General features: G+C 43.3%; 1 pseudogene; it reads right to left on the bottom strand.

The window, feature by feature from the left end:
* Positions 1-13,441: 13,441 nt before the first annotated feature.
* LOC136150199 (eukaryotic translation initiation factor 3 subunit F pseudogene) lies at positions 13,442-41,661 on the bottom strand (annotated as a pseudogene).
* Positions 41,662-52,610: the final 10,949 nt, after the last annotated feature.

Genomic DNA, 52,610 nt, shown 5'->3' with positions numbered 1-52,610 from the left:
TGCTATATCCTCTCTCAAGCTGTGCCCATGCCTTCATGGGGATTTTCTGCGAGTGGACTCAGGAAGAAGAGTCTCAGGTTGGTTTTCAGATGGTTCTGCGTGATAGCCGTGCATCACCTGAAAGTGAGCCGTTTTGGCCCTGAAGCTCCTCTCCGGGACAGCCCAGATGGTGGTGAAGGGGAGTCCTCCCAGTGGGCAGAACTTGGGGCAGCTCACCTGTTGGTCCATTTTGCCTGCAAGGAGAAGTGGCTGGAAGAAAGGGTCTGCACCAAATCATGGTTTGGAGAATGGGGCTGGAAGGAGCACAACAGGAAAATGGAAAGGTCTGAAGACAAGGTCTGAGGCTAGAGCCGTCTGAACGGCAGAGCAGGAAGATATTTCAGTTCCATGGAATGCTCATCACAGGGTAGTTCAGTTCAGTTCAGTTGCTCAGTCGTGTCCGATTCTTTGCGACCCCATGAACCACAGCACGCCAGGTCCCTCTGTACATCACCAACTCCCAGAGTTTACTCAAACTCATACCCATCGAGTCGGTGATGCCATCCAGCCATCTCATCCTCTGTCATCCCCTTCTCCTCCTGCCCCCAATGCCTCCCAGCATCAGGGTCTTTTCCAATGAGTCAGCTCTTTGCATGAGGTGGCCAAAGTATTGGAGTTTCAACTTCAGCATCAGTCCTTCTAATGAACACCCAGGATTGATCTCCCTTAGGATGGACTGGTTGGATCTCGTTGCAGTCCAAGGGACTCTCAAGAGTCTTCTCCAACACCACAGTTCAAAAGCATCAATTTTTTGGCGCTCAGCTTTCTTCACAGTCCAACTCTCACATCCATACATGACCACTAGAAAAACCATAGCCTTGACCAGACGGACATTTGTTGGCAAAGTAATGTCTCTGCTTTTTAATATGCTGTCTAGGTTGGTCATCACTTTTCTTCCAAGGAGTAAGCGTCTTTTAATTTCATGGCTGCAATCACCATCTGCAGTGATTTTGGAGCCCAAAAAAATGAAGTCTGACACTGTTTCCACTGTCTCCCCATCTATTTCCCATGAGTTGATGGGACCAGATGCCATGATCTTAGTTTTCTGAATGTTAAGCTTTAAGCCAACTTTTTCCCTCTCCTCTTTCACTTTCATCAAGGGGCTTTTTAGTTCCTCTTCACTCTCTGCCATAAGGGTGATGTCATCTGCATATCTGAGGGTATTGATATTTCTCCCGGCAATCTTGATTCCAACTTGTGCTTCTTCCAGCCCAACGTTTCTCATGATGTACTCTGCATATAAGTTAAATAGCAGGGTGACAATATACAACCTTGACGTACTCCTTTTCCAATTTGGAACCAGTCTATTGTTCATGTCCAGTTCTAACTGTTGCTTCCTGACATGCATATAGGTTTCTCAAGAGTCAGGTCAGGTGGTCTGGTATTCCCACCTCTTTCAGAATTTTCCATAGTTTATTGTGATCCACACAGTCAAAGGCTTTGGCATAGTCAATAGAGCAGAAATAGATGTTTTTCTGGAACTCTCTTGCTTTTTCGATGATCTGGCAGATATTGGCAATTTGATCTCTGGTTCCTCGGCCTTTTCTAAAACCAGCTTGAACATCTGGAAGTTCATGGTTCACGTATTGCTGAAGCCTGACTTGGAGAATTTTGAGCATTACTTTACTAGCATGTGAGATGAGTGCAATTGTACAGTAGTTTGAGCATTCTTTGGGATTGCCTTTCTTAGGGATTGGAATGAAAACTGACCTTTTCCAGTCCTTTGGTCTCTGGTGAGTTTTCCAAATTTGCTGGCATATTGAGTGCAGCACTTTAACAGTAGAGGAAGGGCTTAATAATCGAGTGGTTGGGTTGACTCATTTGGTAAACATCAGACAGCACCCCCCTTGCCCAGCAACTCCTGTGAGCTCGTGAACGAAGTGGCCCTGGCCACAGTGATGGGGGCTTTGTATGGGCTCAGTACCAGGAAAATGTGCCCATCAAGACTGACCTGGCTCCAGCTACTGCTGAGGGCCCAGTCTGTCAGCAGCAGAGACAGCAGTGAGCCCAACGTAGCTCCGTTGTTGCAAGGACTCAGCCAGCCACCTGGCCTTAGGTTGATTACCCTGAACCACTTTCATTATGGAAGAGGCAGCAAGCTGCTCCTACTGGAACTGCCACTTGCTCTGGACATAGGTTTCAGTGCCCACAAAGCTTCTGCCAAAACGGCCATCTGTGGGTTTCCAGAACGCCTCCTCCACCATCATGGAATTCACAGCAAATGAAATACAGCCGTGGGTTCTTGCTCTTGGATTCACTGGTCCTTCCTTATTCCCCATCATCCTGAAGCAACCCCTTTGACAGATGATTGATTGAATGGCTTTTTGAAGATTCAGCTATATTGCCCGGTAGGTGGTGACGCCAGGCAGGACTGGGGCAGTGTCCACCAGTTCGTGGTGAATGCTCTAAATCAACATTCGTTTCTCCCATTCCCTGGACTCCGAAGGTCAGGAATCAAGGGATAAATACGAAAGTCAGTCTTTCTCTGTGTTAATGATCCAACAGTCAAAGTTTTGCGCCCCATCTCTGCAGCTTTAGCATCTGCTGGTCTAGAGATCTTCATTACAAAGGGGAAAATGCTTTCACTGGGAGACGCAGCAAAGACTGCATTAAATTGGAACCTGAAGCTGCCATCTGGCATCTTTGGGCACTGAATCCACAGGTAAAGTACTGGCTGGGGTGATTGACTGGACTAGTAAGGGGAAAATGGGTTGCTACTACCCAATGGGGGTGAGAAGGGATACTGCAGGAGACCCTTTGGGTGCCTCTTAGTACTCCCATATCCTCTGACTCAGACCAATGGAAAAGGGATAAACAATAAGATCCTACTGTATAGCATAGAGAACTATATTTGGTATCCTATGATAAACAATAACAAAAAAAAATTTAAGAATATACATATAACTGAATCTCTATATACATATAACTGAATCACCTTTCTGTACAGCTGAAATTAATACAACATTGTAAGTCAACTAAACATCAATTTAAAAACTAAAAGATAAATGGAAAACAGCAACAACCCAGTTTAATGTCCCAGACTTCACAAAAGGTTGGAGTCATCCCACCAGGCAAGAATCTAACAACTGATGTGCTTGCTGAGGGCAAAAGAAATACGGAATGAATAGTAGATGATAGTAGTTGTAAATACTAGCAGTGGCCTTGTGACCAGCTCTGGAATGAGGACTCTAATAGTTATTTCTTCCTTACTTTGATGTGAGTATATTTTAATAAATATTAACCAAAATTGTTTTATCTCCTCTCTCTATCATTGAATCTGAGGTGACTCATAATCACTTTATATGTAAGTATTTTAAGTTCCAAGATGTCAAAACAGGAGTGTAAATCAGCTAGGAAAAGAATGAACATTATCCAAAGGCAAAAAAGGAACCCTGACCCTGATGCTCTCCTGGGGATAATGTTAGAATATTTTTGGTTGTAAGAAGGATAGTGTCATGTTAAACAGAAGCATGGCTTTGTTTTTGTCGCTATTTGGAAAGTAAATGTGGTTTCAGACAACGTGTCGGTACCAAGTTAAAAAGGGGTCGACTATAATGTTCCAACTTACTTCAGCCAAACTGTTTTCCAGAATTAAATTTACTGTGTTTCTGATTAGAATGGTCCACAAGACTGGAGATTCTATAATATTTGTAGGATGGAAATTGATTTTTCCCTACTTATGCGAACTGCTGTTTCACCTTATTAACTCTTGTCTTCTCATCTGTTTCTTAATTTCTTGTTTCATGAACTCTGTGTTTGCTTTAATTTCCTCAGATGGGGGCAAAGTATTTAGCATTTCCTAGTGCAAACCTTCCAAGGACTCTTCCTCATCTATTTCATCTGTCTTTTGTCTTTTGTGTTAATTTCGTCCATTTTAGTTGAGATTGGTCATGGGTATTTTTCATGCTTGCTTGTTTATGCATATGAATGAGGGTACCCTTTGAATGAGGGTAGTTATAGAATAATCTCATTCCCCATCCTGTTTGTTTGGTTAACTTTTAGATTGTTCCCTTAGTTTTTATTCTGGAAGATTGGGTGTCATGGGTGCACATGGTCTGTTTAGTTGTTTATCTGCCTAAGGGAGGTAGATGCTGGGATCTTGAGCAATAAGAACAGGTCTTCCTCAACTTTTCATGGGGTTACATCCTGACAAATCCACCACACGTTATAAAATAATAAGTTGAAACTGCATTTAATATACCTAACTTACCTACCTTATCTAGCGTAGCCCCAGCCTATCTTAAACAAGCTCAGAACACTTACATTAGCCTGCAATTGGGCAAAATCATCTAACAGTACAATAGAGCTATTGTATAATAAAGTACAGACTGTCTCATGCGATTTGTTGAATACTGTACTGAAAGTGAAAACCAGAATGGTTGTCAGTGTCTCATGATCACGTGGCTGCCTGGGAGCTGTGGCTGCTGCCACTGTCCAGCATCCCAAGAGCGTTGTACCCGGTATCACTACCCAGGGAAAGATCACAGTTCAGCATAGGATGGGACTTCCCTGGAGTAGTGGATAGGAATCCACATGCCGGTGCAGGAGACATGGGTTCGATCCCTGGTCCAGGAAGATTTTACCTGCCACGGAGCAAGTAAAGCCCATATTCTGGGATTGCTGGGCCCACACTCCACAACTACTGAAGCCTGCACACTCACGGGCCTAGAGCCACAACTATGGAGCCCACGACAAAGGGTAGCTCCTGCTCACCGCAACTAGAGACAGCCCACGTGCAGCAACAGAGACACAGCGCAACTGAAAACAAGTCAATAAATAAATAATTTTTAAAAAGAAAGCAAAATCTGATGTATGGTTTCTACTGAATGCAATTTGCTTTGCGTCATCTAAAGCCAGAAGATTGTAAGGCAAACTGTTGCAAGTCGTGGGCTATCTGTATTGGGAACCTTCCTTGGGGCCCTATTCACTAATGACAGAGGTGCTTAAATTTTGCTCTGGTCCCCTGCTGTAGGATAAACCAACCACTTTTTGCTTTTTGTTTGTTTGGGTAGTTTTTTCTTTGACCAACCACTTTGGCAAAAAGCAAAGTCCAGAGAGACCTAGGGACTCCTTATTTGCTCCATCAGAGCAAGTGAGAGAGAAGAGCCGGGGAGAGAAGGTGAGTGAGGTGGGGGTCACCTTCCTTCATAGCCTGATCCAGAGTGCTATCTTGTCACCTGTCTTAAGAAGCAAGTCAGTAGGTCCTGCCCTGTGTAGGTGAAGGAAATTACACAAGGATGTGAATACAGGAAGAAGACATCCCTGGCAGCCATTGAGAGACTGTCTACCAGGTGGCTTAACACTCATTTTCTACTGCCTCCCTCTATCTTTCTTCACCTCGGAACTCTTCTGGTCAAGAGAAGGGGCAGAGGAGAAAACATGATGATGTGTAGACTTTCAGGATCTCCTCAAGTCTCACACACCTGAGGTAGAAGAAGGGGCTTCCCCTTCTTAGGTTCAACTCCAAAATCCTTAACAAGACTCAAAGACCTAAGAGAACCAGGGGCCTCTTCAGCCTCACTGGTGTCTCTCTATCCCATCACTTTTCACTGCAGCCATATTAGAAGATGTGTTCCTTGGGAGGGCCCTATAAATTTTAATCCTGTTCCCACCCAAGTTCTGAAACAACTGAAAACAACACAATAAAGTCAGCTGATAAGAAAACCAAAATAGATTAGAGGACACAGCTTAGTGTTTGAGTCAGAATGCACAAGCTAATTGACCTTGAACCAGCCCATCCAAGGAAATGGTGCAGTGTGTAGGGCAGACCCTGCCTCTTGCTCATTCTGGTGAAACGATCTGGTGTCGTTTCGGGGGCTCCAAAGAGCTCCAGTACCATAGTCCTTTATGTCTCAGTGCAGAAAAGAATTCAGCGAGAGACACAGTGATAGATAAGAAGTGATTTATTACAATAGGAGGTTTGTGAGGCTTACAAGCAGGTGGGCAAGGGGTGCTTCCCCAAGAACTTCCTGGGCTACAGTTTTATTAACAGTGGAAGAGTGGGGAGGAGGAGAACTTCTTGGTCTTTCTTGAGTAGACATCATGCTTCCATCATCAGCTCCTCATCCAGGTTGACCAGGGCAGTTTTCTTGTCCCTGCATGGCCAAGCTAGGTCCACAAATCAGTCAAACTAGGTCCACAAATCTTGTTTTTCAAGTGTGCAGAGAGCGTGTCCTAGGGATTACTAACTTGCTGAGCTCACTGGGCAAGGTATGGGTCTCCTGCTACTATTGTTTTATTGTTTGGGGGCACATCTTGTGCTTCTGTTGCATGGTTTTGCTGCTAAGCAAGCCTCTCTGGTTTTGTGCCCAAGCAAACATGCTTTCTTGAGTGATCATTAACTAACAGGGGTCTCCCACACTTTTTCTACTCACAATTCCCTAGTGGGACCTCTAGGGGGATTTAATCACCTAGACTTTGTCCTCTTACTCTGTCCCTATCACTGGTAGAGAGGAAAAAAGAAAACCAAATCCCCTAAGCCAGGATCTAGGCTAAATAGGCTCTACCTGGTCAAGAAATGTAGACCAGCATCTGTGTCCCACTGTGATGAACACCGTGAATCAGCTTTTACCTTCCAGCCTACCCTCATAGGCACCTTCCTGAGTGCAGAGGTCAGAAAGCCAGACTATACTCACAGAAACCTTTGCACCTAGGGTTCTGGTTGTAAGTAAGGTGGAAATTAGATGGTGGCCTTTATTTATTTATTTATTTATCTGGCAAGCTGGGTTATAGAATCATGAGATTTTTCTGCAGTAATGTTCCAGCATCCATTTTTCCTGCATATATGAAGGATCTGTTGGGGTGGGAGCTTCTTCTTTAAGAAAAAAAATTATTTATTCAACTGCTTCAGGTCTTAACTGCAGTATGCGGTATCTTCATTACATCATTCAGGATCTTTCATTGCAGCCTGTGGGTTCAGCAGCTGTGGGGCAGGGGCTTCTCTTGTTGTCCATGGTTTTAGTTGTGCCTCACTCAGCATGTGGGATCCTAGCTCCCTGACTAGGAATCGAATTCGTGTCCCCTGCATTGCAAGGCCGATGGTTCAGTGGTTCTTAACCACTGAACCACCAGGGAATTCCCCTGGGGTGATACCTTCTTACCTGACAGCTCCTAGTCCCTGAGTTAAACTATGGAGATCTGTGTGAAATGAGTGGCTCCAGTGGTAGGAGCTACACTTGTGGACCAGTTCTTCCATGTTCTTAGACTCACCCATGGAGACCCTCTCCTTGAGCCTGCTCTTCCCTCCTTCCAGTCTTTCCAGTCAAGTGCTGGGCCCTGACACCTGATAAATCCTTCCCTGCTCAAACTATCTACAGTGCTATTTCCTGCACTAAACTTTGAATGATATTGTAATGTAAGTGCCTGACAATTAGCGTATTTGTTATATCATAGGTGCCTGACATTAAACTTGTGATTGAGTAAGCACATTGCTAGCTACATGACTACATAAAGAGCAAGACCACACCACCTGTGGAGCTCTGGGTGACCTAGATAACTGACTACTTGAGAGATCCTGCTTTTTCCCGGATCTCCTATGTTTCTCATTCCCATTCCTATGTTTTAAATTCGCCAATTAAGAATAAGATTTCCCTGATGGCTCAGATGGTAAAAAATTCTTGCCTGCAAAGCAGGAGGCCTGGGTTTGATCCTTGGGTCAGGAAGATCCCCTGGAGAAGGAAATGTCAACCCACTCCAGTATTCATGCCTGGAAAATTCCATGGAGAGGGGAGCCTGGTGGGCTACAGTCCTTGGGGACAAAGAGGCGGACACAACTGAGTGACTAACATTTAACTTTTACTTTTCACTTTCAATAAGAGTGAACTCATGAAACCCTAGGCACCCCACCTTGACCCCTAGTAAAGGCAGAACCCAAGTTTGTGCTCTCTTTAGCCATGACCTCAGACTGTGGCCCCAGGCATGCCTGTACCCTCCAGGTCTTGTGAGTAATAAACCTTGTCTTTTCAAATGTCCCTGAGTGTTGCTGTGACGTGCAATCATGATCAGAACCATAGGAACTGGTCCAGTCACAACTGGCTCCAGGAGGGGGAGAGGAGACTCATCACAAGAAGCAGGGGCCCGGGTGAGTGCCCCTAGGCACTCCTCGCAGATAGAGAGCATCACTGTCAGTAGGCTGAGACTGACACGAAATAGAAACCCATCAGGGAACTCAGTCTTCCTCTTTGCAGAGAATTAAAGAAGGGTAAGACCTGGGAGTCTTCAGAGAAGACTTAAAGCCAGAAACAGGGAAGAGAAGAGGCCTTTCCCCTCGCCCTCCTCAGCACCCAGCATTGAACTTCTCATGTGTCCTTCTTACTGAAAGACCTCCTGCCCTCCCTCCCCCTTACTCATCTTTCAGGTCTCAGCATAAAGCTTCTCTCAGAAGCCTTCCCTGATTGCCCTGGGCTGGGTTAGAAGCCCCCTTCCTCACTCTCACACCTCTATCTGCACTCTGTGGTCCTCAGGCTCCTGGTGATTACTTCCTGTGGCCCTGGGACAGAGCAGGCCTTCAGGGTGCACCAGTTTGCTGGTTGACTGGCAATCCCCGGGTGGGAATGAGGAACAAACACCATGGACCTCCTCCAATTTGTGTGGCCCCTGAGTTTGCTGTTGCAGGTGCCTACCTATGTCACTGGCTCTGTCCGGTGTTGACGAAAACATTATTTACAACCTAAAAGTTGAGAGTTATGTTTTATTTGGCAGGAATTTTTAGGACTTCAAGCTATGGGAGGCAGCATCTCAGGTAACCCTGAGAGAACTGCTCCGAGGAGGTGAGGTGGAGATGGGGGCAAGGAGCCAAGTTATGTAGAAGTTTTGTAACAAAGGGCGGGTAGTCTGAACATCAAAAGATTATTGCTAATTAAAGGAAACCAGGTAACCCAAGCTATGTATAGGAAGACGCAGAAGTATGGGCTCACAGAAGCATTCCTTGGATATGCACCTCAGCTATCCAGAGCCAGTATCCTGGGTTTTCACACCCTGAGTTTCCTCACTTTTTGCCTTATCTGCACATGAAATTTGTCACATTCTCTCTCTCTCTCTCTCTCTCTTTAGGCCTTGCCATGTGACCTGTGGGATCTTAGTTCCCTGACCAAGGATTAAACCTGGGCCTTCAGCAGTGAGAGGGCAGAGTCCTAACCCCTGGAACACCAGGGAGTTTCTTGCCACATTTTCTTATTTCAGAAATGTGGCATTTTTCTTTTGCGCTGTTCTCTTTTCAGGTTTCTTGGCAGATGTAGCAGTTCACTGTGGCAGACGTCTGGGGAGCAACACCTTCAGTGATAGCTAGGAGAACCGCATTTCTCACAAGGAGCTGTGCCCCTGACTTAGGGCCATCTGTTGCAAGGTTAGCTGCACTTTATGGAGTCCATGCTGTAGGGTAGGTAATCAGGCAGATTGTAGGGTGACTGTCCAATATGAAAAACTTTCTCAATGAGGAATCGCCTCACACTGGTCAGAATGGCCATTATCAAAAGGACTGCTGGAGAGAGTGTGGAGAAAAGGGAACTCTCCTACACCTACAGTATTGGTGGGAACATAAATTTGTATGGCCACTTTGGAGAACAGGATGGAGGTTTCTTTAAAAACTGAAAAGTAGAACTAGCACATGATCCAGCAGTCCTACTCCTGGGCATATATCCAGAGAAAACCATAATTTGAATGGTAACATGTACCCCAATGTACATTTACAATAAACAAGACATGGATCCAACCTAAATGTTCATCTAGAGAAGAATGGATAAAGAATATGTGATATATATATAATGGAATATAAAAAATATTGAAATAGTGCCATTTGCAGCAACATGAATGGGCCTAGAGATGATCATACTAAGTGAAATAGGTCAAAGACAAATATATGATATCACTCATAGGTGGAATCTAAAAAGATTGTAAAAATGAATTTCTTTACAAAACAGAGAAGGACTCACAGACTTCAAAAGCAAACTTATGGCTGCCAAGGGGGACAGTTGTAGGGGGGAGGGATAAATTAGGAGTTTGAGATCAACATACACACACTACTATATGTAAAATAGATAATCAGCAAGGATCTACTACATAGCAAAGGGAACTCTATTCAATACTCCAGTAATAACCTATTTGGGAAAAGAATCTCAAAAAAAAAAAAAAAGAACATATGTATATGTGTTACTATAACTGAATCACTTTGCTATACACCTAACACTAATATAACATGTAAATCAACCATTTTTAAGAAAAGTTAAATTTAAAAAAGAAGCCCTCTGTCTTAAAATAGATCTGCCTTCTATTTTAGGCTGCTTCAACTAGCTGGGCAAGTCTTCTCTGACCATAGCCCACTCCCACCCTGTCCCCAGATGACTAAGGCTCTCTCTGCTCAGAGACCGACTCCCTCAGACCTCCACCATTTTCTCACGTGTTTCCCTCGTCAGACTCTGGGAACAGGATGCCTCTCACTCATCTTCAGATCCTGTAGCTGTCCCAGTACCTAAGAACACATGGCAAACACTCGACAAAACAAATTAAATTTGAGCATCACACAGGAGCCTGGAACCTACTTAAGAAATGGAGAAGTGCATCTCCAGTTTAATGCTTCCATTTTCATTTGGGACTTAGGTGATGTCAGACTGCTCCTCACTGTGCAGTCCTTTCACTCGTCTCTCATATCATTCAATAACCTTAGAGGGACTCTTGCCTGGGGCATATTCATTGCAACATTTATGTTATGTCTATTTGACATTCAGCATGGCCCGACTTGAAACCTAGCTTGGGTTGCATTTTTTTCTGTTATTTCCTTAGAGTCTTGATGAGTTTCTTAACATGCCAAGTCTTATTGGAGATATGTCGGACTCCAGTTTACCAACAGATACTTGGTATTTTTTTAAGTTAAAAATGTTTTCTTATAATTATTTTCTTATCACTAGTTGATCTTGAAACAACTTTACAAAAAAGTATTTTGCCCTTCTTGTCTCTCCATCTTACAGCGATTTACATTTCTTCATACACTCTGCTAATAACTAACCATTGCCATGTATGAAACGCTGGGGCAAGTGTTTACATGCCTCATCTCATTTATTCTTTACATCAGCTCCATGAAATGGGCATCTAAAAACACCACCCTATTTTATTTATGAGGAAATGGGTCTACTGAGATTAAGAATAATCTCTTCCAATTTTGACCCATAATGGAATCTTTCCTCCCAGCTTTAAGTTAAAGGTCTGCAGCCTTTAATGATCTCTCTGTACCGTGAAACGATTACCACAATGAGTTTGGTGACCATTCATCATCTCATATAGGTTTAAAATGAAAGAAGTAGAAAGACGCTATATTTGCCTTGTGATGAGAACACTTAAGATTTACTCTCTTAACAACTGCCATGTAAAACATTGTTGTTTAGTAGCTAGGTTGTGTCTGACTCTTTTGCAACCTCATGGTTTGTAGCCTGCCAGGCTCCACTGTCCATGGGATTTTGCGGGCAAGAATACTGGAGGAGGTTACCATTCCCTTCTCCAGGGGATCTTCCTGACTAAGGGATCAAACCCACATCTTTTGCACTGCATGTGGGTTCTTTACTGCTGAGTCACCAGAGAACCCCCTACAACAATGTTAATTATACTTACCATGTTGTACATTACATCCCTTGTACTTATTTATTTTATAATTGGTCCAGTTTCCCTGACCCCATCTCCCACCTCTGGTAACCACAAATCTGATCTCTATTTCTATGAGATTGTTTGTTCATTGTGAAGTATAATTACCCTACAACACAATGCGATGGTAGTTCATGTTATACAACATAGTGATTGAAAATTTCTGTATGTTTCAAAATGATCATCACAATATGTAGTTACCATCTGTCACCATACACAGATGTTATATAATTATTGATTATATTCCCCACACTATAATTTTCATACCCATGACTCATTTATTTTGCAACCGAAAGTATGAGCCTCTTAATCTTCCTCACATATTTCTCTCCTCCCCGCACCACCTCCCCTCTGGCTACCACCTGTTTATTTCTATATCTATTGTTCTGTTTTGTTAAGTTTGTTCATTTGTTTTGTTTTTTGGAATCCACATATAAGGGCAATCATACAGCATTTGTCTTTCTCTGTCTGACTTGTTTCACTTAGCATAACACCCTCTAGGTTTGTCCATGCTGTGGCAAATGGAAAGATTTCATTCCTTCTTATGGCAAAGTAAAATTCCATTGTGTGTGTGTGTTTGTGTATATGTATATGTATATATATCACAACTTCATTCATCAATTGATGGACACTCAGGTAGCTTCCATATTTTGACTATTGTAAATAATGGTACAGTAAACATAGGATGCACATATCTTTTCTAATTATTGTTTTCATTTTCTTCAGATAAATTCCCAGTAGTGAAATTGATGGATCGTTTGGTAGTTCAATTTTTAACTTTTTGAGGAACCTCTATACTATTTTCCATGGTGACTTCACAATTTACATGCTTATCAACAGTTTATAAGAGTTGTCATTTCTCAGGACTTCCCTCATGGGCCAGTGGTTAAGAATCCAGCTGCCAATGCAGGGGGCTTTGATCCCTAGTCTGAGAACTAAGATCCCACATACCACAGGGCGACTAAGCCCATGTGCCCTAGAGCCTGTGCTCCACAACAAGAGAACTCACTGGGACAAGCAACTTGCGCACCCCAACTAGAGAGTAGCTCCCACTCACTGCAACTAGAGAAAGCACAGCAATTAAGACCTATGTGCCACAGTGAAAACCCAACATGGTCAAAAATAAATAAACAAAAACTAATTGACTATAAAAAAGAGTTCTCATTCCCCACACCCTCACCCACACTTGGTATTTGTTGTCTTTTTAATAAGAGCCATTCTATATTTAAAAAACAAATAATAGCCATTCTGACAGCTATGATGTGATATCTCATTGTGGATTTTTTTTGAAGTATAGTTGACTTTCAGCGTTCAAGTGTATAGTATAGTGATATGTGTGTACACACATACACACACATACATGCACATATACATTTAATGGTGAAAAGTTGAAAGTACGTCAACTTAAATACATACTTTTTCAGATTCTTTTTCCACACAAGTTATTACAAGACACTGAATATAGTTCCCTAAGGTATACAGTAGGTCCTTGTTGCTTATGGTTTTGGTTTACATTTTCCTGATGGTTAGTGATGCTGAGCATCTTTTCATATGCTGGTTGACCATATGTATGTCTTCTTTGGGAAAATATTTAGATTATTTGCTCACTTTTTTTTTTCCCACTTACAAAAGGTAGTCTATGTTTATTTAGAGTCACAAGCAGTTGACTGACTCAGTGTGACTCAAACCACAAAGACACCGTTTCTCCTTCACTCCATTCCGGGTCCCAGGGTTGGCTGGGCCCAGCATGGCAGGAGGCCTGCCCGTGGCCCCTTCACAGATTCACAGGTTCCTCGTTGCAGGCAATTTGGGACCGCGTGAGGCTGACCAGATAGGTCACCATCAACAGGTCTCTGATGTTGCTGTTGAGCATGGTCTGGAAGTCCTCGGGAACTATTCTGGGTACCTGGCTAACCAGACTCATCAAGAAGTGGCCCGGGGTACTGTGGGCTGACGCCTTTCCCGACAGCGAGTCCTCCGCCTAGGGCAGCACAGTGCTGGGGGCGCCGCCGACTCGCCGCGGGTCACAGGAGAGGCCGACCCCCGGTCGGGGCTAAAACAGGCCAGGTCAGCTCCAGCGCGTGCGGGGTCCAAGGTGGGCCTTTCACCGTCAGAGGGGTGACCATCCCCCACGGCCTCCGAGGAACTCGCATTAAAGTGCCGAGCAGGCCCTGAGGCTCACGCGGCCGTTCTGACGCTGGTGAGGTGGATGGGGTTGGGGGCTTCTGGGCCGTAGTCCTCGTGGATCGGCACGGGGTGCTCCGTGATGTCGTGGGCCGAAGCGTGCCTGCCCAGGATGAGCTCCTCTGGAGAGGCTTTCCTGCGCACTTGACACGTGTTCTTAGATTCCACGTCAGCAGTCACCTCATCTTCTGACTCACTGTGTGCCCCGAAAGGCAATTGGTGACTTCCCCTGAGTGCGTGTCAGCGGGTCCCACAGGGGCCAGACAACTCGGGCAGCTCCCTCTTGCGTCGCTCGTAGCTGTCCACGATGGAGGCCAAGATGACCGGGCACAGCCGGGCCGCGCGCCGCCGGGGAAGGGGCCTGGGAGGGCAGGGCCCGACAGCGACTGTGCGCGGGCTCTGCGCTGCGGCCGGGGATGAGGCCGCAGCCGGGGCTTTGGGTGCGGCAGAGGGAGGCGCGCTCGACGGCACTGCGGCTGTGGGGCCATCTTGTCCAGAGAGTACTTGCTCACTTTTTAATTGAGCTGTATTCTGCGTTTTTGTTGTTATGTTTATTCTTTGTATATTTTGGATATTAACCCCATATAGGAAATACTGTTTGCAAAAATTTTTCTCCCCCTCAATAGGTGGTCTCCTCATTGTGTTGACAGTTTCCTTCACTGTAAAAAGCTTTTTAATTTGATGTAGCCCAATTTATTTATTTTTGCTGTTTTTTGCCCAAGAAGCTGCTGCTGCTGCTAAGTCACTTCAGTCGTGTCCGACTCTGTGCGACCCCATAGACGGCAGCCCACCAAGCTCCCCCATCCCTGGGATTCTCCAGGCAAGACCACTGGAGTGGGTTGCCATTTCCTTCTCCAGTGCGTGAAAGTGAAAAGTGAAAGTGAAGTCGCTCAGTCGTGTCCGACTCTTTGACCCCATGGACCACAGCCCACCAGGCTTCTCCATCTGTGGGATTTTCCAGGCAAGAGTACTGAAGTGGGTTGCCATTGCCTTCTCTCTTGCCCAAGGAGATTATATATTAAAAATATTATTAAGACTCATGTAAAAGTGTATGGGTTATGTTTTCTTCTAGGAGTTTTATGGTCTCAGATCTTACCTTCAAGTCTTTAACCCATTTTTGAATTTATTTTTGTCTGTGGTGTGAGAACATATTCAGCATGTAGCTGTCAAGTTTTTCAACACCATTTATTGAAGAGGCTCTTTTTCCCATGATATATTCTTGCCTCTTTTGTCAGAGATTAATTGCCCATATAAATGTAGGCTGATTTCTGGATCTATATTCTGTTCATTGATCTACGTGTCTATTTTTGTGAGAGTATGATACTGGTTTTGATCACTTTAGCTTTGTAGTATAGTTTGAAATCAAGGCGCATGATACCTCCAGCTTTGTTCTTTCTCAAGATTGTTTTGACTATTCAAGATATTTTGTGTTTCCCTACAAATTATAGAATTATTTGTTCTAGTTCTGTAAGAAAAAAATGCCATTGGTATTTTGATAAGTATTGCATTGTATCGGTAACTTGCTTTGGGTAATATGGTCATTTTAACGATATTCATTCTTCCAGTCCATAAGCACAGTATATCCGTCCATCTATTTGTGTCATCTTTAACTTCTTTCATCATCATCTTATTGTTTCCAACTATAGGTCTTTTACTTTCTTAATTAGATTTATTTCTAGGTATTTTATTATTTTTGATGCAATTTTACTTTTTAAAGATTCCATTTATTTATTTAGTTAAGTTTTGGTTGTGCTTGGTCTTTGTTCTGCCTAGGCTTTTCTCTCGTTGTGCTGAGCAGGGACTACTCTCTAGTTGAGGTGCACAGGTTTCTTATTTCGGTGGCTTCTTTGGTCGTGGAGCATGGGCTCTAGGCCGTGGGGGCTTCAGTAGTTACAGCATGTGGGTTCAGTAGTTGTGGCTCCCAGGCTCTAGAGCACAGGCTCAATACTTATGGCCTACAAGCTTAGTTTCTCTGAAGCATGTGGGAATCTTCCCAAATCAGGGATTAAACCCCTGCATTGGCAGGCAAATTCTTTACCACTGAGCCACCTGAGAAGCCCTTTTGATGGGATTTTAAATGAGACTGTTTTCTTAACTTCTTTTTCTAATAGCTAAATAAACTATTAGTTTGTAGAAGCACAACAGATTTATGTATGTTCATTTTATATCCTGAAAATTTACCAAATTCATTGATGAGTTCTATTAGTTTTTTGATGGCATCTTTAGAATTTTCTATGTATAGTATCATGTCATCTGCAAACTGTGACAGTTTTACTTATTCTTTTCCAATTTGGATTCCTTTTCTTTCTTTTTCTTGTCTGATTTCTATGACTAGGAGTTCCAGTACTATGTTCAATAAAAGTGGAGAGAGGGGATATCTTTGCCTGGTTTCTGATCTTAGAGGAGCTTTCAGCTTTTGACCATTTAAATTTTATTTATTTATTTATGGCTGTTCTGGGCCTTCAATGCTGTGCATGGGCTTTCTCTAGTTGTAGTGAGTTGGGGCTGCTCTGTAATTGCAGTATGTGGGCTTCTCACTGTGGTGGTTTCTCTTGTTGCAGAGCTCTAGGGTGCACAGGCTTCAGTAGTTGTGTTGCATGGGCTTAGTTGCTCCATGGCATATAGGATCTTCCTGGACCAGGGATCAAACCCATGTCCCTTGCCTTGGCAGGCAGATTCTTAACCACTGGACCACCAAGGAAGTTCCAGCTTTTCACTGTTCAGTATGGTGTTAAGCTGTAGGCTTGTCATATATCACCTTTATGATCTTGAGGTATGTTCCCTCTATACCCACTTTCTGGAAAGTTTTAATCATAAATTTAAATAATAAATTATGAACTTTTGTGTTTCTGTTGAGAAGAGTATAGGATTTTTTTTTTTGAGAAGAGTATATGATTTTTGTTCTTCAGTTTGTTAATATGATGTGTCATATTGACTTGTGAATATTGATCCATCCTTACATCCCTGGGGTAAATCCCACTTGATCATTGTCTGTGATCTTTTTAGTGTATTGTTGAATTCAATTTGCTAATATTTTGTTGAGGAATTTTTCATTTATGTTCATCAGTGATATTGGCCTTTAATTTTTTTGTGTGTGTTAGCTTTATCTGGTTTTGGTATCAGGGTGATGCTGGCCTTGTTGATTGGGTTCAGAAACATTTCTTCCTCTGCAATTGTTTGGAATTATTTGAGGAAGATAGATGTTAACTCTTCTCCAAGCATTTGGTAAAATTCACCTATGAAGCCATCTGGTCCTGGACTTTTGTTTGTTGGAAGTTTTAATATTATTGATTCAACTTCATTGCTGGTAATTGGTCTGTCCATATTTTCTATTTCTTCATGATTCAATCTTGAGAGGTTGTACATTTCTAGAAGTTTGTCCATTTCTTCTAGGTTGTCCATTTTATTGTTGTATAATTTTTCATAGTAATTTTGTTAATAATATGATCCTTTATGTTTCTGTGTTGTTGGTTTTAACTTCTCATTTTTCATTTCTGGTTTTATTAATTTGGGCCTTCTCTATTTCTTTCTTGATGAGTCTGGCTAAAGGTTTATCAATTTTGTTTATCTTCTCAAAGAACCAGCTCTTCGGTTTCCCTGGTGGCTCAGTGGTAAAGAATCTGCCTGTCAATGAAGGGGACGTGGGTTCAATCCCTGGCCCAGGAAGAGTCCACTTGCCATGGAACAGCTAAGCCCATGTGCCACAACTGCTGAACCAGAGATCTAGAACCCTTGAGCCGCAACTTCTGAGCCCACACACTGCAACTACTAAGCACATGTGCCTAGACCCCGTGCTCCACAAGAGAAGACACTGCAGAGTCCAAAATTATGCACTGGGAAGACCCAGAGGAATCGGGTGGAGAGGGAGGTGGGAGGGGGGATTGGGATGGGGAATACATGTAAATCCATGGCTGATTCATGTCAATGTATGGCAAAAACCACTACAATATTGTAAAGTAATTAGCCTCCAACTAATAAAAATAAATGGAAAAAAAAGAAGAAGAAGACACTGCAATGAGAAACCTGCACACTGCAACAAAGAGTAGCCCCCACTCACATCAACTATAGAAAGCCTGTGTGCAACAACAAAGACCTGGAGCAGCCACAAACTAATAAATCTTAATAAAATAAAAACAGTTGCTAACATACTTTAAAAAAGATTTTAAAAAAAGAATCAACCCTTAGTTTCATTGATCCTTTTTTTCTCTCTATTTCATTTATTTCTGCTCTGATCTTTTTATAGTTCCTTTAGGTGTAAAGTTAGGTTATTTGTATGAGATTTTTCTTGTTTGCTGAGGTTAGCTTGTATCACTATACACTTTCCCCTTAGAACTTTTTTTTTTTAATGTTATATAGATTTTGGATTGCTATGTTTTCATTTTCACTTGTCTGTAGATACTTTTTGATTTCTTCATTAATCCATTAGTCACTCGAGCTGATTGTCTCTATCCTTGATGACCGTTATCTGAATACCCATGTAAAAAATAGTTAACTCTCCAAATACTTTTTCTGGACTCATGGTACAGTTTCACACCTTTTTCTGGGGTTAAGAAGAGAGAGTTCAAGTTCAGGAACCATATGGAAATTTAATTTTTTTATGTTTTTAATCATCATGTATTTATATTTTATGCTCTACCTTTTTTTTCATGTAATAATATTTCAAATGAAATTTCTAGTTATTGGAACTTCTGGATTGGTGAACACATCAAGGTGCTGGGAGAACCATGTGTTTAGAGAGGGCATAGAAACTGCCCTCCCTCATCCCGTACTGTGCCCTATGCATGTCTTCCATTTGTCTACTCCTGAGTTGTATCCTTTGTAATAAACCAGTAATAGTAAGAATATTGTTTCCTGAGTGAGTTGTTCTAGTGAATTATTGAAACTTGAAGAGGTATTTGTAGGAACCCCCTAATTTTTAGCCTATTTAGATAGAAGTGTGGGTGCCCTGACCACCCATTTGTGACTAGTGTCTGCATTATGGGACTGAACCCTTAAATCTGTGGTTTCTGGCGCTAACTCAGGTGGTTAGTGTCAGAATTAAATTGAATTGTAAGACACCTAGTTGGTGTTAGAGAAACAGAGAATTGGCTGTTGGTGAGAAAAAAAAAACCACACATTTGGTATCAGAAGTATTATGAGTTAAATCAGTTCTTTCATTGTCCGGAGAAAATGTGGTATTTGCTAAACAGTCTTTGCTCAGCAAAACATGTGGTTTGGGAAGAGGAAAAATGAAAGAACGGAGTATGAGGAACCTTTAATCCCTGGTGGTCACATGGTCACCCACAGTATGGAGCAGTTGCTGTGCTGGGATAAGTTATTGATACTAACAGTAAAAGTTAATAATTCATGGGGAGTTCATCCACTGGACACATAGGAAATGCAAACTAATTAGAAAAAAGTCAAATACACAGTCCTTTGGTTATTACCTTCTGTAAAGACTAAAATGAAATTAAAAGAGTGCTGAGTCAGAACTTGATGCTGAACCAAGCTCAGATTTCTATCAGTCTGAGCTTCAGCCTCTAGACTCAAAGCTACCCCAAAAGGAAGGATTATGTGAGAAAACAGAGCAACTCTAATACCTCTGGTCACCATGGAGGTGGTCCATACTAGTGGAGGGCAAAATCAAGAAACTTTTGAAACAAGAGGGTATAGTATGAAGAATCTGCCTTATTTTGTGGATTGGTTTATCAACTTCCTGTAGAACCATTAGTAGAATGGATTATGAGAATAATTTAGGGACACTGTCTTTGGTTTTGAAGGTTGCAACGTGGAAGAGCATGTTTAGGTTGATATAGGACCCACAGCTCACTATGGAACAATCACAGATGGCTATACAAGATCCGAAACGTTGTGGGTTATTCCCAAGGAAACACCAGTCTGGTGAATGAATGAAAGCCAACATAAGTTCTGTTTACCCTGAGAAGGGAGGCTATCTGACTCTCCCTATCAATTCCAAATGAACATCACACATGAGACAGCTGATATATTCTGATGGCAAGCCATGTGGGACCGGTTTTATGATAACTGGGATGTTCACCTGCTAAATATGCCTGTGTTAATATAAAACAATAAGACAGCAGCAAAATGGGTTTATTTGGGAACACCACAGAACTTCAATTCAGGACATAAAATCTTTGATGAAGCACCAAGTCTTGAGAAAAAGGGGGAAAAATGTTTTTTTTTTTTTAATACAGGAAAAGGGGGAGTTGGGAACAGCTGTTGCAGATAGAGTCCATTGGTGGACCTGCCTGTTGGTCCAGTGGTTGCGACTCTGCCTGCCAATGCAGGGGACACAAATTCGATCTCTGCTGCAGGAAGACTCCACAGGGCAAGTGGAACCAAGCCCATGCACCACAACTACTGAGCTTCAGTGCTCAGCAACAAGAGAAGCCACTGCGAAGAGAAACCCCACAGGCCTCAACGAAAAGCGGAGTAGCCCCTGCTAGGCCCAACTAAAGCAAGTCCCCACGCAGCAGCAAAGACCCCAGCACAGTCAAAAATAAATAATAAACAAAAGACTTGCTGCTGCTGCTGCTAAGTCGCTTCAGTCGTGTCCAACTCTGTGCGACAGCAGCCCACCGGTCTCCCCCATCCCTGGGATTCTCCAGGCAAGAACACTGGAGTGGGTTGCCATTTCCTTCTCCAATGCATGAAAGTGAAAAGTAAAAGTGACGTCGCTCATTCGTGTCCAACTCGTAGCAACCCCATGGACTGCAGCCTACCAGGCTCCTCCGTCCGTGGGATTTTCCAGGGAAGAGTACCGCATTGGGATGCCACTCCCTTCTCAAAAGGCTTGACCATCAGGGATTTTTTAAAAAAAGAGCCCATTGGAGGAAAATGGAAGTTCCAAATATAGCGACTTTTCATTGGCTGAGTTATGACAGCCTCTCATTGGCTGGGCTGTTGCTGGGCGAGGAGAAATTCTTCCTCCTCCGCTTGGTGTCAAGTATCAACCTTTTTCCCGTTGGATATACAAGGGTAATATTCCTATAGTGCCTGCAATTGACTTCAGGTGCTAGTGCCTGAGAGCTCCCCCTTCTGGCCTCCTGGCTCCACTTTAAATGAGGGTTCTGTTTATTAATTTTCAACCTGTTACCCAGGTCATGATAAAAGCCATGGTTAAGGGGGGGTGCTCTTTCCCACTGCACACCATATGTAACTTTACTGTTGCAAAATCAGCGATAATCCCAGAAGCCTTTTTGAATTCGCTGTCTCAGCTTCTCCTCATGGGCTTTGCAGTTGCCAATAAAAACACCAGGTTAATGAACAAGCCAATGCGGGAATGTTGAAGTTGGGGGAGGGTCAAGGAACACAGCCCAGCAGGGTGGGCGTCTTTAGAAATGAGAAAAATTAAACGGGACATCGATTGGATTGAAACAAGTCTTAATACAGCAGGATTGAAGGTTGGGTGGGTAAACGAGACCCCCCACCCCCCGGGGGCTCCAAATAAGTCCAAAAGGGACACCCTGGTGAGACCCAAAGATGTTCATTCTATTTACTCTCAGTTTGAAGAATTTTTTTTTTTTTTTAATTTATGAAGCTGGCATACAAAGAATTGCAATGAGAAACCTGACCTGGGATGGGGCAATAGCTAGGCAGTGAACCAAGATAAAGGCTGTTAAAGTAACCAGATTATGGCCAAGATGGAGTCATTCACGCTAAACCACTTGTCGGCAAACCAAAACTGCACTGTATGCTGGGCTCTCCCAGGAAAGGAGAACCTAGGCAGACCTTCAGCTCTTGGCTACTCAGTGCAAGTTACCTGGCCCAACACTTCTGACTTCCCTTTCCTCCATGCAAGGCAAGACCCAGTGTAACTTCCTTCTTCCTGCTCCCTTCTGCCTATGATTCTTGCCTTGTACAGCTCTTTGAAGCTCCTATATATTGCTAGATTGGTGCTCCCCAATTTATGAATTTCTGAATAAAGCCAGTAAGATCTTTAAATTATACTCAGTTGAATTTTTTTCTTTAACACACCTGACAAAAGGCCAGAGTCCCCAGGCTCATCCCCGTGCTGCAAAGGGGACCCAACACTTTATATACTTGGGTGGGTGAAATAAGGGAATGAAGGAGAAAACCCTAGGACTCATTGACATGGAAGCCCCACACCCTGTGGTACCAAAATGTATCAGTGAAGCCTGAGGCAGGCTTCAATGAGATGGAGAGAAGACAGTGACAGATGGGCTGATAGGATGAAGATGAAGGTTTGGGTGAAAATTGTAAGACTGACATGGGCTTTATGTGAAAAGAGTATGTCTTCTTTACATGAACGATCTGAGGGATGGATATCATGTCTGAGTGGAGACCTCCTCCCTTACCTACAGTTAGAGATGTGAGGATTGATGGGGTTAAGGTGAAAGTTTAGATGAAAATGTGTATATTTGAAGTGGTTGCACCCTTTTTATCTGAATGATTATGGGGCTGGACATTGTGTTTGACTAGGGAACTGTTTCTGAAAACAGAAAGTGTGTAAGTGGACCCTTCAGGCAGTATTAATTGGATGTGCTAAATTGGAACCAATAAGATTGCCTGAGCTCAAACAGTATAGGGTACAGACTGGAGTCCTGATACGGACAAATTCTCTGTGCAGTAGCTGTGTGTGGCGCAGAGACTGGGACTTATTGCAAAAGCCTGTGAGCATCTCCCAGGGCTGGGCACTAGGACTTTAGTGAATTTCCATCTGAGGGGCATATCTATCTATCTAGCTTGCTATCAAACATTAATCAAAACCACCCATAAGACTGAAGGATAGGAAAAAATCTTGAAACCTGAAATGCCTATGATGTCTTGGATGACATCAGAGAAACACTATCAGGGAGGGCAACACCCAGAAGAGTTGCATAATCAAATGGAAATTTTAAAAAATCAACTATACTACAATTAAAATAAACTAAAGTGAAATGGTTTATACAGCATCATGCTACCCATGGACTGCAAGGACTCACGAGCAAGGAGCCTCTTCTCCCCTAGGACTGACTTTGAAACTGTGTGAGGAGCTGCCAGATTCTGCCATTACTTGGACAGGGCCCTGTAAATGCCCTGTAAACTGTACTCAACTGACCAACAAAAAGTTGCTTAGTTTATGGGTCACAGTCGTAAGGTGAACAGATAGCATCCTGTTTGGAAGGCCACCACTCTGATCAAAGAAGTGAAGTGAAGTGCGAGTCGCTCAGTCGTGTCCGACTCTGTGACCCCATGGACTGTAGTCCATAGAATTCTTCAGGCCAGAATGCTAGAGTGGATAGCCGTTCCTTTCTCCAAGGGATTTTCCCAACCCAGGGATGGAACCCAGGTCTCCCACACTGCAGGTGGATTCTTGACCAGCTGAGCCACCAGGGAAGTCCCTGATCAAAGAAGGAAAGAACAAATCAGCAAGGGGGGCTGAATTGTGGAAAGTTGGCATATCTCTTGATTTGAAGCCAGGAAATCAGCTCTCATCTCGAGATGATTTGGGGTACATGGAGCTCTTTCGTGTTGCTGCAGTGACCTCAGGATCCCTCTAGACTTGAGACAGTGTTCTTGGGATTTCCTAGCAGTGGTGGGAGAATCAAACAGTAACAAAAGCCCCTGTGTTTCGGGTTTCCCCTACTTGTGGGCAAAGACCTACGCCTATGTAAGGAAACCTCCGTAAACCCCCCATAAAACAGGATCCCAAGAGCTTTCAGGCTGGTGACCACATCATGGTGCTGAGAGGGTGATACGCCCGGAGAGGACATGGAAGTTCTGTGCCCTTCACCCACTGCCTTGCCCTGTGCATGTCTTCCATCTGAAAGTGAAAGTGTTAGTTACTCAATCGTGTCCTGACTCTTTGTGACCCTATGTCCTGTAGCCTGCCAGGCTCCTCTGTCCATGGAGTTCTCCAGGCAAGAATGCTGTAGTGGGTAGCCATTTCCTTCTCCAGGGAATAATAAACCAGTAACAGTAAGTAAACAATAACAATAAAATTTCCAGTTTATTCATATAATTTTTGTAATTATGTAATTTATTGGTTCATAGCAATTCTATGAAATTGATATATAATAGTTAATGTCATTCACCTCTTGTTGGCTTCCCTTTATATTTATTGCCACAAGCACTCTGTATCTACAGCAATATTTTGAAATATTCATCTTTATGGTTTTCTTTTCTACTGATCCAGAGTAAATATCATAGGAAGAATTGGAATTGTTAAAACAGGAATGCGGGCAGAAAGAAATAGTTAACTTTTGATTTTCCGACCTAAGGACTTGAAGCCTACTTAAGAAACATTAGGAAACCATAACCTTTGATTTTGCAATGGAAAATAAAGGACATTTGAGGATCAAAAGGATCCTGCAAAAAAAAAGAGAAAAGGCAGAGAATGTGTGCCTGAACAACAGATGATATCAAGGATAAACAAAGCCGAATACTAGCTAAAGTGGTGAGGATAGATTTTATTCAGGAGTACTATTGCAACAGGGAAGAGAGTTCAGGATAAACTCAACTTCAGTTTTGCAGGGGTTGAGATAGAATTATAAATTTGGAATCAGTGGTGTATAAATGGCATATTAACTGGCTCCCCAATATAATTTCTCTTTCTTTTTCTCCCCAGTTGAGATGTAATTGACATATGACATGTGTAAGGTATAGACTGTGCTATTTTGATAATTTGTGTGTTGCAATATGATTACTACAGTAGTGTTTGCTAACACCTCTATCATGTTACCTAATTGTCATTTCTTTTCTGTGACGAGAACTAGTAAAATCTAGTCTCTTAGCAACTTTGAAGTTTATAGGACAGCATTGTTGATGATAATTACTTGCTGTGTGTTAGATCTCCAGAACTTATTTACTAGTTGCAAATTTGCACCCTTAAACATCTTCCCAGTTCCCCCATCCACTTGACGGCCACCCCCAGGCCCTGGTAACTACCATTCTGCTCTGCTTTTCATGAGTTCACCTTTTTTAGATTCCACATACAAGTGATACCACACAGTGTTTGTCTTTTTCTGTCTGGCTTATTTCCCTTAGCACGATGCCCACAAGCTCCGTCCGTGTTGTTGCAAATGGCTGAATTTCCTTCTTTCTCTTGGCTAAATGGTATTCCATTGTGTATGTACATATATATAAATTTTCTTCATTTTATCAGAGTCTTAACTTTGTTCAGGACACCATGTCCCAGATAAAAGATACCTTCCTTGACTTTCTGGCTGCTGGAAATGGCCAGTTCTGACCAATCAGAGGTTAACAGAAGTAGCCAGGTAAGAGTCCCAAGAAACTTTGTACAAAGTGATAGATTGGACTTTCACGCATTTTTGTCATTCCCACATATACCTGCCTGGGATATGGATTTGAAGCTGGGGGCAGAGCATCTTGTTATTTAAGGCAAAAAGCGCATGAGAATGAAAGTTACATGTGAGGGTGGTAGAGGGGAAGAATCAAGGGTCCCTTGGACGCTGATGACATGGCAGGCTGCTGTGCCAGCCCCAGATCGTGTATTTTTAATCTTACTAGAAAACAAGCCCACCTTGGGCTGAGCTAGTATAGTCACTTTTTCGGCTGTACAGTTGTCCCTCTGTATCCATGCGGAATTGGTTCTGTTGCAGGAAAGAGGACCCCTTCCAGGGCCCGAGAGCGGACTCTTGACCAACACTTAGAAATCAATTGTCTAAGGAGACACAGGCTGACAAAGCAAGAGACTTGGTGGGAAGGGGTTCTCGGATGGACAGTAGCAGGGGAACGGAACCCAGGAGAACGCCGCATGTGGCTCAGCCTCTGGCTTTATGATGATGCGGTCAGTCTCCAGGCTGTCTCTGGCCAATCATTCTGACTCAGGGTCCTTCCTGGTGGTGCGCATCACTCAGCCAAAGTGGACTCCAGTGAGAAGTCTGGGAGGTTTGTAGGACATCTGGACTGGAGTCTCATCTCTCCTTTTGACCTTGACCAAATTCTTCTGATGGGTAGTAGTTTGTTAGTTCTGCATTCCTTACAGGACCTCCTGTTGTAAAATAACTCACGTAAGTGGTCACATCGTGTCTGGCCAGGGCAGGCAGGTTCCGTCACTGGTTCCCCTAACAGTTACAGGACCCTGCCCACAAGGATACCAACATCCAATGATAGATTATACAAAGCTGGCCCTCCACATACCTGTGGGTTCCGCACCCGTGATACGGGTCAACTGTATACAGGCAAATGCAGTCCTGATACTGATGGCAGCTGAACCCAAGGGCCTTAAGGCAATTGCACAGGAGTAGGTATAGACTGGGAGAGAAGGGCCTAGGAAGAATCCTGTGGGAGCTTATAACACTAACTGCTGGATACTGGAGGCTGACTCACAAGGGAGAATATTCAAAAGAGTGCTTTTAAGTATTGGCAAGACCAAGAAGCAAAGTAGGGAAAAGAACAAGCTCTGTCACCGGAATTCAATCCTGGCTCACATCACTACTAGCCAGGTGACCTACAGTCATTGACTTAATTGTTCTGTGCCTCAACTTTCTTATTTGTAAAATGAGGATAATATAATAATAGGGTTATTACGATGATGAAATGCGGAGCTTATACAGTAAGTCCTCAGTCAACACTAACTGTTGTTATTGTTAATCATTCCACAGAAAGAGAATTTTTTTTTTTTTTTGGAAAGGCTTATCTCTTAGGAAGCCTGGCAAATGATATTACCCGCCACGGGATTATCAGACATTAGTCATCAGACTAGTCTAAAGAAATTTCTCTCCATGGAGTCACAGAATTCCTTTTCCAAGTCTGCCTGGCTGGCTGTGAAGTTGTACACTGGCAAAAAGTTTTCCATTCAATAAAACATTTAGAAGTGTTTGTGGAACCCCTTTCACACACATGAACTGTGTTGGGTGATGCTGGGATACAAAAATGAATGTAATATGGTGTGTGTGACTGTGTGTATTAATGGGAGAGTGGGTGGCAACAGCAACTGGTACTCTCTTGTTTTTGCTGGACTTGAACCAGAGCAGGTGTGAACCTGAGGAAGCACCATGTGAAGTCCAAGGATAAAGCTAACTTGGCAGAAGGCAGAGCCTAGAGATAGATATAGTGCATCAGTGCAATGGCATGTTTGAGCCCTGGATCAAACAACACCTTGTGAAATGTATTAAAGGGAAACCCTACTAAAATGAGTTAGGAGAACAGAAACAGGAGATCTCATGGGCTAGGAAATGGCTTGTGGTAGGAAATGGCAACCCATTCCAGTCTTCCCACCAAGGAAATCCTGTGAACAGAGGAGTCAGAAGAGCTACAGTCCATGGGGTTGCAAGGAATCAGACACCTCTGTGCAACAGAATATGAGTACATGCGCAAACAGTTCAGATCCCAACAGGAAGAGAGGTACCTTGCAGCTCCAGCAGGAAGTAACACTGCTTCACCACCTGCAGAAAGAAGAAAAATGATTCCCCTTGCCTGGTAACAATATAAAGCCTTGACGTATTCCTTTCCCTATTTGGAACCAGTCTGTTGTTCCATGTCCAGTTCTAACTGTTGCTTCCTGACCTACATACAGATATCTCAGGAGGCAAGTCCGGTGGCCTGGTATTCCCGTATCTTTAAGAATTTTCCATAATTTGTTGTGATCCACACAGTCAAAGGCTTTGGCATAGTCAATAAGCAAGAAATAGATGTTTCTCTGGAACTCTCTTGCTTTTTTGATAATCCAGTGGATGTTGGCAATTTGATCTCTGGTTCCTCTGCCTTTATTAAATCCAGCTTGAACATCTGGAAGTTCACAGTTCACATATTGTTGAAGCCTGGCTTGGAGAATTTTGAGCATTACTTTACTAGCGTGTGAGATGAGTGCAATTGTGCGGTAGTTTGAACATTCTTTGGCATTGCCTTTCTTTGAGATTGGAATGAAAACTGACTTTTTTCAGACCTGTGGCCACTGCTGAGTTTTCCAAATTTGCTGGCATATAGAGTGCAACACTTTCACAGCATCATCTTTCAGGATTTGAAATAACTCAACTAGAATTCCATCTCCTCCACCAGCTTTGTTTGTAGTGATGCTCCTTAAGGCCCATTTGGTATCACATTCCAGGATATCTGGCTCTAGGTGAGTGATCACACCATCGTGATTATCTGGGTTGTGAAGATGTTTTTTTTTATAGTTCTTCTATGTATTCTTGGCACCTCTTCTTAATATCTTCTGCTTATGTTAGGTCCATATAGTTTCTGTCCTTTATTGTGCCCACATTTGAGTGAAATATTCCTTTGGTAGCTCTAATTATCTTGAAGACATCTCTAGGCTTTCCCATACTATTGTTTTCCTCTATTTCTTTGCACTGATCACTGAGGAAGGCTTTCTTATCTCTCCTTGCTATTCCTTGGAACTCTGCATGCAAATGGGTATATCTTTCCTTTTCTCCTTTGCTTTTCATTTCTCTTCTTTTCTCAGCTATTTGTAAGTCCTCTTCAGACAATCATTTTGCCTTTTTGCATTTCTTTTTCTTGGGGATGGTCTTGCTCCCTGTCTCCTATACAATGTCATGAACCTCTGTCCATAGTTCTTCAGGCACTCTGTCTATCAGATCTAATCCCTTGAATCTATTTCTCACTTCCACTATATAATTGTAAGGGATTTGATTTAGGTCATACCTGAATGGACTAATGGTTTTCCTACTTTCTTCAATTTAAGTCTGAATTTGGCAATAAGGAGTTCATGATCTGAGCCTCAGTCAACTCCTGGTCTTGTTTTTGTTGACTGACTAGAGCTTCACCATCTTTGGCTGCAAAGAATATAATCAATCTGATTTCAGTATTGACCATCTGGTAATGTCCATGTGGAGAGTCTTCTCTTGTGTTGTTGGAAGAGAGGGTGTTTACTCTGACCAGTGCATTCTCTTGGCAAAACTCTGCTAGCCTTTGCCCTGCTTCATTCTGTACTCCAAGGCCAAACTTTCCTGTTTCTCCAGAGGCTTCTTGACTTCCTACTTTTGCATTCCAGTCCCCTATAATGAAAAGGACATATTTTTTGGATGTTAGTTCTGGAAGGTCTTGTAGGTCTGCACAGAACCATTTAACTTCAGTTTCTTCAGCATTACTTGCTGGGGCATAGACTTAGATAGTAATCTAAGTGATTAGATCTAAGTAACCTTGTGATCACTTAGTGATCTAAGTGATATTGAATGGCTTGCCTTGGAAAAAAACAGAGATCATTCTGTTGTTTTTGAGATTGCATCCAAGTACTGCATTTTGGACTCTTTGACTGACTATGATGGCTACTCCATTTCTTCTAAGGGATTCTTGCCCACAATCATAGGCTGCACAGACTTTATTTTTGGGGGTTCCAAAATCACTGCAGATGGTGATTGTAGCCATGATATTAAAAGACACTTGCTCCTTGGAAGAAAAGTTATGACCAGCCTAGACAGCATATCAAAAAGCAGAGACATTACTTTATCAACAAAGATCTGTCTAGTCAAAGCCATGGTTTTTCCAGTAGTCAAGTGTGGATGTGAGAGTTGGACTACAAAGAAAGCTGAGCACCGAAGAACTGATGCTTTTGAATGGTGTTGGAGAAGACTCTTAAGAGTCCCTTGGACTGCAAGGAGATCCAACCAGTTCATCCTAAAGGAAATCAGTCCTGAATATTCATTGGAAGGACTGATGCTGAAGCTGAAACTCCAGTCCTTTGGCCACCTGATGCAAATAGCTGACTCATTGGAAGGACCCTGATGCTGGGAAAGATTGAAGGCAGGAGGAGAAGGGGACAACAGAGGATGAAATGGTTGGATGGCATCACTGATTCAATGGGTTTGAGTTTGAGTAGACTCCGGAAGTTGGTGATGGACAGGGAAGCATTGTGCACTGCAGTTCATGGGGTCGCAAAGAGTTGGACATGACGGAGTGACGGAACTGAACTGAACTTTCTGGTAACAGCTCAGCCAATGAGAGACTGTCACAACTCAGCCAATGAAAACCCTCTATTCTGGAAAACTCCCAGTTTTCCTCTAATGAACTTTTATAATAGTTGCTCTCAAGTTCCTCTTCTTCTTCTTTTTTTTTTTTGTGTGTGTGTTTGATATTGGTATTTTTTATTTTTTTATTTTTTCATTTATTTTTATTAGTTGAAGGCTAATTACTTTACAATATTGCAGTGGTTTTTGCCATAAGTTCCTCTTCTTCTTTATAAAAATTTTCCTCTCTTTTACTTTACTGGGACTTTCATGTGGCTTTCCATAACTGCATGTCACAAACTGTAATTTTTGCTGCCCCCACATAAACCCGCTTTTTGCTGATAAAAATTACTCGCTGTTTATTGTTTTAGGTTAACAAGCTGCAGTGAGAAGTGTTTTCCAACTTCTCATATATTGGATCCAATAAATTACTTAAACCATTTTGAATCATATTTTCCTTCAATTACAATTGAAACAGCCCTTACTGAGGAGGTGATAACACTTGCCTCCTGCCTTAAAATTTACTGATGGCCTTGTTCCCAGTCGTTAAAACCCTAATTAAATGAACTGTTGAAATTGCAAACTGGCCAGTTTTAGAACCTGGAGTAAATTCTAAGTATATTTTTAAAAAAATAGTGGAAAATTTTCAAACAAAATTTCAAACAAAAGTAGGGACAATGATATAACAAATCACTATGCATCTATCACTGTTTTCCAACAATTGTCAACTCATGAACAAATTTATTTCACCTATTCTAGCCTCCATCCCCTGAAATGAACTATTTTAAAGCATATCCCATGCTTCGTGTCATCTGATTAGTGTGCCTGGACCCTAGCACTGCATCACATCTGCCAAGGCGCAGGGAGAGGGGACATCTACCCCCCTTGAGACCCTGGCTCTTCCGGCAGAGAATTCCTCTTGATGATGGCAAGTCAAAAAAGCTGGCTCTCCATTATAAGTGGTAAGAATAGTAATGCAAAAGTGACAGGGGGTGACCAGGAAAAGCTTTTGTATAGGAGGAAGAATTAAACTGAGCTCGATGAGATGGGTAAAATGTAGGTACTGAGAGAGACAAGAGGATAGGATGGATTTATTACTTCTAATATAATATTAAGTATAATAGTAAGAAAAATTGGAAAATAAAGAAATGTAGGAAAAACTGTCATTAACATTCTCATTAACCAAAAAGCCACTGGGGTTTGGATTTTAATATTTGATTTTTGTTTGCTTGTTTTCTGTTTTTCTTTTTTATATATAGGTTAGTTGTAACTGTACTGCAAATTTATATCCCTATATTTTTATTTAACAGGATAAGCAGTTTTCTAAGTTACTATGGATTCATTGTAAACTTTTTTTTTTTTTTTTTTGCACAGCATGTGGTTCACAGGACCTTAATTCCCTGACCAGAAATTGAACCTGGGCCCCAGTAGTGAAAACACTAGGTCTTGACCACTGGACCACCAGGGGATTCCCTGTAAACATAATTTTTAAAAGATGCATAATATTTCCTTAAGGACATGTTGCATGGTTTATTTGATCAGTCTCTCATATTTTGGCATTTTGATTCCTTTTGTTATGTGTGATTATATATAACTATGCAATGAGTATTATTTTTGTTTAAAGCCTTTTCTGAAATTTTGAGTTAATTACTTAGTGTAGGGACTACCAAAAGCAAAGTTACTGGTAAAAGAGTGTGAATATTATAGAATAGGGCATTTCTAATACTGATTTTATACTGTCTCGTATCATTATCTCAAAAGGTGATTCAAATTCCAGATAAAATTGATAAGAAACATTAAATTTAAGAACATAGGACCTAGAGTGTATATCACAGAAATGTAATTTAAGGTTTTTTTGGTGGGGAGGGAGGGCTGCACCACATGGCTCATGGGATCTTAGTTCCTCAACCAGGAATTAAGCCCAGACCCTGGGCAGTGAAAGCCCAGAATTATAACCTCTGGACCACCAGCAAATTCCCCTAGAAATATAATTTTTAACTGTGCATGCAGCCATTCAGAAAAAAAGGGCTACATTTTCCAACCCCCCCTTGTAGCTAAGTGATGACATTCTGACCAGTGGGATATAAGCAGCAGAAGAGTTCTCTTGATGGGCTTTGCCAGTGGCCCAGTGATAAAGTATCCACCTGCAATGCAGGAGCCGCAGCAGACTCAGGTTCAATCCCTGGGTCAGGAAGATACCTTGGAGTAGGGCATGGCAAGCCACTCCAGTGTTCTTGCCTGGAGGATCTCACGGACAAAGGAGACTGGTGGGCTATAGTTCATAGGGTCAGATATGACTCTGACTTACCATGCACACACACGCACATTCTCTTCGCAGTACCTGGAAACCTTCTTCAATGGGTGCCTTTTGCCTTATTTTATCTCTCTTTTTTTTTTTTTTAACTTTGCCAGCTAGTAATATGGGTACAATCATTCATGATAATGAACATAAGGACAAGAGCCTAGGCTTGGTGGGGTGACAAGCTGGAAGAGGCCAGGGTCACTGAGAACTTTGAGGAGTGGACCCCCCTTTTCCACTGTTTCTCCTCTCTTTGCACAGAAGAGAGAAAGTTCATTGCAAGCCACTGGTGGTTTGGAATGTCTACCAGAACAGCCAAACCTAATTCAAACACAGTGTGGTTTTAGAAACTGGAAACAGCATTGTTACACACGCTTTTTTACCAGCCCAGAGATGGGAAGAGTTACTGCCATGGGAAAAAAGCATTTCAAGTGTACTTTAAGACCATGTTATGAGGTTTGGTTTAAATATTCCTGATTCTAACAAAAAAAGAAAACTTCACTGTCAATAGGAGGAAATTCCAAGTAAAACTATGGAATTCATGACATCCAGCTTCCAATTTAGTTGCCTCAAGTGTAAAAGAAAAGAAAGGAGTAGGAGAATGGTGAATATCTCCCAGTTTATCTTGTTTCCAGAGATTACCATCCCTACTCCAAGAACTATTAAAAGGCCCTCTTGAGAGAACAGCAACCAAAAATAAAGTGGCATTTGGCATTTCTCTGGGAACACATTTAACTCTGCTCTGAGAAGAATAACCTGCTTTAATTTGCTAAAGCCCAAGTCTAACCCTGTTTTCCTCTGAGCTGGGAAAAAGAAATCCCTGAGAAAATATTTTGCAACAACAACGTCAATCTGAAAAATGAGAAGCAAAATGCCAAGTCAAAAGAAAGTTGTGTTAGAATGCATTTTGGTGAAAACACAGATACTTGGGGCTCAGATCTATGATCTGTTGGGAATGGAGAATCAGGGATTTTGTTGTTGCTCATCAAAAAAAAAGGGACTCATGTCTGGAAGCAGCGAAGGAAGTGAAATATTTTGCTGAGACGTTTAGAAGCAGTCCTGGTTCTTGCTCTTTCCTGCCAATGGAATTTTTCAGCAGTCAAAAACAGATTCAAAAGCAAAGAGCAACCTCTCCAGAACGAAATATCAGCAATGACATAGCTTTATTGGATGTCCTCTGGTATAAAGAATTCTCTCCAGGCCAGATCTCCCCAGGCTCACCGTCCTCGCTGCCAAACCACGTGTGATAGGCCTGGCCAGTTCCTACAAGATCTACTTTTTCTCTCTAACTCATCCTGGTTGAAGTTTTGGCTGCTTGCAGTCACCTCTCAAGCAAACTGTAGAGGAGGCATCCAGTTTGTGTTTATACAAAGCAAAATGTTAATCTGAGCCAATTTCTTCTCACCAGTCTGCACACCTCTGAACTACTCCAATCAGGGTTCACCTGTGAAAAGCAGAGTGGAGTGTTGTCTTAGGCAAAGTCTAGCAGAGATAACAAATCTGGTTCCCCCCAAAACTCAAAGTGCACCTCAAAGCCATTAGCACTAAAAAGAAATCTGTCACCATTCTCAGCCATTCTGTTATATGATTATTAACCTTCAGCAAATCCAAGTATCCATTTATGTATGGACTTTTGTAGGTTTCTGATGTCATCAGTCTTTTTTGAAATAGACATTTCACCTCTGGGATAAAGGAGGGGATTATAGAACTAGGGAATTAAATCTATAATCTCTTGGAGGGGAAAAGAAAAAGACTGGGCATGTAACTTTAATCATTGATGGATTTTAGAATCACATTCCAGTGTGTTGCACCAGCAACACAGCTCATTATTACCTTGGGCTTTTTCTTTAAAAGCCACCTGCCTGCTGCCCCAGAGGCTGGAAGTTTGCCCTTGCTCCTTGTTCACTTTCCCTTTAAGGATTGTTAGCGTTTCAGCTGGTAAAGGTCCAAGTGCCCTCTGGACTAGTGGGCAGGACGTGCATTTTCCAGTTTGGAAGCAAAAGAATGTGTTCTCCAGGGAGGGTTCTTCAAGGTAATTGCTCTCTGAGAGATTCCTGCCACTGCCTTAGGCAACCCTCACCGGAGACAAATCCCTCTCGCTGTTAGAATGGGCTAGAAATCCAGAGATGGAAAGATGGGAGCTCAGGAGACTTGCCGAGACCTTTGAAACCAGTGACCTCTCCACACAGAGGAGATGGGGGAGAGGCCAGCCCAGGCCGAGGCAGCTGAATGCCTCCCCTGCCCTCCCCTCCCAGGCACAGCAGCTCTCCACTGCCTTCCTTTTTTGAAAGAGCATCAGTGAAGGAGGTTGGTAGAGGAGCTACTGTGTTAACCGAGATTCCAAGCAGAAGGAGAACACCACTTCTTTGGAATAAAGCCTTTAACAAATCACTGGGGCCGGAGGGCTGCACCCAGGGGATGTGGTTCGCCAACTCAAGTGAGAGGGCCTGCAAGAGGAATCTGGGTGTGTAGGGGGTGAGAAGGGGAGAGGAAGAAGGGAAAAACCCAGAAAAGTAGAAAGTCCTTCCTGGGCCATTACCTGCCTCCTCAAGCAAGGGACGTGGGGGGTTGGGGAGGTGGGCAGGCTGGAGGGAGAGGTGATCAACAAATGGGCCATGGGCTGCAAAGAAGTACGGAAGAATAAAAATGAAATTGTTGGGACTTCCCTGGTGGTCCAGTGGTCGAGAATCTGCCTTCCAATGTCGGAGACTCGGGTTTGATCCCTGGTTGGGGAACTTAAGATCCCATATGCTTTGGGGCAACTAACTAGTGCCACAACTAAGACCCAACGCAGTCAAATAAATATTTAATTAAAAAAAAATGGAATTGTTTCCTGTGAGTCGTGGGCTCTGCTCTGAAATCTTCGGTAATGTTTCCGTTGTTCCCTGTTGTGGTGAGTCATCCTTCTAGGAGACATTGAGGAGCTGCCGAGTTCGGTGGTCTGCAGACCCTGGGTGAAAAGAGGGAGCAGCTGGAAGCAGGAGACCAAAGAGCCCCGGCTGGGTTACGGCACTTTTGTTCCTCTTGTGTGTGCGAACCACCACCCCGGAAAATGACAGCCAGAGTTGTTTGGGGGTGGAGAAGGGATGCTGGAAGCCCCCAAGGGGAGGCTAGATGTGAACTTGAAACTGCCTGACTGCAAAGCTCATGCTTTCACTATCTGTACAGTCACATCCTCCCCCCACCGCCCACCCCAGCGCTGCCCAAAGCTCTGTGGTAGTTCATGTCTCCCAGCTTCTGGCCCCTGTTTCTGGCAGGAGGGGCATAAATGGAGCGGGTTTTGGAGCCAGACTCTCTGGGTTTGAATCCTAGCTCAGCTGTTTGCTGGTAGTATGATGCTGGGCAAGTTATTCAGTCTCCCACTCTCAGTCTCTTTATCTGCAAAGGCAAGAAAATAACTGTGCCCACTTTACAGTGTTTTTAGTGCCCAATGCACTAAATGTTAGTTGTTATCGTTATTTCTAACAAATACACAGGATCGTGCCATGGACAGCCCTGTAGATCCAGCTTCCTAAGCCACAGAAAGAATTCAGGTTTTGAGGCCAAACAGACTGGGTTCCAATCTCAGCTCTGCCCCTTCCGGCTGAGTCACTCTGGGCAAGTTATTTAACCTCCCTGTGAAAGGGGTGAAAAACACCTCCCCTGAGGTGCAGGGTTGTTGGGAAAGTGGACTCACTTGCAAAGGAGCTGGCCAGGGACTGTCCATCTGTTTTAGTCATGACATGGTCTGGTGGCTCCCATACCCTAACTCTGCTTTACCGCACACATATACTAAATAGCTCTGGGGGCTCCCAGGACATCAGACTGTCCCCGCATTTGGTTCAGTTGCTGTTGCTCTTACTGGGCTGGGTCTTCACTGCCGCCCGTGGGCTCTAGTTGCGGCGTGCAGGCTTCTCTTGCTGCCCAGTACAGGCTTAGTCGCCTTGTAGCACGTGGGGTCTCAGTTCCCCGACCGGGGATCGAGCCACATCCCCTGCAATGCCAAGTGGCTTCTTAGTCACTGCACCACTAGGGAAGTCCCTGGCTACGTTTGATTGGAGTCAAACTTATGTAGTGAGACGTGTCCCCTCTGTGTTGTCTGGAAACACAGTTGGCCTCATTTTAGCATCTTGCTGGGCAGGTTGGCTGAACGATGACAAAGGCTGTTTTGAGATCGCTGGAAAAACCTAAACTGGCTAAGACAGAGTAAACTAAGTCAAACACATTTGTTTGTAGCTCAGCTGGTAAAGAATCCACCTGCAATGCAGGAGATTTTGGTTCAGTTCCTGGGTGGGGAAGATCTCCTAGAGAAGGTATAGGCTACCCACTCCATTCTTCTTGGGCTTCCCTGGTGGTTCAGTTGGTAAAGAATCTGCCAGCAATGCGGGAGACCTGGGTTCGATCCCTGTGTTGGGAAGATCTCCTGGAGGAGGGCATGGCAACCCACTCCAGTATTCTTGCCTGGAGAATTCCATGGACAGAGGAGTCTGGCATAGGGTCACAAAAAGTTGAACTCAACTGAGTGACTTTCATTTCACGCACATTCATTATGTGCGAGTCAAATGTTCCCTTCTTTCCTCCAGCTTGGGGCAGTTCTCCAGGCTAACTGCCTCTTCCTCCTCTTCCGGGGACCTCCCCGAAGGCTTTGGCCACTGATTGCCACCATCTGTAATGCTTACTCCTCTAGGATGCCAAGCCCCTTTATAGCTCCTCTAGAAGGCTTGAGTTCCCTTTGTCTGTTGCATGGGGACCAAGGTGTTTTGTTTGGCTATTTTAACTCCAGAAATTTGAAGGACTTAGGAGTATATATATCATTATATATGTGGGTAGAGATGCATTGAAATCGCCCTAGAAGAGTACATCTGAAGACTAATGTGGCTATCTCTAAATGTGACGTAACATGGCTATTTAAGAAATATTTTGTTACTGTCAACCTATTTGGCTCTGCCAGGTCTTAGTTGTGACACACGGCATCTTTGAGTTGCAGCATGTGGGCTCTAGTTCCCTGACCAGGGATTGAACCCATCCCCACCTGCTTTGGGAGCACAGAATATTAGCCACCAGGAAAGACCCAATAATGTGTTTTTAATTTTTTAAAAAATGTGTACTTTCTAATGTTTTTTACAATGAAAAGTGTGGCTTTTACAACAGGGGAAAAAAATAATTAAGTGGTATTCCTAACTAGAAAATCCATCCAACAGATGTTTATCAAGGCTGTATTGTGGCCAGCACTGGGAGTGGCACTGGATGAACAAAACAAGATAAGACCTTTGCACTCAGAGAAGCTGTAGCAGGCTGAGGGAAAGCCTCCATGAACAAATAAATACATCAAGGCATCATGGGGTGCACTGTTCACTTAAGAAGGTGTTCTTATCGCTCCTTGCTAGTCTCTGGAACTCTGCATTCAGCTGGTTATCTCTCTCTTTCTCCTTTGCCTTTTGCTTCTCTTCTTTTCTCAGCCATTGTAAGGCTTCCTGAGACAACCACTTTGCTTTCTTGCATTTCTCCTTCTTTGGGATGGTTTTGGTTACTGCCTCCTAATACAGTATTACAAACCTCTGTCCATAGTTCTTCGGGCACTCTATCTATCAGATTGAATCCCTTGAATCTGTTCATCACCTCCAATGTATAATCGTAACAGATTTGACTTAGGTCATATCTGAATGACCTAGTGGTTTTCCCTACTTTCTTCAATTTAGACCTGAATTTTCAATAAGGAGTTAATGATCTGAGCCACAGTTAGCTCCAAATCTTGTTTTTGCTGACTGTATAGTGCTTTTCCATCTTCAGCTGCAAAGAATGTAAGGAGAGAAAAGAAAGCCTTTTAAGTGAACAATGCATCGAAATAGTGGGAAACAATAGAATAGGAAAGACTAGAGATCTTTTCGAGAAAATTGGAGATACCAAGGGAGCATTGTATGCAACTAAAGGACAGAAATGGCAAGGATCTAACTGAAGAAGAAGAAATTAAGAAGAAGTGGCAAGAATATTCAGAAGAACTATACAAAGAAGGTATAATGACTGGGATAACCACAATGGTGTGGTCACTCAACTAGAGCCAGACATCCTGGAATGCGAAGTCAAGCAGGCCTTAGGATGCATTCCTACAAAGTTAGTGGAGGTGATAGAATTCCAGGTGAGCTATTTCAAATCCTAAAACATGATGCTGTGAAAGTGCTGCATTCAATACGCCAGCAAATTTGGAAAACGCGGCAACGGTCTTAAGATTGGAAAATGTCAGCGTTCATTCCAATCCCAAAGAAAGGCAATGCCAAAGAATATTCAAACTACCACACAATTGCACTTATTTCACATGCTAGCAAGGTGATGCTCAAAATCCTTCAAGCTAGGCTTCAGCAGTATGTGAACCGAGAACTTCCAGATGTACAAACTGGATTTAGAAAAGGCAGAGGAACCAGAGATCAAATTGTTGGATCTTAGGAAAAAATCAAGAGAATTCCAGAAAAACATATACTTCTGCTTCTTTGACTGCACTAAAGCCTTTGACTGTGTGGATCACAACAAACTGTGGGAAATTCTTAAAGAGATGGGAATACCAGACTACCTTACCTGTCTCCTGAGAAACATGAATGCATATCAAGAAGCAACAATTAGAACTGGACATGGATCAACAGATTGGTTCCAAATTAGGAAAGGAGTATGTCAAAGCTGTATATTGTCACCCTGCTTATTTAACTATTATACAGAGTACATCATGTAAAATGTTAGGCTGGATGAATCATAAACTGGAATCAAGATTGCCAGGAGAAATATCAACAACCTCAGATATGCAGATAATGCCACTCTAATGGCAGAAAGTGAAGAGGAACTAAAGAGCTTTTTGATGAGGGTGAAAGAGGAGAGTGAAAAAACTGGCTTAAAATTCAACATTCAAAAAACTAAGATCATGGCATCTGGTTTCCCTGTAAATAGATGGGGGAAAAGTGGAAACAGTGACAAATTTTATTTTCTTGGGCTCCAAAATCACTGCAGACAGTGACTGCAGCCACAAAATTAAAAGACACTTGCTCCTTGGAAGAAAAGCAATGGCACACACCAAGACAGTGTATTAAGAATCAGAGATATCACCTTGCCAACAAAGGTCCAAACAGGTAAAGCTATAGTTTTTCCTGTAGTCATGTACAGATGTGGGAGTTGGACCATAAAGAAGGCTGAGCACCAGAGAATTGATACTTTTGAACTGTGGTACTGGAGAAGACCCTTGAGAGTCCCTTGGACAGCAAGGATATCAAATCAGTCAATCCTAAAGGAAAGCAACCCTGAATAGTCATTGGAAGGACTGATGCTGAAGCTGAAGTGACAATATTTTGGTCACCTGATGCAAAGAACCCACTTATTGGAAAAACCCTGATGGTGGGAAAGATTGAAGGCAAGAGGAGAAGAGGACAACAGAGGATGAGATGGTTGGATCTCATCATCGGCTCAGTGGATATGAGTTTGAGAAAACTCTGGGAGATGGTGAGGGACAGGAAAGCCTGATGTGCTGCAGGCCATGGGGTCACAAAGAGCTGGACATGACTGGGCGACTGCACAACAGCAACAACAGCAAAGTGGGATGCATACAGCAAAAAACATGACCTGAGTGCTGCAGTTGAGCGTGATGGAACCTGCTTGAGAAGGCAGTCGACAGAGGATGTTTAGGCTCAGATTTTTTAGGAGGAAAAAGAGGCTGCAATGCACAGAGTGTGTGGAGGACAGTTCCAGACACAGGAAGTGCCTGTGGGATGGTCCTAAGACAAGCGCAAACTTGACATATGGGAGGGAGTGTTTGGAGAGTGCTGGTGAGATTTGGAGGGGAGGAGCCAGTTCACGCAGAGCCTCTAAGCTTTGGCAAAGTGTTTGCTCTTTTGAAGGCAAGAGGAAGACTCTTAAGAGACTCTTAAAAGAAAGAAGGCTACTCATGAGATGGAAAGAGGTCCAAGGGTTGAGGGTATTTTAAAGGCAAAACATGCTGTTGGATTGGAGGTGGGGAATGAGGGAGAAGGGAATGCCACTGATGGCTTTGCATGCTGACTCGGAATTATCCATCAAAGTGAGACAGACTGTGGGAGGAACAGGTTTGGACATATTAAACTTCACAGGCCTGGGTTATTAAAAGGGCAGCATTCAAAGTGATTCAGCCCTCTGATGTAATCAAGTTCAATGTAAACAAATGCTTTGGCATAACTCAAAAGCTTTATAAAGGTTTGGTTCCTTATTTACAGGACTGTGAAGGATTGAGTCATGTATTCTTTTGAGTCATACTTGATTTCATTTTATGGACAACAGTATGTGCTATGGGGGCAGTTGGGAGCTGAGGGTTTCATAAAGATAGCAGGTATAACCCTTGTGAAATAAATGTCATATTTTTATAGCAAGACTAGAAATTTAAACAAAAAATTGTCTCTGCCCTGTGGCCTCCTCTCTGCCCTATTGTGCACTGTGTATCTGTACGCTGACCAGACCTCTCCCATCAGCAAGAACACCTGCTTTAGAGCAGCATTCTCATAGTATCAGTGTGTGTGTGTGTGTGTGTGTGTGTGTGTGTGTGCGCGCACACAGGGGCTTCAGTCATGCCTGACTATTTGCTACCCCATGGACTGTGGCCCAGCGGGTTCCTCTGTCCATGGGATTCTCCAGGCAAGAGTACTGGAGTGGGTTGTCATGTCCCCTTCCAGGGGATCTTCTCAACCCAGGGATCAAACCGGTGTCTCCTGTACCTTCTGCTTCACAGGCAGATTCTTTATCGCTGAGCCACTGGGGAAACACAGTATCAACCAGACAATGCCTTAAAAGATAGCACTCCTTGTTGTTCTTGTAAGGGGTGATGGGACCCGCCATGATGACGCTTAGCTCTGGCTTACATGAACTGTCAATAATATGTCACTTGATGTACCGCCCTCTGTCTCATAAAACTTAAGTAACTGAGTCTTGACTTCTAAGGGGTGGAGCAGTCCTCAGCATTCTGAGATGCTCTTCCCAGATTATGATCCTCAAATTTGGCTCAAATAAAATTTTCCATTTCTTTCTTAGATCAACTGACTAATTTTTTTGTCAACACCCTCATGAATAGCAAAAGTCTATGATAGATAGATAAATTCTAGACAATATATTCTGGACAAATTATTGGAATTATTTCCAATAAAACTTTATGGACAATATAAAGTGGCTGGTTGGTGTGCAGTCTCTGGATAGACAATAGTTGTCCTTTATCTAGCACTCACTAGCAATATGTGTTGCTCATTCTGTTATACATTGTAAATAAAAGTCCTGCTTGAGTCCCATGCTATTTATCATCCAATTTACATATAAGAAAAAAAGGCTCAGAAAGGTTAAGTAACTTCCGCAGAGTCACAGAGCTAACAAGGGGTGGAATCTGCATTGGACCCAGGTCTCGCCTAATTAGAAAGCTTGGGCTTCTATGAGGCAGATGTTGTCTTTGGTCTGGCTGCATGGGATTTGGAACGAGAAAGGGTTTGTGGGGAGTGACACTCATGGAAAGGCATGACTGCTGAGCAGACCTGTCAGTCTCTGGAGCCCGACGTGGCACTCTGTAAGCAGACCGCCCTTCAGAGGGCCCCTGAGTGGAGTGGAGATGGCCAGGCCCTGGCACCCCTACTCCAACTCACCTGTGGGCTGGTGGGCACCTGAGAAGAGCATGATCTTAGCTTGAAAGCTGGGCTGGACCTCCAAGACTGTCAGTTAGCTGTACTCCGTGCATCTGGGCAGGAGTCCGTCCCTCAATGGGGATGTGAACGTGGCATCTCCTTGTTTGCCACATGCTCTAAACAGTGCCAGGGCCCCTTCACCCAAGAAGACTCAGTCTGCTAGCTATCCACTGCTGTGTAACAAATTGCCCGCAAATGCCGTAGCTTGAAATAGAAAAGACTCGTTATCTCAAAGTTCCTGGGAAACGAGTCCAGGCCTGGTTTGGCTGGAAGCCTCTGGCTAAAGGTTTCTCATGAGGTTGCAGTCCAGTGTCCTGGGGTCGCAGACTCATCTGAAGGCTCCTCCAAGGAGAATATGCCTCCGAGCTCACTCATGTGTGGTCAGCAGGCCTTTGCCCCTCCTCACAGGGCCTTCTCCACAGGACTACCCCACAGCAAGGCAGCAGGCTTCTCCCAGGGACAGAGAGAAAGAGGACCCAAGGTGGAAGTCATGGCCCTTTAAAACTGAATCTTGGAAATGACATCCTATCACTTCTGCCACATTCTGTTTGTCAGAAGAGAGTCAGTTAATCCAGTCTATAGTCAAGGGATGTGAGTACAAGATGGTCAGAAGGCAGGGCCCACTGGCAGCCACTGTACAGGCTGCCCCCATAGGAGGTGCATATTCAGATAAACAACACTGATGGCAATTATCATTTTTGCCACCATGTTTTGGCCATTTGCTATGAATTAGCCACGGGATTTGGCCCTGACATACATCATTTAACGATTCCTGCATTCGCTCAAGATTCATCAGGTCTCAGGCCCTGGGAGCCTCTGAGAACAGAGTGATACATTAAGTGATTTCCTGCTCTGGACATGAGGTGCTCAAATTATAATTCGTTGTAATTTGACAAAGGGGAGGAAAGAGTGGTCACACAGATAAGGTAAGGGGCTGAGCCCGGAAGGCAAAACCGGTCAGTGTGACTTAAAGGCCAGTAACTTTTCTGAAGACACTTCATTACTCCTGAGAGCATCGTTAGTTTGAAAACAAGTGTGAGGAAGGAACAAGTCACAAAGAATTCACGTAATGTAATTCCATGTGTATGAAGTTCAAACACAGGGGCTTGCTTAGCAGTGCACAAATAGAGGTGACACTCAAGATGAAAGAAGGGAAATTAGACCCACAAGTTAGGATAGCAGCCTCTTCTGGAGGTGGAAGGGAAAGTGGCTTGGGGTGGGGGGTTCACAAGGTAATTCTGGGGGGGTGCGGCTGAGTGCCCTTCTAAACCTCACTGATGCTTATATGGGTGCCCAATTTATAATGATGCATTAAACTACATGTGCTTTTATTTACTCCTCTATATTTATCAGATGCTTGATAAGTTGCTTCGGTCATGTCCGACTCTTTGTGACCCTATGGATCATAGTCCACCAGGCTCCTCTCTCCCTGAGATTCTCCAGGCAAGAATACTGGAGTGGGTTGCCATTCCCTCCTCCAGGGGATCTTCTGAACCCCTGTGTGTTATGTCTCCTGCATTGGGAGGCAGTTTCCTTACCACTAGTGCCACCTGGGAAGCTCTCACAATAAATAAAATGATGATTAAAAAAACAATTGTGTTGGGACTTCCCTGGTAAGACTCCATGCTTCCCCTGTACAGGGCACAGTTTCGATTCCTGGTTGGGGACCTAAGATCCCACCAGCCTCAAGGTACAGCCCAAAAAGTTTTCGCTGAGTGGGACATTATTTGCCAGGTGCAGACACCTGTGATGGAAGGTAAAGAGCTCCCTGTTACAGACAAGGGGGCATAAAATCTTTCTGCTTTGGCACAGATGGACCCACAGTCTTGAGACCGTTAGGTGTTGTTTCCAGAGCTCTGAAGAGCTTTGGCATCGCACTTCTTTATCTGTCAGTGCAGAAAGGAATTCAGCGAGAGGCAAAGGGATAGATAAGAAGGGATTTACTAGAATAGGATGCTTGTAAGGTTCACAATTGGGCAGGCAAGCTTTGCACTACCCCAAGCATTCTGTGGGTTACATTTTTATAATCAGAGGAAGGGAGAAGAATGGGAGAAGCTCCCCTTTGTCTTTCTTGAGTAGATATAATGTTTCCATCATCAGTTTGTCCCCTGGATAGGGAAGGGAAGTCTGCTTGTCCCTGTATGTTTGGGCCAGTATTATCATAACATTTCGGGAAAATATGTTCAGGTCCTGGTACAATGGCTGTCTTTCATTTTGAAAAGTCATCTTTCGGTAAATGATTGATCTTTTGTGTGCACAGGGCCTGTTTTGGGGATCATTAATTTGATGATACTGGGTAGGTTGTAGGCTTTATTTTTCTACTATTGTTTTACTGTATGGGGGGGCACTGTGCAAAGAACATGTCTTAGGGGCCAAAGAGCATGTTTGTTGGTGGTGGGGGGGGGGCGGGGGGTGCAGTTATTAACTCACTGAGCTTACTGGGCAGGATGTAGGTCTCATGCCACCATTGTTTTATTGTTTTGGGGTATGTCTCCGTCCTTCTGTTGCATGGTTTTGTTGCTAAGCAAGTTATCTTGATTTCATCCTTAAGCAAACCAATCTGACTTTGATGTTAAGTGACCTGTTTTGCTCTAGGCTTCAGGCAAGCCCACATTGTTTCAGAATTTTCCTGTTACTTTCTTCAGTCATCATTAGTTTTACTGTGATCTCTCAAAGCCCTCTGAAGTTCCCTCTCTGTCTACAATTCCCTAATGGGGTTTCTAAGCTAACTATTTGATTATCCTATTCTAGCCCGATTGGCCTGGCTCACCACTATGTTCTTAACACGTGTTACACTCAAAATGAGTTAGGAGAAAGACAGTGCTCCGTGAGATCATCTTGCCATTTGATACAACATGTCTGAGCAAGTGGGGGTTTTCTATTCCTGAAAGGACTGCTGGAGATTGAAACAGGATTCCTATTGTAACAATGGCTACTTAGATCATTACAAAGAAAAGAGCAACTTTGTATAAAAGTGCCAGGGAACGCTTACTCCCAGGGTGTGCAAGCCTGCATGCTAAGTCACTTCAGTGGTGTCCAACTCTTTGTGACCCTATGAACTGTAGCCCACCAGGCTCCTCTGTCCATGGAATTCTCCAGGCAAGAATACTGGAGTGGGTTGCCATTTCCTACTCCAGGGGATCTTTCCAACCCAGGGATCAAACCCATGCCTCTTTGGTCTCTTGCACTGGCAGGCAGGTTCTTTACCTCTAGCCCCACCTTTGATGCCCCCACTCCCAGGGTGCCTCAGATTAAATTAGGCTTAAATTCACCTCTTTTCAGAACCGGTTGAAAAAGCAGAAGGGTCTTTTAAGTTGGGTTCTTTTTAAGGCTGCAAAGTCTGATCAGCTGGAAATACTTGAAAGGGATTTGTCCACCAGGTGGGATAGAGGGCTGGGGATGGAGAGCGGGGACATGTCCTATCTCTTTAGGGGATTTTTAGCTCCTTATACCCAGTCCACTTTGGTTAGATGGAGCTTTGCTTTCTGAGTTACCAGCCTGCTAGATGCCCTCATGACAATGGCCTTTTTCTATCAGTTGCAAGGGAGGTAGGGTTGCCAGATAAGTACTGGACCCCTGTTAAATTTGAATTTCAGAAAAACAATGAGTTACTTTTTAGCATAGGTATGCCCCAAGTATTACATGGAATATACTTATTTTTACTCATTTATATGGGCTTCCTTAGTAGCTCAGACAGTAAAGACACCACCTGCAATGCTAGGAGACCTGGGTTTGATCCCTGGGTCAGGAAGATCCCCTGGAGAAGAAAATAGCAACCCACTCTAGTATTCTTGCCTGGAGAAGACCATGGACAGAGGAGCCTGCCGGACTACAGTCCACGGGGTCGAAAAGTGTCAGGCATGACTGAGCAGCTAACACTTTCACTTTCATGTATGCGTTCACTTATTTTTGGTTGCACTGAGTCTTCATTGCTAAGCTCAAGCTTTCTCTAGTTGTCGGTCGGGGCTACTCTTGGCTGTAGTGTGCGGGCTTCTTATTTCGGGGGCTTTTCTTGTTGTGAAGCATGGGCTCTAGCCAATGGGCTGCCGCAGTTGCAGCACTCGGGCTTAATAGTTGCGGCTCGTGGGTTCAGTTGCTCTGCCGCATGTGGGATCTTCCCAGACCAGGGATCGAACCCATGTCCCCTGGATTGATGGGTGAATTCCTATCTGCTGTACCACCAGAGAAGTCCAGGATATACTAAAAGAAAATTATTTGTTGCTTATTTGACATTCAAATCCAACCATTCAACTGAGCATCCTATTTTTATTTGTATATTTATTTGGCAGCTCCCGGCAGAGGGCATCCAGCATCTAGCAGAGGAAGGGATAACTGGATGCAGGCAAAACGCTCCTGGGCTCCATGCAGCCACGGTGCATTCTGCTTGCTTGATCTGCTCACGTTTCTTTCCCTTTTGCCAACACTTGGAGGTTTCTACCTAGTGTAGAGGATGCACACCTGCTTTGCACAGGATATTTGATGCTATTAAAGAGTTATCATTAACTATGAAGTATAATAATGACATTGTATGTTTTTAAGATAGTCTTATCTCTTAGAAATGTATACTAAAGTGTTTACAGATTAAGCAATGTCTGACATCGGCTTCAAAATAATATGAGGAAGAAACATGTGTTGTCAAAAAGAAAAAGGTAGATCATGGGACTTCCCTGGTGGTCCAGGGCTTAAGAATCTGCCTGCCATTGCAGGGCACACAGGTTCGAGCCCTGGTCCGGGAAGATTCCACATGCTGCGGGGCAACGAAGTCCGAATGCCACAACTACTGAGCCTATTGCTCCAACTACTGAAGACCCTGTGCCCCAGAGCCCATGCTCTCCAATGAGAGAAGCCACCACATTGAGAAGCCCACACATGACAACAAAGACCAGCACTGCCCAAAATAAATAAATAATAAAAAGGTAGATCATGCATAGATTCACTGCAATACCTATCAAGCTACCAATGGTATTTTTTGCAGAACTAGAACAAATAATTTCACAATTTGTATGGAAACACAAAAAACCTCGAATAGCCAAAGCAATCTTGAGAAAAAAGAATGGAAGTGGAGGAATCAACCTGCCTGACTTCAGACTATACTACAAAGCCACAGTCATCAAGACAGTATGGAATTGGCACAAAGACAGAAACACAGATCAATGGAACAAAACAGAAAGCCCAGAGATAAATCCATGCACCTATGGACACCTTATCTTTGACAAAAGAGGCAAAAATATACAATGGAGAAAAGACAATCTCATTAATAAGCGGTGCTGGGGAAACTGGTCAACCACCTATAAAGGATGAAACTAGAACACTTCCTAATACCATACACAAAAATAAACTCAAAATGGATTAAAAAGATCTAAACGTAAGACCAGAAATTATAAAACTCCCAGAGGAAAACATAGGCAGAACACTCTCTGATATAAATCACAGCAAGATCCTCTATAACCCACTTCCTAGAGTAATGGAAATAAAAGCAAAAATAAACAAATGGGGCCTAATTAAACTTAAAAACTTTTGCACAATGAAGGAAACTATAAGCAAGGTGAAAAGACAGCCTTCAGAATGAAGAAAATAATATCAATGAAACAACTGACAAAGAATTAATCTCCAAAATATATAAGCAGCTCATGCAGCTCAATACTAGAAAAATAAATGACCTAATAAAAAATGGGCCAAAGTAAACAGACATTTTTCCAAAGAAGACACACAGGTGGCTAACAAACATATGAAAAGATGCTCAGTATCACTCATTATCAGAGAAATGCAAATCAAAACCTCAATGAGGTACCATTACATGCCAGTCAGAATGACTGCTGGCCAAAAGTCTACAAACAATAAATGCTGGAGAGGGTGTGGAGAAAAGGGAACCCTCTTACACTGTTGGTGGGAATGCAAATTATTATAGCCACTACTGAGAACAGTGTGGAGATTCCTTAAAAAACTGGAAATATAACTGCTATATGACTAAGCAATCCCACTGGGCATACACACTGAGGAAACCAGAATTGAAAGAGACACATGTTCCTCAATGTTCATCACAGCACTGTTTATAATAGCTAGGACATGGAAGCAACTTAGGTGTCCATCAACAGATGAATGGATAAGAAAGCTGTGGTACATATACACCATGGAATATTACTCAGCTGTAAGAAAAGAATGCATCTGAGTCAGTTCTAATGAGGTGGGTGAACCTGGAGCCTATTATACAGAGTGAAGTAAGTCAGAGAGAAAAACAATACAGTATATTAATGCATATATATGAAATTTAGAAAGACCGTAATGATCCTACATGCAGGGCAGCAAAAGAGACAGATGTAAAGTACAGACTTTTGTACTCTGGGAGAAGGCGAGGGTGGGATGATCTGAGAGAATAGCATTGAAACATGTGTATTATCATATGTGAAATAGGTCGCCAGTCCAGGTTCAATGCATGAAGCAGGGCACCCAAAGCCTGTACTCTGGGACAACCCAGAGGGATGGGATGGGGAGGGAGGTGGGGGGGGGGGTTCAGGATGGGGGACACGTGTACACCCCTGGCTGATTCATGTTGATGTATAGCAAAAACCACCACAATATCGTAAAGTAATTAGCCTCCAAATGAAATAAATTAATTCATTAAATTAAAAAATTAAAAACAGAAGAAAAGATCCTGGTTGCCTGGGAATGGCAGTACAGACAGGGATTACCAAGGGGCACAAGAAAATTGAGGGATGATAGAAATGTGTTGTGTTTTGGTTACCGCCGTAGTTTCAAGGATGTATGCATCTGTTTTGTGCCTGATCAGTCACTCAGTCATGTCTGACTATTTGTGGCCCCGTGGACTGTAGCCCACCAGGCTCCTCTGTCCATGGAATTCTCTAGGCAAGAATACTGGAGTGGGTTGCCATTTCCTACTCCAAGGGATCCTCCCAACCAAGGCATTGAACCTGCATCTCCTGTGTCTCCTGCATTGGCAGGCACATTCTTTTTTTTTTTTTTTGGCAGGCAGATTCTTTACCACTGTGCCACCTGTACATCCATTAAATCTCATCAAATTGTTCCCTAATAAATGGGTGTGGTTTATTGCATACAAAATTTACCTTAATAAATGTATAACCTCAATAAAGGCATACCTCAATAAAAGTACTAGTTGAAAACTAAAATATGGAGGGGACATGGCTAGGGGTATGGATGAGACGGGATTGGTCATGGATTTCTGGCTTGGGGGTGGTGACGCTTACACATAGGACTCATTACACTGACCTCCTGCCCTCTGAATTGCGTTCAGAATTCTCCATAATAAAAAGATTTCAAAAGGTAATAAGCGGGGGGAAGAAAATTCCAAATTAGATGTTTGGGGATTTCTGAGAGAAATGTTAGTCTCTCAGTCATGCCTGACTCTTTGAGACCCTATGGACTGTAGCCTGCCAGACTCCTCTGTCCATGGAATTCTCCAGGTAAGAATACCGGAGTGGGTACCTGTTCTCTTCTTCAGGGGATCCTCCCAACCCAGGGATCAAACCCAGGTCTCCTGTATTTCAGGCAAATTCTCTACCGTCTCAATAAAAGAAAGTGGTTAAAAAAATAGAATTAGATTTGTTTCATATAACTGCAAATGACTGAAAGATAGCTATTATCTGGAAGGATGCTATACTTGGATTTCCTCTAAGTGACTGAAAATTCTCATTACACATTAATGAAAAAAAAATGAGAGTCCAAAAGAGTAGGAATGTAAAATAATACAGTCACTTTGGAAGACAGTCTGGCAGTTTCTTAAAAACTAAACATAGTCTTACCATATGATCCAGCAATCACATTTCTTGGTATTAACCCAAATGAGTTGGAAACACACAAACCTGCATACGACTGTTTATAGAGGCTTTATTCATAACTGCCAAAACTTGGAACCAAGCCAGATGTACTTCAATAGGTGAATGGATAAACAAATGATGGTACATTCATACAGTGTGGTACATTCATTCAATGATAAAAAGAAGCAAGCCACTCGGGGGCAGGGGTGACAGAAGTGGGGAAAATATGGGTCAAAGAGTGTAAACTTCCGGTTAGGAGATGGACAAGTTTGGGGATCTGAGGTACAGTGTGGTGGTTATGGCTGATAATACTGTTTAATTTACTTGAATGTTGCTAAGAGAGTATATCTTCAATAGTCTCGTCACACACACACACACACACACACACACACACACACAAGAAATGGTTACTATGTGATGGGTTCGAGGTGGTAGCTAATATTAGAGTGGTTATCATTATAATTTATAAATATGTCAGAGCAACACGTTGTACACCTTAAAGTTACACAATGCTATGTGTCAACCACATGCTATGTATACCTTCACAAGGCTAGAAAGAAGGAAGGAAGGAAGGAAAGGAGGAGGAGAGGGGCCACCACACCAGGAAAAGCCTTGGAGGAGGCATAAATGCATACTGCTAAATGAAAGAAGCCAATCCAAAAAGATTACAAACTGTGTGATTCTGGATATATGACATCCTGGAAAAAGCAAAGCTGCAGAGACAGTAAAAAGCTCCGTGGTGGCCAGAGGTCAGGGGGAGGGGAGGTATAAGTGGAGCACAGGATTTTCAGGGCAGTGAAATTATTGGCTGATACTGTGCATGAAATTACACGCTTGTCAAAACCCATGGAACTAACTGTATGACACAAACATCGAGGCTTTGCATCAACTAGGGCCCTTCGTGAATAATAATGCACCAATATCTATTCATTAATCGTAACAGGTGTAACACACAAATGCCAGATGTTAATAAAACAAGGAAGCGTACACTTGGGGAGAGGGGCTGTATGGGAACTCTGTACTTTCTGCCCACTTGTTCTATAAACCTGAAACTGCTCTAAAATCTGTCCACTAGTTTTTCTAAAGATAAGGAAAATAGAAGAAGCAAATTCAAATAAGATATTTTGGAATTTTTCAATAAGGGAGACATGCTTTTTTTTTAAAAAAAAATGGAATTAGATTTGGTTAATATGGAAAGTTATGACCAACCTAGATAGCATATTAAAAAGCAGAGACATTACTTTGCCTACAAAGGTCCGTCTAGTCAAGGCTATGGTTTTTCCGGTGGTCATGTATGGATGTGAGAGTTGGACTGTGAAGAAAGCTGAGCACCAAAAAATTGATGCTTTTGAATTGTGTTGTTGGAGAAGACTCTTGAGAGTCCCTTGGACTGCAAGGAGATCCAACCAGTCCATCCTAAAGGAGATCAGTCCTGGGTGTTCATCAGAAGGACTGATGCTGAAGCTGAAACTCCAATACTTTGGCCACCTCATTCGAAGAGTTGACTCATTGGAAAAGACCCTGATGTTGGGAGGGATTGGGGGCAGGAGGAGAAGGGGACGACAGAGAATGAGATGGTTGGATGGCATCACCGACTCGATGGGCATGAGTTTGAGTAAACTCAGGGAGTTGGTGATGGACAGGGAGGCCTGGCATGCTGCGATTCATGGGTCGCAAAGAGTTGGACACGACTGAGTGACTGAACTGAACTGAACTGACTGAAGATAATTGCTGAGTATCTGGAAGAAAATTACTACCATCTAAAGGGATTTTGGCTTCCCAGGTGGTGCTAGTGGTAAAGAATCTGCCTGCTGATGCAGGAGACAGAAAAGACTCAGGTTTGATTCCTGGGTCAGGAAGATCCCTTGGAGGAGGGAATGGCAACCCCCTCCAGTATTCTTGCTGCCGAATCCCATGGAGAGAGGAGCCTGGTGGGCTACAGTCCATGGGGTTGCAAGAGTCGGACATGACTGAAGTGACTTAGCACGCATGCACGCAGAGGGATTTTACAAGCAGATTTTCTCCACAAATGCGCCCTCCGGTCTCTCTTTGTTCAGCCCATCTTGTAACTGTCCAGTGTGTGCACCATTGTTCTCTAATTCAGAAGGGTGTCTCCCATTTGCAAATGGTAAAATTGCGAGGTGGGGGGCAGCTTCCGGAAATTTGATGACAGTGAGGATATACTTTGAAATATTAATCCAGGGACTTCCCTGGTGGTCCAGTGTGTAAGACTCCATGCCTCCAATGTAAGAGGTGGGGGCTCGATCCCTGGTCAGGGAAATAAGATCCTACATGGCGTGGCCAAAAGGAAAGAAGGGAAGAAAGATTAATCCAGCCACAAAACCCTGCTGACAAGGCTGGGAAGTTGGGATACTGAGCTGCTATAAGCCTTCCCTTGGCAGAGGTGACCTCCCTTAACTGTCAGAAACCAGCCTCCCGCCTCTGGTCTGGGAGACACACCCAGTCCCCAGGCTCTGACTTAAGGAGATAGTGAAAAGCTCTGACTGAACTCTGCTGGCTGGGAGCAGAGCCACCTCTCAGGAGGAGAAACAGGTTGTGCTAACTCAAGGGTGCTCCCAAGTGGCTGTGGACCAGCAATGATCCCTGGCAGAGAGAGGCAAGAAGTGTGAGTCCAGCTCTATCACCACATGCAGAAGCTTGGAATATGGAAACCCTGATGCAACTTCCACTAGTGGACTGGATATGTGAGCATCACAGGGGCTCAGAACAACTACCAATGACAACTAACAGTTATTCAGCCTTTGCTCTCTATAAGCATTCGGCTACATGTTTATGTGAAATACCTCACTCAACCTTCACAGTCATCATGAGGCAGGTACTATTTGCATCTCTGTTTTAAGAGAAGGAGACATGGAGAAATTAAATAATTTGCCCAGGTCAGCTGGGATTTGAACTCTGCCTTGTAGACCCTCCCACCTGCCCTCTTAAACCCTGTCCTAGTGAAAACTTAAAGAGAAAGTGCTAGCTGTTCAGTCGTGTCTGACTCTTTGCAACCCCATGGATTGTAGCCTGCCAGGCTCCTCTGTCCATGGATTCTCCAGGCATTCCCTTCTCCAGGAGATCTTCCTGACCCTGGGATCAAACCTGGGTCTCTTGCATTGCAGATGGATTCAATGCCACTGAGCCA

This window comes from Muntiacus reevesi, chromosome 18 (assembly GCF_963930625.1).
Source record: "Muntiacus reevesi chromosome 18, mMunRee1.1, whole genome shotgun sequence".
NCBI classification, from domain to species: Eukaryota; Metazoa; Chordata; class Mammalia; order Artiodactyla; family Cervidae; genus Muntiacus; species Muntiacus reevesi.
This window is presented reverse-complemented; position numbering and strand designations above follow the sequence as displayed.